This window comes from Aquarana catesbeiana, linkage group LG03 (assembly GCF_042186555.1).
Source record: "Aquarana catesbeiana isolate 2022-GZ linkage group LG03, ASM4218655v1, whole genome shotgun sequence".
NCBI lineage: Eukaryota > Metazoa > Chordata > Amphibia > Anura > Ranidae > Aquarana > Aquarana catesbeiana.
The window spans coordinates 545,764,719-545,836,807 of record NC_133326.1 but is presented as its reverse complement, the minus strand read 5'-3'; the positions used below and the strand labels follow the sequence as shown (position 1 = coordinate 545,836,807).

The 72,089-nt window shown below is 44.0% G+C and overlaps 2 protein-coding genes across 2 annotated transcripts; both read right to left on the bottom strand.

Moving 5' to 3' along the window:
* Window positions 1-36,148: 36,148 nt before the first annotated feature.
* LOC141132738 (uncharacterized) lies at window positions 36,149-54,235 on the bottom strand. The gene is made up of 3 exons (XM_073621509.1): window positions 53,185-54,235; window positions 37,644-37,734; window positions 36,149-37,392 (listed from the first exon to the last, which is right to left on the bottom strand). The coding sequence occupies exons 1-3, from the start codon at window positions 54,193-54,195 to the stop codon at window positions 36,494-36,496; spliced, it is 2,001 nt and encodes a 666-aa protein (XP_073477610.1). The 5' UTR covers window positions 54,196-54,235; the 3' UTR covers window positions 36,149-36,493.
* A 2,570-nt stretch (window positions 54,236-56,805) lies between these two features.
* On the bottom strand, window positions 56,806-68,182 carry LOC141132737 (E3 ubiquitin-protein ligase TRIM62-like). Its single transcript, XM_073621507.1, has one exon. The coding sequence runs from the start codon at window positions 68,134-68,136 to the stop codon at window positions 66,709-66,711; it is 1,428 nt and encodes a 475-aa protein (XP_073477608.1). The 5' UTR covers window positions 68,137-68,182; the 3' UTR covers window positions 56,806-66,708.
* Window positions 68,183-72,089: the final 3,907 nt, after the last annotated feature.

Sequence of the window (72,089 nt, the reverse complement as noted above, 5' to 3'; positions counted from 1 at the left end):
TTCAGAGACATACTATGTATCAAAATCTAGGTCTGGGTCTTGTGATTCTCACAATATAAAGATCTTCGCTGTAGGATGTATAGTTTTTAAAATACGGCCATTTGTTTAGAGGTCATTTCAGGAAATTTTAGCCATTAATCAGCGTGTACTGTGTTTGTTTTGTTGCCATGGTTACCAAAGCTTCTGTTATACACAGGGGGGAGGTGGCTGGAGCATCTCAGCTCTGATTACAGAGCCCGGGGGAGGGGACAGACACACCATGTACTGATTTATAATAGAGGAATATGATGGGGCAGTTTTGATGGGGTAATTCTGATGGGGCAGTTTTGATGAAGTAGTATTTGGGAAGCATAAACAGGGCATGAGCGTTGCTAGGAAACAGTGGTTGTAAACACAAGATGCTGAGACACCCCAAATGCATGTGACTTCATCTGCTAGACTTGATAATGCTTGTAGACTCCTCCCACAGTTTTTACACTACAGAGACAAGTAATATACCGAAACGAGCGGATTGTTCCCGATTGGTGTGTTATTACTTTGTGGAATGTTTCGCCGAATGGTCCACGAAATGACGTTTTTGCCGCGAAATTGGTCCCATAGGAATGAATGGTGAAATGTTCAAAACTAGAGTGGGAGGTGACAAAAGCTGACAACCCCATGATCAGCCAAAACATTATGACCACCCCATGATCAGCCAAAACATTATGACCGCCCCATGAAAAAAAAAATTATTTTGTGGAACGTTTCACAGAATGGTTCACAGAATATCGTCGTTTTTGCGGCGAAATTGGTCCCATAGGAATGAATGGTGAAATGTTAAAAACTAGAGTGACAAAAGCTGACAACCCCATGATCAGCCAAAACATTATGACCGCCCCATGAAAAAAAAAATATTTGTGAAAAAAAATAATAATTTTTGAAAAAAAAAATCATTTTTGAAAAAAAATTCATTTTTGAAAAAAAAAAACTTTTGAAAAAAATTTTCAGCTCTTTCAGCTAATGATGGGACTTCAACTTTTTTACTACTATTTATACTTTTTAAAATATTAAGCTTTTTAACACTTTTCACAGTTACTCAAGCCACTCCATCCAGTTACTCCGCCCACTCCAGTTGTAGAGGCAAGAACACTTTTCACAATTTCCCCAGAAATTGTAGCTTTTCTAGTTCTTCTTCTTCTTCTTATTATTATAGCCAAATTTACCACCCTAACTCCTCCCACAGTTTTTACACTACATAGACAAGTAATATACCGAAACGTGCGGATTGTTCCCGAATGGTGTGCTATTATTTTGTGGAACGTTTCGCCGAATGGTTCACGAAATATCGTCGTTTTTGCGGCGAAATTGGTCCCATAGGAATGAATGGGGAAACTAGAGTGGGAGGTGACAAAAACTGAAAAATCAGAACATGATTTCTAAACTGCCGCCACTCCCTCATTTTCAAGCCCACCTACACAAATCTTATATCAAAACGTTCAGCTATCCCTGCTGCCACTAAACATGTCCACGGATAAGCCATAGTCCTGATAGTTTTCACAATATGACCATTTGTTTGCAACTCACGCCGTCCATTGACATTCATTGAAACTACACTCTAGCCCCCTCCAAATTTGAAGGGCAATTTCTAAACTGCGACTGTGCCTTCATTTTTAATATTTCAGAGACATACTATACATCAAAATCTAGGTCTGGGTCTTGTGATTCTCACAATATAAAGATCTTCACTGTAGGATTTATAGTTTTTGAGAAAAAGCTTTTTGTTTAGAGGTCATTTCAGGAAATTTTAGCCATTAATCAGAGTGTACTGTTTGTTTTGTTGCCATGGTTACCAAAGCTTCTGTTATACACAGGGGGGGAGGTGGCTGGAGCATCTCAGCTCTGATTACAGAGCCCGGGGGAGGGGACAGACACACCATGTACTGATTTATAATAGAGGAATATGATGGGGCAGTTTTAATGGGGCAATTATGATGGGGCAGTTTTGATGGTGGCAATATGATGGGGCAGTTTTGGTGGGGCAATTATGATGGGGCAGTTTTGATGGTGGCAATATGATGGGGCAATTCTGATGGGGCAGTTTTGATGGTGGCAATATGATGGGGCAATTCTGATGGGGCAGTTTTGATGGTGGCAATATGATGGGGCTGTTTTGATAGGGCAATTCTGATGGGGCAGTTTTGATGGTGGCAATATGATGGGGCAGTTTTGATGGTGGCAATATGATGGGGCAGTTTTGATGGGGTAATTCTGATGGGGCAGTTTTGATGGGGCAACTCTGATGGGGCAGTTTTGATGGTGGCAATATGATGGGGCAGTTTTTATGGGACAATTCTGATGGGGCAGTTTTGATGGCAGTTTTTGAAAAAAAAATTATTTTTGAAAAAAAAAATTTCGTTTAAAAAAAAAAAAAAATCATTTTTGAAAAAAAATAATTAATTTTTGAAAAAAAAACTTTTGAAAAAAATGTTCAGCTCTTTCAGCTAATGATGGGACTTCAACTTTTTTACTACTATTTATACTTTTTAAAATATTAAGCTTTTTAACACTTTTCACAGTTACTCAAGCCACTCCACCCAGTTACTCCGCCCACTCCAGTTGTAGAGGCAAGAACACTTTTCACAATTTCCCCAGAAATTGTACCTTTTCTAGTTAGTGGGAATGCTTTAGCAGTCCCACTATTGTTATTCGTTTTTTTATTTATTTTTCTTCTTATTCCGTACGTTTTTTGGTTCTGCGTAACTTCTGCATACTTTCAGCTATTAAAACCATTCAACTATTAAAATGTTCGTCTCTTTTAGCTGATGTGTGCTCTTTTTCAACTTTTTTTCTACCATTTATACTTTTTAAAATATTAAGCTTTTTAACACTTTTTTTTAACATTGAAGTCAATGGGAGCATGCTTGAAATCCTAAAATTCTTCTTCCGCTCCCAAAAGTTTCAGCTCCTTCATACTTTCACCTAGAGACACCAAACAAACTTTAAAATGTTCACAAAATATTCAGCTATATCTTTTCAGCTTGATATCTTTTACAGTTTTTGAGAAAAAGCTTTTTGTTTAGAGGTCATTTCAGGAAATTTTAGCCATTAATCAGAGTGTACTGTGTTTGTTTTGTTGCCATGGTTACCAAAGCTTCTGTTATACACAGGGGGGGAGGTGGCTGGAGCATCTCAGCTTTGATTACAGAGCCCGGGGGAGGGGACAGACACACCATGTACTGATTTATAATAGAGGAATATGATAGGGCAGTTTTGATAGGGCAATTATGATGGGGCAGTTTTGATGGTGGCAATATGATGGGGTAGTTTTGATAGGGCAATTCTGATGGGGCAGTTTTGATGGTGGCAATATGATGGGGCAGTTTTGATGGGGCGATTCTGATGGGGCAGTTTTGATGGGGCAGTTTTGATGGGGCAATTCTGATGGGGCAGTTTTGATGGTGGCAATATGATGGGGCAGTTTTGATGGCAATATGATGGGGGCAGTTTTGCTGGGGGCCATTTTAGCAATTCAGCATTCCCACGCATTTTCCCCAGGAAATGCATTTTCTAGTTATTTTTCTTCTTATTCCGTACTTTTTTGGTTCTGCGTAACTTCTGCATACTTTCAGCTATTAAAACCATTCAACTATTAAAATGTTCGTCTCTTTTAGCTGATGTGTGCTCTTTTTCAACTTTTTTTCTACAATTTATACTTTTTAAAATATTAAGGTTTTTAACACTTTTTTTTAACATTGAAGTCAATGGGAGCATGCTTGAAATCCTTAAATTCTTCTTCCGCTCCCAAAAGTTTCAGCTCCTTCATACTTTCACCTAGAGACATCAAACAAACTTTAAAATGTTCACAAAATATTCAGCTATCTGGCTATATCTTTTCAGTTTGATATCTTTTACAGTTTTTGAGAAAAAGCTTTTTGTTTAGAGGTCATTTCAGGAAATTTTAGCCATTAATCAGAGTGTACTGTGTTTGTTTTGTTGCCATGGTTACCAAAGCTTCTGTTATACACGGGGGGAGGTGGCTGGAGCATCTCAGCTCTGATTACAGAGCCCGGGGGAGGGGACAGACACACCATGTACTGATTTATAATAGAGGAATATGATGGGGCAGTTTTGATGGTGGCAATATGATGGGGCAGTTTTGATGGGATAATTCTGATGGGGCAGTTTTGATGGTGTAATTCTGATGGGGCAGTTTTGATGGTGGCAATATGATGGGGCAGTTTTGATGGGGCAATTCTGATGGGGCAGTTTTGATGGTGGCAATATGATGGGGCAGTTTTTATGGGGACAATTTTTATGGAGCAGTTTTAGAGGTGGCAATATGATGGGGCAGTTTTGATGGGGGCAATATGATGGGGCAGTTTTGATGGTGGCAATATGACGGGGCAGTTTTGATGGTGGCAATATGACGGGGCAGCTTTGATGGGGCAATTCTGATGGGGCAGTTTTGATGGGGCAATTCTGATGGGGCAGTTTTGATGGTGGCAATATGATGGGGCAGTTTTGATGGGGCAATTCTGATGGGGCAGTTTTGATGGGGGCAGTTTTGATGGTGGCAATATGATGGGGCAGTTTTGATGGGGCAGTTTTGATGGGGCAATTCTGATGGGGCAGTTTTGATGGTGGCAATATGATGGGGCAGTTTTGATGGTGGTAATATGATGGGGCAATTCTGATGGGGCAGTTTTGATGGTGGCAATATGATGGGGGGGCAGTTTTGATGGGGCAATTCTGATGGTGGCAATATGATGGGACAATTTTGATGGAGCAATTCTGATGGGGCAGTTTTGATGGTGGCAATATGATGGGGCAGTTTTAATGGGGACAATTTTGATGGGGCAATTCTGATGGGGCAGTTTTGATGGCAGTATGATGGGGCAGTTTTAATGGCGGCCGTTTTAGCAATTTAGCTATTCAGCATTCCCACGCATTTTCCCCAGGAAATGCATTTTCTAGTTCTTATTAGTGGGACTGCTTTAGCAGTCCCACTATTGTTATTCGTTTTTTTATTTATTTTTCTTCTTATTCCGTACGTTTTTTGGTTCTGCGTAACTTCTGCATACTTTCAGCTATTAAAACCATTCAACTATTAAAATGTTCGTCTCTTTTAGCTGAGGTGTTCTCTTTTTCAACTTTTTTTCTACCATTTATACTTTTTAAAATATTAAGCTTTTTAACACTTTTTTTTAACATTGAAGTCAATGGGAGCATGCTTGAAATCCTAAAATTCTTCTTCCGCTCCCAAAAGTTTCAGCTCCTTCATACTTTCACCTAGAGATACCAAACAAACTTTAAAATGTTCACAAAATATTCAGCTATCTGGCTATATCTTTTCAGTTTGATATCTTTTACAGTTTTTGAGAAAAAGCTTTTTGTTTAGAGGTCATTTCAGGAAATTTTAGCCATTAATCAGAGTGTACTGTGTTTGTTTTGTTGCCATGGTTACCAAAGCTTCTGTTATACACAGGGGGGGAGGTGGCTGGAGCATCTCAGCTCTGATTACAGAGCTCGGGGGAGGGGACAGACACACCATGTACTGATTTATAATAGAGGAATATGATGGGGCAGTTTTGATAGGGCAATTCTGATGGGGCAGTTTTAATGGGGCAATTATGATGGGGCAGTTTTGATGGTGGCAATATGATGGGGCAGTTTTGGTGGGGCAATTATGATGAGGCAGTTTTGATGGTGGCAATATGATGGGGCAATTCTGATGGGGCAGTTTTGATGGTGGCAATATGATGGGGCAATTCTGATGGGGCAGTTTTGATGGTGGCAATATGATGGGGCTGTTTTGATAGGGCAATTCTGATGGGGCAGTTTTGATGGTGGCAATATGATGGGGCAGTTTTGATGGTGGCAATATGATGGGGCAGTTTTGATGGGGCAATTCTGATGGGGCAGTTTTGATGGGGCAATTCTGATGCGGCAGTTTTGATGGTGGCAATATGATGGGGCAGTTTTGATGGGACAATTCTGATGGGGCAGTTTTGATGGCAGTTTTTGAAAAAAAAATTATTTTTGAAAAAAAAAATTTCGTTTAAAAAAAAAAAAAAAAATTCATTTTTGAAAAAAAAACTTTTGAAAAAAATGTTCAGCTCTTTCAGCTAATGATGGGACTTCAACTTTTTTACTACTATTTATACTTTCTAAAATATTAAGCTTTTTAACACTTTTCACAGTTACTCAAGCCACTCCACCCAGTTACTCCGCCCACTCCAGTTGTAGAGGCAAGAACACTTTTCACAATTTCCCCAGAAATTGTACCTTTTCTAGTTAGTGGGAATGCTTTAGCAGTCCCACTATTGTTATTCGTTTTTTTATTTAGTGGGAATGCTTTAGCAGTCCCACTATTGTTATTCGTTTTTTTATTTATTTTTCTTCTTATTCCGTACGTTTTTTGGTTCTGCGTAACTTCTGCATACTTTCAGCTATTAAAACCATTCAACTATTAAAATGTTCGTCTCTTTTAGCTGATGTGTGCTCTTTTTCAACTTTTTTTCTACCATTTATACTTTTTAAAATATTAAGCTTTTTAACACTTTTTTTTAACATTGAAGTCAATGGGAGCATGCTTGAAATCCTTAAATTCTTCTTCCGCTCCCAAAAGTTTCAGCTCCTTCATACTTTCGGAGCATGCTTGAAATCCTTAAATTCTTCTTCCGCTCCCAAAAGTTTCAGCTCCTTCATACTTTCACCTAGAGACACCAAACAAACTTTAAAATGTTCACAAAATATTCAGCTATCTGGCTATATCGTTTCAGTTTGATATCTTTTACAGTTTTTGAGAAAAAGCTTTTTGTTTAGAGGTCATTTCAGGAAATTTTAGCCATTAATCAGAGTGTACTGTGTTTGTTTTGTTGCCATGGTTACCAAAGCTTCTGTTATACACAGGGGGGGAGGTGGCTGGAGCATCTCAGCTTTGATTACAGAGCCCGGGGGAGGGGACAGACACACCATGTACTGATTTATAATAGAGGAATATGATGGGGCAGTTTTGATAGGGCAATTCTGATGGGGCAGTTTTGATGGGGCAATTATGATGGGGCAGTTTTGATGGTGGCAATATGATGGGGCAGTTTTGATGGTGGCAATATGATGGGGTAGTTTTGATAGGGCAATTCTGATGGGGCAGTTTCATGGTGGCAATATGTTGGGGCAGTTTTGATGGGGCAATTCTGATGGGGCAGTTTTGATGGTGGCAATATGATGGGGCAGTTTTGATGGGGCAATTCTGATGGGGCAGTTTTGATGGGGCAATTCTGATGGGGCAGTTTTGATGGTGGCAATATGATGGGGCAGTTTTGATGGTGGCAATATGATGGGGCAGTTTTGATGGGACAATTCTGATGGGGCAGTTTTGATGGTGGCAATATGATGGGGCAGTTTTGATAGGGCAATTCTGATGGGGCAGTTTTCATGGTGGCAATATGATGGGGCAGTTTTCATGGGGCAATTCTGATGGGGCAGTTTTGATGGTGGCAATATGATGGGGCAGTTTTGATGGGGCAATTCTGATGGGGCAGTTTTGATGGGGCAATTCTGATGGGGCAGTTTTGATGGTGGCAATATGATGGGGCAGTTTTGATGGCAATATGATGGGGGCAGTTTTGCTGGGGGCCATTTTAGCAATTCAGCATTCCCACGCATTTTCCCCAGGAAATGCATTTTCTAGTTATTTTTCTTCTTATTCCGTACGTTTTTTGGTTCTGCGTAACTTCTGCATACTTTCAGCTGTTAAAACCATTCAACTATTAAAATGTTCGTCTCTTTTAGCTGAGGTGTGCTCTTTTTCAACTTTTTTTCTACCATTTATACTTTTTAAAATATTAAGGTTTTTAACACTTTTTTTTAACATTGAAGTCAATGGGAGCATGCTTGAAATCCTTAAATTCTTCTTCCGCTCCCAAAAGTTTCAGCTCCTTCATACTTTCACCTAGAGACATCAAACAAACTTTAAAATGTTCACAAAATATTCAGCTATCTGGCTATATCTTTTCAGTTTGATATCTTTTACAGTTTTTGAGAAAAAGCTTTTTGTTTAGAGGTCATTTCAGGAAATTTTAGCCATTAATCAGAGTGTACTGTGTTTGTTTTGTTGCCATGGTTACCAAAGCTTCTGTTATACAGGGGGGGGTGGCTGGAGCATCTCAGCTCTGATTACAGAGCCCGGGGGAGGGGACAGACACACCATGTACTGATTTTTAATAGAGGAATATGATGGGGCAGTTTTGATGGTGGCAATATGATGGGGCAGTTTTGATGGGATAATTCTGATGGGGCAGTTTTGATGGTGTAATTCTGATGGGGCAGTTTTGATGGTGGCAATATGATGGGGCAGTTTTGATGGGGCAATTCTGATGGGGCAGTTTTGATGGTGGCAATATGATGGGGCAGTTTTGATGGGGACAATTTTTATGGAGCGGTTTTAAAGGTGGCAATATGATGGGGCAGTTTTGATGGGGGCAGTTTTGATGGGGGCAATATGATGGGGCAGTTTTGATGGTGGCAATATGACGGGGCAGTTTTGATGGTGGCAATATGACGGGGCAGCTTTGATGGGGCAATTCTGATGGGGCAGTTTTGATGGGGCAATTCTGATGGGGCAGTTTTGATGGTGGCAATATGATGGGGCAGTTTTGATAGGGCAATTCTGATGGGGCAGTTTTGATGGGGGCAGTTTTGATGGTGGCAATATGATGGGGCAGTTTTGATGGGGCAGTTTTGATGGGGCAATTCTGATGGGGCAGTTTTGATGGTGGCAATATGATGGGGCAGTTTTGATGGTGGTAATATGATGGGGCAATTCTGATGGGGCAGTTTTGATGGTGGCAATATGATGGGGGGGCAGTTTTGATGGGGCAATTCTGATGGTGGCAATATGATGGGACAATTTTGATGGAGCAATTCTGATGGGGCAGTTTTGATGGTGGCAATATGATGGGGCAGTTTTAATGGGGACAATTTTGATGGGGCAATTCTGATGGGGCAGTTTTGATGGCAGTATGATGAGGCAGTTTTAATGGCGGCCGTTTTAGCAATTTAGCTATTCAGCATTCCCACGCATTTTCCCCAGGAAATGCATTTTCTAGTTTTTATTAGTGGGAATGCTTTAGCAGTCCCACTATTGTTATTCGTTTTTTTATTTAATTTTCTTCTTATTCCGTACGTTTTTTGGTTCTGCGTAACTTCTGCATACTTTCAGCTATTAAAACCATTAAACTATTAAAATGTTCGTCTCTTTTAGCTGAGGTGTGCTCTTTTTCAACTTTTTTTCTACCATTTATACTTTTTAAAATATTAAGCTTTTTAACACTTTTTTTTAACATTGAAGTCAATGGGAGCATGCTTGAAATCCTTAAATTCTTCTTCCGCTCCCAAAAGTTTCAGCTCCTTCATACTTTCACCTAGAGACACCAAACAAACTTTAAAATGTTCACAAAATATTCAGCTATCTGGCTATATCTTTTCAGTTTGATATCTTTTACAGTTTTTGAGAAAAAGCTTTTTGTTTAGAGGTCATTTCAGGAAATTTTAGCCATTAATCAGAGTGTACTGTGTTTGTTTTGTTGCCATGGTTACCAAAGCTTCTGTTATACACAGTGGGGGAGGTGGCTGGAGCATCTCAGCTTTGATTACAGAGCCCGGGGGAGGGAACAGACACACCATGAACTGATTTATAATAGAGGAATATGATGGGGCAGTTTTGATAGGGCAATTCTGATGGGGCAGTTTTGATGGGGCAATTATGATGGGGCAGTTTTGATGGTGGCAATATGATGGGGCAGTTTTGATGGGACAATTCTGATGGGGCAGTTTTGATGGTGGCAATATGATGGGGTAGTTTTGATAGGGCAATTCTGATGGGGCAGTTTCATGGTGGCAATATGATGGGGCAGTTTTGATGGGGCAATTCTGATGGGGCAGTTTTGATGGTGGCAATATGATGGGGCAGTTTTGATGGGGCAATTCTGATGGGGCAGTTTTGATGGGGCAATTCTGATGGGGCAGTTTTGATGGTGGCAATATGATGGGGCAGTTTTGATGGTGGCAATATGATGGGGCAGTTTTGATGGGACAATTCTGATGGGGCAGTTTTGATGGTGTCAATATGATGGGGCAGTTTTGATAGGGCAATTCTGATGGGGCAGTTTTCATGGTGGCAATATGATGGGGCAGTTTTCATGGGGCAATTCTGATGGGGCAGTTTTGATGGTGGCAATTCTGATGGGGCAGTTTTGATGGGGCAATTCTGATGGGGCAGTTTTGATGGGGCAATTCTGATGGGGCAGTTTTGATGGTGGCAATATGATGGGGCAGTTTTGATGGGGCAATTCTGATGGGGCAGTTTTGATGGGGCAATTCTGATGGGGCAGTTTTGATGGTGGCAATATGATGGGGCAGTTTTGATGGCAATATGATGGGGGCAGTTTTGCTGGGGGCCATTTTAGCAATTCAGCATTCCCACGCATTTTCCCCAGGAAATGCATTTTCTAGTTATTATTATAGCCAAATTTACCACCCTAACTCCTCCCACAGTTTTTACACTACATAGACAAGTAATATACAGAAACGTGCGGATTGTTCCCGAATGGTGTGCTATTATTTTGTGGAACGTTTCGCCGAATGGTTCACGAAATATCGTCGTTTTTGCGGCGAAATTGGTCCCATAGGAATGAATGGGGAAACTAGAGTGGGAGGTGACAAAAGCTGAAAAATCATAACATGATTTTTAAACTGCCGCCACTCCCTCATTTTCAAGCCCACCTACACAAATCTTATATCAAAACGTTCAGCTATCCCTGCTGCCACTAAACATGTCCACGGCTAAGCCATAGTCCTGACAGTTTTCACAATATGATCATTTGTTTGCAACTCACGCCGTCCATTGACATTCATTGAAATTACACTCTAGCCCCTTCAAATTTGAAGGGCAATTTCTAAACTGCGAGTGTGCCTCCATTTTTAATATTTCAGAGACATACTATACATCAAAATCTAGGTCTGGGTCTTGTGATTCTCACAATATAAAGATCTTCGCTGTAGGATTTATAGTTTTTGGGAAAAAGCTTTTTGTTTAGAGGTCATTTCAGGAAATTTTAGCCATTAATCAGAGTGTACTGTGTTTGTTTTGTTGCCATGGTCACCAAAGCTTCTGTTATACACAGGGGGGGAGGTGGCTGGAGCATCTCAGCTCTGATTACAGAGCCCGGGGGAGGGGACAGACACACCATGTACTGATTTATAATAGAGGAATATGATGGGGCAGTTTTGATAGGGCAATTCTGATGGGGCAGTTTTGATAGGGCAATTCTGATGGGGCAGTTTTAATGGGGCAATTATGATGGGGCAGTTTTGATGGTGGCAATATGATGGGGCAGTTTTGGTGGGGCAATTATGATGGGGCAGTTTTGATGGTGGCAATATGATGGGGCAGTTTTGATAGGGCAATTCTGATGGGGCAGTTTTGATGGTGGCAATATGATGGGGCAATTCTGATGGGGCGGTTTTGATGGTGGCAATATGATGGGGCTATTTTGATAGGGCAATTCTGATGGGGCAGTTTTGATGGTGGCAATATGATTGGGCAGTTTTGATGGGGCAATTCTGATGGGGCAGTTTTGATGGGGCAATTCTGATGGGGCAGTTTTGATGGTGGCAATATGATGGGGCAGTTTTGATGGGACAATTCTGATGGGGCAGTTTTGATGGCAGTTTTTGAAAAAAAAATTATTTTTGAAAAAAAAAATTCGTTTAAAAAAAAAAAAAATCATTTTTGAAAAAAAATAATTCATTTTTGAAAAAAAAAACTTTTGAAAAAAATGTTCAGCTCTTTCAGCTAATGATGGGACTTCAACTTTTTTACTACTATTTATACTTTTTAAAATATTAAGCTTTTTAACACTTTTCACAGTTACTCAAGTCACTCCATCCAGTTACTCCACCCACTCCAGTTGTAGAGGCAAGAACACTTTTCACAATTTCCCCAGAAATTGTAGCTTTTCTAGTTTCACATATTCCCATGGCATGTTTGAGCAATATATCATTTAGTGACCTTTCTGACACTCATTGTTTACATGAAAAAGTTATTTTTTTTTGCAAAATAATTACTTTGAACCCCAAAACATTATATATTTTTTTAAAGCAAATGCCCTACAGATTAAAATGGTGGGTGTTTCATTTTTTTTTTCACACAGTATTTGCGCAGCGATTTTTCAAACGCATTTTTTGGGGAAAAAACACACTTTTTTAAATTTTAATGCACTAAAACACACTATATTGTCCAAATGTTTGATGAAATAAAAAAGATGATCTTAGGCCGAGTACATGGATACCAAACATGACATGCTTTAAAATTGCGCACAAACGTGCAGTGGCAACAAAATAAATACATTTTTAAAAGCCTTTAAAAGCCTTTACAGGTTACCACTTTAGATTTACAGAGGAGGTCTACTGCAAAAATTACTGCCCTCGATCTGACCTTCGCAGCGATACCTCACATGCATGGTGCAATTGCTGTTTACATTTGACGACAGACCGCCGCTTGCGTTCGCCTTAGCACGAGAGCAGGGGGCGACAGGGGTGCTTTTTTTTTTTTTTTTTATTATTTTTTTGCTTTTTTATCTTATTTTTAAACTGTTCCTTTCATTTTTTTTTTTTTTATCATTTTTATTGTTATCTCGGGGAATGTAAATATCCCCTATGATAGCAATAGGTAGTGACAGGTACTCTTTTTTGAAAAAATTGGGCTCTATTAGACCCTAGATCTCTCCTCTGTCCTCAAAGCATCTGACGACACCAAGATCGGTGTGATAAAATGCTTCCCCAATTTCCCAATGGCACTATTTACATCCGGCGAAATCTAAGTCATAAAATGCTCGTAGCTTCCGTTTTCTTAGGCCATAGAGATGTTTGGAGCCACTCTGGTCTCTGATCAGCTCTATGGTCAGCTGGCTGAATCACCGGCTGCATTCTCAGGTTCCCTGTTGAGACAGGAGAGCCAAAGAAAAACACGGAAGACGGTGGGGGGGGGCATTCCCTCCCACGGCTTGTAAAAGCAGTCTAGAGGCTAATTAGCCACTAGGATTGCTTTTACATGAAAGCCGACCGCTGGCTGAAAAGAATGATACCAAGATGATACCTAAACCTGCAGGCATCATTCTGTTATAACCATTCAAAGTCGTGAATGGCGTACCTGAAGACAAAAAAATGGTTAACAATAAAGCACAGTAAACGGTAAAGTATAAAAAATTGCATACCTGAAAAGCAAACATGATAAAACATAATAACAATAAAACATTGCAGAATAGAATACAGTAAAAAAGAGCAGTACTAGCTGAACAACAATCAAGTGTGAACGGGGTCTAAAAGTGTACCTTCACCCAGTGGCGGCTGGTGAAGTTTTAGGATGGGGGGCACCAGACCACGCCCTTCCTTTTTGACCCCTCCCACTGCTCAAAAGCCCCACCCCTTATATAATTCACCCACTCCATCCCCTGTATTCCACTTGCTTCCACCAATAGTGTCAGGAGTATACAGCTCAGCATCACAGGACAGGACTATACAGCCCCAGAATAACAGGACAGAGTATATAGCTCAGCCTCACAGATCAGGGTATATAGATCAGCATTACAGCTACGGTATATAGATCAGCATTACAGATACGGTATATAGATCAGCATTACAGATAGTATATAGATCAGCATTACAGGTACGTTATATACAGTATCTCACAAAAGTGAGTACACCACTCACATTTTTGTAAATATTTTATTATATCTTTTTATGTGACAACACTGAAGAAATGACACTTTGCTACAATATAAAGTAGTGAGTGTACAGCTTGTATAACAGTGTAAATTTGCTGTCCTCTCAAAATAACTCAACACACAGCCATTAATGTCTAAACCGCTGGCAACCAAAATGAGTACACCTCTAAGTGAAATGTCCAAATTGGGCCCAATTAGCCATTTTCCCTCCCCGGTGTTTATTTATTTATTAAAATGCTTAACCTATGCAGTCTAGTCTTACTAGTCTTACCCGAATGCCTCGATGCGCAAAACAAAAGACATTGACATTAACAGACCTTAAGAGAGCCAGCATACCAGCATGACAACATACAAAATCAAAACCTGGGGGTCTGCCCAACACACCCCAATAAAATTAGTTGACTCCAAAAGCTTGTACAAAAAGTTTGGTTTTCAATTTCTTTTGAAATTTCAGAAAATCATTCTCAAGTCTCAGTTTCAGAGGCAAGGAATTCCAAAATTCAGCTCCCTGTACTCCACACGTTCTCCCTCCGCATGTTTTCTTTTTAAATTTTGGAATCTATAATATGGCCAAGTTCGCCGATCTCAAGGATCGGGGAGGCACATACTTGATAAATTTTTCCTTCAGGTACTCTGGGCCACGTCCATGCAATGCCTTATGGACAAGACATTCAGTTTTGAACAGAACACATTCTTTCACGGGCAGCCAATGCAGGGATCTAAGAGATGGAGTGATGTGGTCACGACGACCAGCACCCGTCAATAACCTAGCTGCGGCATTCTGAATCAACTGGAGCTTGTAGATGGTACAAGCAGGCAAACCCAGGTACAGAGCATTGCAGTAGTCCAGTCGACTGCTGATAATGGCATTGACCATGGCGATCTTATCAGAGTCTGCGATATAGCGAAAAGTCGGCCCCAGGAGTCACAGGTAAAAATGGCATGAACTTACCACCTGATTTACCTGAGAGCGCAAGTTCAACCTAGAGTCAAAGATGACACCCAGGTCCCTGACCTGAGTGGCCGGAATCGGAAAAGGTTTAAAAGATTCCGTCTAGGATGGAAACAAGTTGGAATACACCTGGTTACTGAAGATGATACATTCAGTTTTGGTGCCATTTAGTTTTAAATAATTGGCACCCATCCAGGATTGGATTTCCTCCAAGCAGGAGGCCAGCATGACCCGATCCTCCCCTTTCTCTGGGTGTCGTCAGCATAGGCATGGAACGAGAGGTTGTGACGGCGAATGATGTACAGCAGCGGCCTCATATACAGTAGATGTTAAAAAGGATCGGAGATAAAGCCAATCCTTGTGGGACCCCGCAAAACAAGGAGCTATCAGAGGAATAAAATGGTCCCAGCTTTACCCTCTGAACCCTGTCCGCAGGAACGAGGCAAATCATGCCAGAGCTATGCCACCATCTTCAGCCTATCCACAAGTATAGAATGGTCAATGGTGTCAAAAGCTGCAGACAGATCCAGAAGTACCAAGGCCCCAAGCTTCATTCTCATCCAAGGCCCAGAGTAGATCGTCCTGCTCTTTTACCAGGGCTGTTTCCAAACCTCTCCCAGGTCGGAATCCTGACTGGAAGTCATCAAAAATTTTATTAGACTCCAGGTGAGGTTGAAGTTGCCATACTGCAGCTCGCTCCATGATTTTAGCCAAAAATGGCAGGGTGGAAATAGGATGATTATTGCTCAACACGGTACGCTTCCCATTAGCTTTCTTTAGCAGGGGTATAACCACTGCCTACTTCAGAATACATGGAACGAACCCGGTAGCAAATGACATACTAGCAATGTCTGCAATAAAAGGCGCCAGAGCATCTGAGGAGTCCTTCACCAACTGCGCAATGCAGGGATCAAGTGATGAGGATGAGGCTCTGAGAGACCTGAGGATGACTTTAATATCTTCTGGAGTCACCGGATAAAATACCGAAAAATTAGTCCCTGCATATGGTGGGCATAATTCTTCCACCTCCACTGATAAAATGTTTTTCCTGATAGTTTCTATTTTCTCTTCAAAATAACGAGATACAATTTTGCACAATTCAACAGAGTTTTTCTCTTCAGGTTGACCACACGTAGGATTAGCCAATCGCCTGGCCACCCTGAAGAGCTCTGCCGATGCGTTAGCCGCGTTTTTTATTTTGTTTGTAAAACAATTTTCTTGGCATTTCTGACACCTTCCTTGTAATTTTTTAATGTAATCATGTCATGTGACTCGTTAGTGTTACAAGGTCTCAGGTGTGAATGAGGAGCATGTGTGTTAAATTTGGTGTTATCTCTCTCACTCTCTCATACTGGTCACTTGAAGTTCAACTTGGCACCTCATGGCAAAGAACTCTCTGAGCATCTGAAAAAAAGAATTGTTGCTCTACATAAAGATGGCCTAGGCTATAAGAAGATTGCCAAGACCCTGAAACTATACTGCAGCATGGTGGCCAAGACCATACAGCGGTTTAACAGGACAGGTTCCACTCAGAACAGGCCTCGCCATGGTCGACCAAAGAAGTTGAGTGCACGTGTTCAGCGTCATATCCAGAGGTTGTCTGGGAAATAGACGTATGAGTGCTGCCAGCATTTCTGCAGAGGTTGAAGGGGTGGGGGTTAGCCTGTCAGTGCTCAGACCATACGCCGCACACTTCATCAAATTGGTCTGCATGGCTGTCGTCCCAGAATGAAGCTTCTTCTAAAAATGATGCACAAAAAAGCCCGGAAACTGTTTGCTGAAGACAAGCAGACTAATGCCCTGTACACACGATCGGACATTGATCGGACATTCCGACAACAAAATCCATGCATTTTTTCCGACGGATGTTGGCTCAAACTTTTCTTGCATACACACGGTCGCACAAAGTTGTCGGAAAATCCGATCATTCTGAACGCGCTGACGTAAAACACGTAAGTCGGGACTATAAAACAGGGCAGTAATCAATAGCTTTCGTTTCTTAATTTATTCTGAGCATGCGTGGCACTTTGTGCGTCGCATTTATGTACAAACGATCAGAATTTAACCGATTGGATTTTGTTGTCAGAAAATTTTATAGCCTGCTCTCAAACTTTGTGTGTCGGAAATTCCGACGGAAAAAGTCCGATGGAGCCCACACATGATCAGGAATTTCCGACAGCATAATCCGATCGCACTTTTTCCATCGGAAAATCAGACCGTGTGTACAGGGCATAAGGAAATGGATTACTGGAACCATGTCCTGTGGTCTGATGAGACCAAGATAAAATTGTTTGGTTCAGATGGTGTCAATCGTGTGTGGCGGCACCAGGAGAGGAGTACAAAGACAAGTGTGTCTTGCCTACAGTCAAGCATGGTGGTGGGAGTGTCATGGCCTGGGGCTGCATGAGTGCTGCTGGCACTGGGGAGCTACAGTTCATTGAGGAAACCATGAATGCCAACATGTACTGTGAAATACTGAAGCACAGTATAATCCCCTCCCTTCAGAGACGGGGCTGCAAGGCAGTATTCCAACATGATAACGATCCAAACACACCTCCAAGACGACCACCGCCTTACTAAAGAAGCTGAGGGTCAAGGTGATGGACTGGCCAAGCATGTCTCCAGACTCATTAGTCTGCTTGTCTTCAGCAAACAGTTTGCGGGCTTCTTTGTGCATCATTTTTAGAAGAGGCTTCCTTCTGGGATGACAGCCATGCAGACCAATTTGATCTTCAATTTGCTCTTAAGTATTCCAACATGATAACGACCCAAAACACACCTCCAAGACGACCACTGCCTTACTAAAGAAGCTGAGGGTAAAGGTAATGGACTGGCCAAGCATGTCTCCAGACTCAAACCCTATTGAACATCTGTGGGGCATCCTCGAACAGAAGGTGGAGGAGCGCAAGGTCTCTAACATCCACCAGCTTGGTGATGTCATCATGGATGAGTGGAAGAGGACTCCAGTGGCAACCTGTGAAGCTCTGGTGAACTCCATGTCCAAGAGAGTTAAGGCAGTGCTGGAATCTGATGGTGGCCACACAAAATATTGACACTTTGGGCCCAATTAAAGGAAAAAGTCTACAAACTGCTCCCTAACATAGAACACCTCCATCCCTATACTATATATAGAAACAAACATTCGCCCGTGGGACTTTGAGTGAGGTGACCATGATGATCACAAGGTCAACAATATGTATAAAGAGATAACAAATTTTATTTGTATAAACATCATCCAATATGAAACATGATTATAAATAACAGTTACATAAGAGCAGCAACATAGCATAAGGTCCCTTTCATGCTGGGGCGGGGGCGGCGTCGGCGGTAAAGCGCCGCTATTGTAAGCGGCGCTTTACCGTCAGTTTTCAGCCACTAGCGGGCGGTTTTACCCCCGCTAGCGGCCGAGAAAGGGTTAAAGACCACCGCAAAGCGCCTCTGCAGAGTCGCTTTGCCGACGGTATAGCCGCGCTGTCCCATTGATTTCAATGGGCAGGAGCAGTGAAGGAGCGGAGTGTATACCAAAGATGCTGCTAGCAGGACTTTTTTTCCCGTCCTGCTAGCGCACCGCTCCAGTGTGAAAGCCCTCGGGGCTTTCACACTGGAATCAAAGCAGCTGCACTTTCGGGTCGGTTTGCAGGCGCTATTATTAGCGCAATAGAGCCTGCAAACCGCCCCAGTGTGAAAGGGCCCTAAAAGTCCTCTAACCATAGCCATATTGATAAAATATCACAAAGTATTGATAGTACAGATGTACATATTACATCTCTAACTCGACGCGTTTCAGCCAGCTCTACTCGCATCATCAGGGTCTGATGTGTACATCTGGTGTCTGAAAAGGACAAGCAAAATATATTGAAGTATAAGTTATGATAGGGACAAAAGCATGAGGCCAAAACTGGTGGTTCCATACTTACTGGTTTAGATGGCTGGCTTCAGAGTCTGATCCCAAGCAAGGGTCAGCGAGGAACATCTCCCCCGGGAGCTGAAGGGACGGAGACCACAGCAAAGAGAACCCAGGCCAGACGCAGGGCAGGCACGGCATAAAGATAAGGGAAAGATGTGAACCAAAGTGTCACCCATGAGTCTTGCAAGGCATACTCACTGTAATAAAATATATAAAATGAAATATGAGAGTGTGTGTGTGTAAATATGAATATATTGTATATAGTGTTTCTCTGTGTGCAAATGGATAACTTTGTGACACGAAGCAAAACACAGTGGCGCTAGTGCTAATGAACCTATAAAATATCCAAAATTAAACCAAATAATATACACAGCAAATATATATATCACATAAAAGAATGCCCACCCAGTGACAAGTGATAAACATATGTAAACATCAATAATCCGGACGACTGCTAGAAAACCAACAATAGTCCTTTCAATGTGAACTTTCTTTTCTTTTCTTTTCTTCTACTTCCACCACACCCAAGTGTTTGGTGATCCCACTCCCTATGGTAATCCACTCACCGACTCCTAATGCCCACACTCTCATGTTAGGGCTTAAAAGCTTGTTGACCACATCACACGGGCCACATCGGCAGATCACAATATCAGAATCGTGTGCAGGGATCGTTCCATATGTGAAAAATAAAAATACTCCAATAGTGCAAAAACGTTTATAAATTTATTTAAAAGCACTTCAAATCTTTAGTATAAAACTGACATGTAACAAATATCAAATACGCAGATAAACACTTCCACAGCAAACCGATCTTCAAAGCACAGCAAAAAACATATACAGATCAGCCACTAAATGAGTTGTGGTCACGGCGGACCCGAGTTGTGCAGGCGTCAGGCTGTCTCTCTCACCTACTCCCCGGCGCCTCCCCGCTCTATCGATGTGTCACTTCCTCATGCGATGCGGCAGCGTCACTCGTCATTGGTGGGGTACGTCACACAGCCACGCCCCGACATGTTTCGTCATACACCGACTTAATCATGGGATACCCATACAATAGCATACAAGTCCTCTAACCATAGTCATATTGATAAAATATCACAAAGTATTGATAGTACAGATGTTCTAACTATTTTTTTTTATTTTATATATTTTTTTTTTTTTTTTACACTTTTTTTGTAACTAACTTTTATAACGGTAACCGGTTCCAGGTTCGGGTCTCTCAAAATGCGATGGCATCTTGGGAGACCCTGTGAAAGTGTGCCTAGTCTGTGCAATGCTGTACCCTACGCTAATACTCAACTAATGAATGGTAGCGTTCAAAACATTCACCAATGCAAAGACCAGGATTGTCAGGACAGGAGGGACAATAATAGCAGGTGTCACGCCTATATCCGCGCTTGCTGCAGACACGACATCTTTTTTGGGGGTTCGTTGGGTAGGGGTACTCGGGAGGACATAAAGAAAATGCCTCTAATGCAGCAGACTGCATTTGGTTGGGGATGTGAATGGGGGAAGTACGGGCGCTGCAGAAGTGGTGGGTCCCCAATCAGGATTGGCGAATGCAGCAGGAAGGGCACTATGGGCACGACGGGCCTGTGTTTGTCTTTTTGGTGGCAGCGGGACACTACTTGTGCTTGCCACCTCACCAGCTTGAACTGCACTTATGGGACTCGCCACGTCACCAAGTGTTACTGCAGTGCTGGTTTGACTTCGACCAGGGTGTACTAGGCCGCTGGCGCTTGCCAGTTCAATAAAAAGCTACCAAAAAAACTGTTAGCGATCGCAGGGATCAGGCCTGACTCTGCGAACACTGCAGTTATGCGTTTAGTGTTTTGTAAGTGACAGTGATCGATCGATACTGCACTTGGGTGGGCTGGGCCGGGCGGAGGGGCAAAATGCAGGTGCTAGCAGGTATCTGGGCTGATCCCGCTAACACTGTGTTTTTGGGAACCCTAAACTGCTGGGGACGCTAGTATAGATCTGATCGGATCAGATATTGATCCGTTCAGATACTATACCACTAAGGGAGGTGTACGGTGCGTGCGTGGGTGTTAGCGGTACTGGCGCTAATCTGACGCTGCTTGGGGCTGGTGCTTGCCAGTTCACCAAAATACTACCAAAAAAACTGTTAGCGATCGCAGGGATCAGGCCTGACTCTGCGAACGCTGCAGTTATGCATTTAGTGTTTTGTAAGTGTCAGTGATCGATCGATACTGCACTTGGGTGGGCTGGGCTGGGCCGGGCGGAGGGGCAAAACGCAGGTGCTAGCAGGTATCTGGGCTGATCCCGCTAACACTGCATTTTTGGGAACCCTAAACTGCTGGGGACGCTAGTATAGATCTGATCGGATCAGATATTGATCCGATCAGATACTATACCACTAAGAGAGGCGTATGCTGCGTGCGTGGGTGTTAGCGGTACTGGCGCTAATCTGACGCTGCCTGGGGCGACGCATATCACCGCCGGGCGATCAGGGGGCTAAACCTTTATTCGGTAATAAACGGCGGGTGCCCTGACACTAAAAAAAATAAACAAACTAACCAGCGTCACCCGTAACACTTATACGGTGATCAGTGGTGAAAGGGTTAACTAGGGGGCCATCAAGGGGTTAAAACATTTATTAGGTAGTATATGGGGGTCCCTGACGCTATAAAACGCTGACGGCGAACCTAAATATTTAGGTCCCTAACTAGCGTCACCAGCGACACTAATACAGCGATCAGAAAAATGATCGCTTAGCGACACTGGTGATGGGGGGTGATCAAGGGGTTAAAACTTTATTAGAGGGGGTTAGGGGGGTATCCTAGACCTACAGGGGGCTAATATTCACTGTCCCAACACTGTAACTGTCACAAACTGACACCAATGCAGTAATCAGAAAAAAAAAAAAAAAACTGCTGGTGTCAGTTTGTGACAGGGAGGGGGGGGGGATCGGGGGGCGATCGGGGGGGGGATCGGGGTGTTTTGTGTGCCTGGCATGTTCTACTGTGTTGTGTAGTGTTGGTGCACTCACAGTGAAGTCTTCTCTCCTCGGCGCTGCAACGGAATACCGAGCCGAGGAGAGATGACATCATTTCCTTTGCTGCTGTTTAGCATACAGCAGCAAAGGAAGTGATCTGATTGGCCGGCGGCGATCGCGAGGGGGGGGCCACGAACGGATGGCCTCCCCCTCACCTCTGATCGCCGCTGGACAAAAGACGACCGCCTCGGGCACCGGGGGGGGTCCGATCGGACCCCCCACCCGCGGAAGGCAAATCACGTATATGTACGTGATTTTGCCTGTCCGTGCCACCTTGCCGACGTAAATCGGCGTGAGGCGGTCGTCAAGTGGTTAAAGAATTTCTTGGGATTTTTTTTGCTCACCTCCGCTATGTGTCTTTCACGTTCTATCTTAGCCGTCCTAATTGCACCCTTACATTTCTTGTTGCATTCTTTATAAAGTCTGAATGCTGATGATGATCCCTCAACCTTGTATTTTTTGAAGGCCTTCTCCTTTGCTTTTTTATGCATTTTTACATTGGAGTTAAGACATCCAGGATTTTTGTTCGCTCTTTTAAATTTATTACCCAATGGGATACATTGGCTAATGCCCTTATTTAATATGCTCTTAAAGCAAACCCATCTCTCCTCTGTATTCTTTGTTCCTAATATTTTATCCCAATTTATGCCTTTTAGCAAGGTGTGTAGTTTAGGGAAGTTGGCTCTTTTGAAATTCAGTGTCTTTGTGTTCCCTTTATGTTTCCTATTTGTGTGATTTATACTGAAACTAATTGACCTGTGATCGCTGTTACCTAAATTGCCCCGTATTTCCACATCCGTGATCAGGTCTGTATTGTTGGTAATCAGTAGATCCAGTAATGTTTTATTTCTAGTTGGTGCGTCTACCATCTGACCCATAAAATTGTCCTGCAAAACATTAAGGAACTGGCGAGCCTTAAATGAATGCGCGGTTCCCTCCGCCCAGTCTATGTCTGGATAATTAAAATCCCCCATTATGATAACACTTCCCACCCTTGCTGCTAATCCAATTTGTGATAGGAGATCCGTCTCCACTTCCTCCCTCAGGTTAGGGGGCCTATAGCATACTCCCAGTATTATTTTCCCCTTAGCTTCATCCCTTTGGAGCTCTACCCATAAGGATTCCACCTCCTCTTTAGCTCTCTCAGTGATGTCATCTCTCACATTCGCTTGTACATTATTCTTGATATATAGGCATACCCCCCCCCCTTTTTTACCCTCACTATCCTTGCGGTATAGGGTATACCCTTGAATGTTTGCCAGCCAATCATGAGAGCTGTTGAACCAGGTCTCTGAAATTCCCACAAAATCCAAATCCTCCTTGTACAACAGTATCTCTAGTTCACCCATCTTGTCCGCCATGCTCCTGGCATTGGTAAACATGCCACATAGTTTAGACCGGTCGCATATTGTCCTCGTATTGGGTGTTTCGAGATTGCAACTAGGACTTGCTACTATACTCACCTTGTGTTTTTGTGCTTTGGTTAACCTACCACTAATGCCCCCAATACTACCCTCTGGAATATCTTCCGCGCTGGCTATCTCTGATTCTGGACCCCCCCACCCATCGCCTAGTTTAAAAACCCCTCTAACTTTTTGGCCATCTTCATTCCCAGCAGATCTGCACCCTCCTCATTTAGATGCAGTCCGTCCCTTCTATAGTACCGATTACCGACTGAGAAGTCGGCCCAGTCCTCCAGGAACCCAAACCCCTCCTTGCTACACCAGCTCTTCAGCCACTTGTTTACTTCCCTAATCTCCCTCTGCCTTTCTGGTGTGGCTCGATGTACTGGTGGTATTCCTGAGAATACTACCTTGGAGGCCCTTTTCCTCAATTTAGCTCCTAAGTCCCTAAAATCGTTCTTTAGGACACTCCATCTGCCTCTGACTTTGTCATTGGTGCCAACATGCACCATGACAGCCGGGTCTTCCCCAGCCCCTCCCAGTAATCTGTCCACAAGATCCGTGATGTGCCGAACCCGAGCGCCCAGTAGACAACATACTGTTCGGTGCTTCAGGTCTTGGTTACAGATTGCCCTCTCTGTCCTTCTAAGAATTGAGTCCCCTACCACCAGAATCTGTCTTTCCTTTCCCTTTGCTGCCCCCCCCACTCTCACTGGAGGAGTTGTTCCCCTGGCAGCTAGGAGAGTCCCTCAGCTCCAGCAGTGCTGGTCCCTGACTGGTTTCACCAATGTCACTCAATGGAGCGTACTTATTGGGATGCTCCAGTCCTGGATCGGCCTCCCTGGCACTTCCCCCTCTACCCCTCCTGACTGTCACCCATCTACTCTTTGCTAGTGCCTGCACCTCTTTGTCTCCACCCGCCTCTGTGCTGGCCCCTGCCGGCCCCTGCCGGCCCCTGCCGGCCCCAGCCGTGTATGTTAACCAGAGACTAACTAGTATCCGACATATATATTTACTCCAATACAATGAGCATGTTTTTTGAGGATTTGCCGATCTTCAGCATGCTCTTATTTGTGTTCTTTGTACCCAAGTACACAATTTCATGCTTTAAGGACTTTTTATATGTTATCGTCTCTGACATATATTCATATTTACACACACACACTCTCATATTTCATTTTATATATTTTATTACAGTGAGTATGCCTTGCAAGACTCATGGGTGACACTTTGGTTCAAATCTTTCCCTTATCTTTATGCCGTGCCTGCCCCGCGTCTGGCCTGGGTTCTCTTTGCCATGGTCTCTGTCCCTTCAGCTCCCGGGGGAGATGTTCCTCCCTGACCCTTGCTTGGGATCAGACTCTGAAGCCAGCCATCTAAACCAGTAAGTATGGAACCACCAGTTTTGGCCTCATGCTTTTGTCCCTATCATAACCTATACTTCAATATATTTTGCTTGTCCTTTTCAGACACCAGATGTACACATCAGCCCCTGATGATGCGAGTAGAGCTCGCGAAACGCGTCGGTTTAGAGATGTAATATGTACATCTGTACTATCAATACTTTGTGATATTTTATCAATATGGCTATGGTTAGAGGACTTTTATGCTATGTTGCTGCTCTTATGTAACTGTTATTTATAATCATGTTTCATATTGGATGATGTTTATACAAATAAAATTTGTTATCTCTTTATACATATTGTTGACCTTGTGATCATCATGGAGACTTCACTCAAAGTCCAACGGGCGAATGTTTGTTTCTTTGGGTCCAATTTAGACAATTTCACTTAGGGGTGTACTCACTTTTGTTGCCAGCGGTTTAGACATTAATGGCTGTGTGTTGAGTTATTTAGAGGGGACAGGAAATTTACACTGTTATACAAGCTGTACACTCACTACTTTACATTGTAGCAAAGTGTAATTTCTTCAGTATTGTCACATGAAAAGATAGAATAAAATATTTACAAAAATATGAGAAGTGTACTTACTTTTGTGAGATACCGTAGAACAGCATCACAGATCAGGGTATACAGATCAGCATCACAGGACAGAGTATATAGCTCAGCCTCACATATCAGGGTATATAGGTCAGCATCACAGAAAGGGTATATAAATAAGCATCACAGATCAGTGTATATAAATCATTATCACAGATCAGGGTATATAGAGCAGTATCACAGATCAGCATCACACATCACGGTATATAGAGCAGCATCACACATCAGGGTATATAGATCGTCATCACAGCTTGGGGTATATAGATCAGCATCACAGATCAGGGTATATAAATCAGCATCACACATCAGGGTATATAGAGCAGCATCACTCATAAGGGTATGTAGATCATCATCACAGATCAGGCTATATAGATCATCATCACAGATCAGGGTATATAGATCATCATCATAGATAGGACTAACAGCACTGCGCATACCACCCCCCCGCACGCATGCGCGGGTCTCGCTGACACGCTAACAGTACCCCAACGCCACCCCCCCACCCACGGCGCGGGGCTCGCACACAGACAGTAACCCCCCACCTGCGGAAGGTCCGGCACTTCCTGGGCTGTTGGGTCCTCTCCCCGTGTCTCAGTGTGGGCAGCAGCGGCGGCGGAGGAGTCCGATCCTCCAGCTTCCTCCCGTGTGTCTCCTCTTCCTCCAAAGCTCTGGGCATCCAATAGGATCGCCTGGTGCTTTGGCCAATCGGGAAACAGGTCTCACTGACCTGGCTCCTGATTGGCGCGGAAGCACTGTGGTGTGAAAATAGCGAAAATTCCTTCGCTATGGTCAGACAACAGGGTGGGATCAGGACGCACTCCCTGCGCCCCAAGCACACCCTTTTTTGAAGCCTATTAGAGCCTCTGACTCTAATCATGTGCTTAAAAAAAAGCAACCCCACTATAGGAGTCCATGCGTCCGGCATCCTAAGAGGGGCCGGGCGCATGGATAGGGAGGTGGCTGCACTCCCACAATGCCACTGCCTTGACCTATTTTTAGTTTCGTATCATCTCCCTTGACTGGGGATATTTTATGCAAATTCTATTTCAGTGTCACAAAGATTAAATATTTTGTTTTTCAGTTTAACTCATGGATGGCATTGTGTCTCAGGGCTCTTTTGATCACTGAAAACAATCTCGGACACCTGTGATAATTAGATTGCCAGGTGAGCCCAATTAAAGGAAAAACTACTAACAGAGGGTGTTCCACATTATTAAGCAGAGCACCATTTTCAAGCAATATGGGGAAGAAAAAGAATCTCTCTGCTGCCGAAAAGAGTGAAATAGTTCAATGCCTTGGATGAGGTATGAAAACATTAGATATTTCACGAAAACTTAAGCGTGATCATCGCACTATTAAGAGATTTGTGGCTGATTCAGAGCACAAACGGGTTTCGTGCTGATTAAGGCACATTGAGGAAGATTTCTGCCAGATCCATGCATCGGATCAAGAGAGCAGCTGCTAAAACACCATTACATAGCATCAAACAGATATTTGAAGCTGCTGGTGCCTCTGGAGACCCACGGACATCAAGGTGTAGGGTCTTGCAACTGTGCATAAACCTTCTATTTGGCCACCACTAACCAATGCTCACAAGCAGAAACGGCTGCATTGGGCAGAAAAATACATGAAGACTAATTTTCAAACAGTCCTGTTCACTGATGAGTGCCGTGCAACCCTGGATGGTCCAGATGGATGGAGTAGTGGATGGTTGGTGGACGGCAACCCTGTTCCAACAAGGCTGTGATGTCAGCAAGGCGGTGGTAGAGTCATGTTTTGGGCCGGAATCATGGGAAGAGAGCTGGTCGGCCCCTTTAGGGTCTCCGAAGGTGTAAAGATGACCTCTGCAAAGTATGTGGAGTTCCTGACTGACCACTTCCTTCCCTGGTACAGAAGGACAGAAGGAAGAACTATGCTTTCCTTAATAAAATCATCTTCATGCATGACAATGCACCATCTCATGCTGCAAAGAATACCTATGCATCAATGTCTGCTATGGGGATAAAAGGAGAGAAAGTCATGGTGTGGCCTCCATCCTCCCCTGATCTCAATCCTATTGAGAACCTTTGGAGCATCCTCAAGCAAAAGATCTATGAGGGTGGGAAGCAGTTTACATCCAAACAGCAGCTCTGGGAGGCTATTCTGACATCTTGCAAACAAATTCAAGCAGAAACTGTCCAAAAACTCACAAGTTCAATGGATGCAAGACTTGTGAAGCTGCTATCAAATAAGGGGTCCTATGTTAAAATGTAATGCGACCCATTAAAATGTTTAAAAAGTTAAAATTTTGTTCAAAGTTTGATTGAAATACCTTGAGATTTCAGTAAATATGCTGCAAACACAACAAATGACAATTTTAAGTTCTTTACAACCTATAAAGTGTTTTGAAACTTACTGTGCGTAATAATTTGGAACAGTGCATTGTAAGTTTTTTATTTTGAAAAAAAAAAACTGTTATCATTAGGAGGTTTGTTCAATAAAATTTGAATTGTACTCTTAATAGTTGATAACATGAGAATTATGCAGACTATTGTTTACATCAATTATTTAGGTAAATGAGAAAAATATCATTGGCATAATAATTTAGAACAGGGTGTAGTTATCATATAGTTCCTGCGGGAGAACTTCACATTGGATCAACTGTCCCAGAGGGCCTTCTACCACGATAGTTCTGTTTTAGCCACTTGCTTACTCAGCGCTCTCACATATTGAATGACAATTGCTCGGTCATGCAACACTGTACCCAAATGACAATTTTATACATTTTTTTCACACAAGATTTCATTTGGTGGTATTTAATCACTACTGCAGTTTTTATTTTTTTGCTAAACAAACAGAAAAAGACCGAAAAAAACAAAACATTTGACATATTTTTTTATAAAATTTTGCAAACAGGTAATTTTTCTCCTTCACTGACAAGCACTGATAAGGCTGCACTGATGGGCACTGAAGATGCGGCACTGATGGGCACTGATGAGGTGGCACTGGTGGGCACTGATGAGGCATCACTGATGGGTGGCACGGAGAGGTGGCACTGACCAGGTGGCACTGATTGGCAGCACTGATGGGCACTGATAGGTGGCACCGATTAGCAGTACTGATGAGCACTGATAGATGGCACTGGTGGGCAAGGATTTGCAGCACTGGAGGGCACTGATTAGCAGCACTTAAGGGGACTGATGCCCCTCTAACAGAAGCCGCTAACCAGCTTTATTCTTTTCTTCACGCTGACAGCGTGAAGGACAAAAAAAGACGGTAACCGGCTTCTGTTTACTTTCCATAATCAGCTGTCATTGGCTGACAGCTGATCATGTGGTAAAAGGCCCGCTGTGATTGGCCCTTTACCCTGCTCTGTGTTCAGCCGAGTCCTCGCGCACGCCTCCTGGGGTGCGCAGGTGGCACGAAAACGGGAGGATGTACATGGATGCCCTCCCGGCATTTGAGGTCCGCGCTGTAGCAGTCTTTCGGTTATAGCGCGGACGTCAAGTGGTTAATCTATTCAGCCAGATACGACTGCAAAGTGCCAGAAAGAAAGGACCAACACGCCTTGTTATGAAAGTGGGGCTGAGGTTCTTAGAGTCGAAGGAAGAACAGAGAACCCAGTCCTGCGGGTTTAGCACATGGCCATATTTAGACACTGATGTCACCACTATCCCTGCTCCTTCCTTAATATAGCCGATAACAGCTCTGGAAACTGTCATGTGGCTTGTGTCACCATTGAAGATCAGTCGTGTGCAGCAAACTGTCAGGGTTTTTTTTTTTATTTCTTTTTATTAATTTTAAAGACAAACAAACAAAACTTACATACTTCGACAGGCAACATACCAAATCGAAGTCGGCCTCGCAGGGCCTACAATAACTAGTCTAACCATCCTTAAATCCCCCCTCCCCCCCCCCTCCCCCCAACCCCTCAACCCGATCAGCAGTCATATTATAACAGATATGGACCTGTGCATCAAAAATTTCAATTATTTATAAAAACAACCTCTTGTTACCCCTACAATATCTTACATACAAAACATGTATATCAGGGAACAATATATAATCATTGATTTACCAGTAACAGAAAATCGGCAGAATGTTAGTTAGACCACTCCATTTACTACCTAGTCAATGGATATTTCTCCTAACTCACTGTAGCTGTAGAGTCCAGCCAAGCCTGCCATACCTTTGTGAATTTCTTGGCACAACCTCTAGAACGGTACGTTGCCTTGTATAAGTAAATAACCGAATTAACCAATTTTTTCCAAAATGATAGAGTGGGAGCAGTAGTTTTTTTTCCAGTTTAATAAGATAGCTTTCCTGCCATAGAATAACCCAATATTTAATAATGTGCGATGCGCACAGGAAGGAACAACCTCCTCCACTAGTCCTATTAAACAAACTCTAGGCGTCAATGGAACAGGAGTGCTAAGTACCTCCGCCAGACATTCTGTTATATCCGACCAGAACCTTTGAATGTGTGTACAGCTCCAGAATATATGCTCTGCGTCAGCTGGAGTGTGAGAGCATCGCCAACACTGGCTACTCACTGTTGGGTAAATGCGAGACAATCTGGCGGGAGTGAGATATACCCTGTGCAGAAATTTAAAATGAATTAAGCGGTCCCTTGCCGAGACTAGATATTTAAACGGATGATCCCACATATCGTCCCAATCCTCGCCCTGGATATCTGCAATCTCTCTCTCCCATCTTTCCCTACATTTGGTGATCCCCAAAGGTGTTTTCTTAAAAAGAGATTTGTACACTGAAGATAAAGGCTTGACTAAGTCCTCCTCCAATAGTATGTTCTCCAATAGTGATGGCAGATATTCTATCCTTTGACCTGTAAATTGCTCCTTAAAGGCATGGCGCAGCTGTAAGTAGCGAAAGAAAAAGGAGTTGGGAAGGTCATGTCTGGCTTTCAGCTGGTCAAATGTACAAAGCTCCCCCTCACTAGTAATGTCCTTCAAAACCTTAATACCTTTGCATGCCCATATCATAGAATCAGGAAGGGAGAAGAGATGTGAGGAAGGGAGAAGAGATGTGGGAGCTTCGGGTTCATCCATAAGGGAGCAGAGGGCGTAATTCCCGTATAGCTGGGAGACATTAAGGTAGTAGCTATTTCCCAAGCCTTAATCATAGCTTTCATTGATTCTGTCAGAGGTAGACAAGATTTCGGGCCCCTATACAATGCCAGCTTTAAACTTTCGTAAGACCCCAGGTGTGCAGCCTCAACTACTGTGGCAGAATAACCAGAATCCGCTGTCAACCATCTCCTGGCAAAGACCATCTGTCCAGCAAGATAATATTTCTGCCAGTCAGGTAGAGCCAACCCCCCCTGACCCTATGGTTCCTGTAATACATTAATACTTATACGTGGAGAATGTGGGGACCATATGAAAGATCCTATGATACTGTTTAACGTTTTAAAATACCCTTTGGGAATCCACACCGGGGAGTGATGTAAGAAATATAAGATTACCGAGAGAAATTTCATTTTTATGAGGCTGACCCGCCCCATCAAAGAGAGGGGTAGGTTCTTCCATGCCAACGTTTTTTGCTTAAGTCTATTTACCAAAGGTAGGAGATTTAGGGACATGTAATCCTGAATGTTGGCTGTGACTTTAACCCCTAAATAAGTTATTGATGAGACCCATTGTAGCGGCAAAGTGTCATCTGCTAGTTTTTTAGCTTCAGTTCGCAACGGTAATATGGATGACTTACCCCAGTTTACTCGCAGACCCGAAAAAGTGGCGAATCTATCCAAAATCAACAAAGCTGCCCTAAGAGACAGGCCTGGATCTTTGAGAAACAGAAGCAAGTCATCAGCATATAATGCAATACATTCATTTATGGACCCTACCCGAATTGCCTGCACCTCCTCTGAATGCCGAAGGGCCCTAGCCAAGGGCTCCATCATCAAGGCGAAAAGAAAAGGGGAAAGCGGACACCCCTGTCTGGTGCCTCTACCTATTTGAAAGAAGTCAGAAACCATGGTGCCAAGCCTCACCGCCATCCTTGGTGCACTGTAAAGTAGATTGACCCAGCAACGGAAGCCAGGACCAAACCCCATGTTCTCCAAAACCTTGTGCATGTATTGCCAATCCACAGAATCGAAAGCTTTCTCGATGTCTATGGAGACAGCCACTTTAGCCGGGAACTCTGTATTATCCATTTGTAAATGTGTAAACAGTCTCCTCAAGTTTGTATCCGTAGACATACCTGGAATAAATCCTGTCTGGTCAATGTCAACCAAGGTCGAAATGACCTTGGCCAGTCTTGTAGCCAACACTTTAGCAAGAATCTTTAAATCCGAATTAAGCAATGCTATTGGGTGATACGAAGAGCACAGCTGTGGGTCCTTGCCTGGCTTCAGGAGAAGCACCATATAAGCCTCCATCATTGAAGCCGGCAAGGAACCATGTTCCCAACAGTGCTTGAACAATAAGTTTAGTCTAGGGGCCAGTTGTGACATGTAGACCTTATAGAAGTCGGCAGGAAAGCCATCCAGGCCCGGGGCTTTTTTGTGGGGAAATGCAAGTATGGCCGCCTCAATTTCCAGAACAGAGATATCTGCATCTAACTGGGTAACGTCTGTATCTGTTAATTTAGGCATGGAAAGGCTCTGGAGAAGATCTTCCAGCCCTGCCACGTCATATGACGGAATAGGGGAGTATAGAGCTTTGTAAAAACTCACAAATTCGTCCATAATTCCCGCTGGGTCTGATATTAGTGTCCCTACACTATTTTTTATTACCGGGATGCTAACAGGAATCCTTAGGTCAGCCACCAGGTTGGCCAACAGCTTACCATTTTCATCCCCCTCAGCAAAAATATTTTCTGCCCTCCTCTTTGCCTCAGTATGAGCCAATTCTGTGAAATGTAGTTCTACTGACCTCCTACTATGCAGCAAGGAGGCGTAGTTAGCCTCCGAAGGGGAATCAGCCTGAAGCTGTGCGCATTCCCTCTCTTTGGTCACAAGGGTTTCATATTCTTGATTATGATCTTTCCTGGCCGCTTTAATTGCCGATATAAATTCACCTCTTGATACCGCTTTCAAAGTATCCCAAACAATAGGCGGGTCAGCCGTATCCACATTTGTCGCCCAAAAAGTTTCTAACGCAGCTTGTAGCTGTGTAGTTACTTGTTCTTCTTGCAACCAACCCCTTGCCAATTTCCAACCCCCTTTTTGGCCTCTGGTGGGAGAAGTCAGGGTAACCAGCAGAGGATTATGGTCTGAGGTCCCCCCAGCTAAATATTCAGACTCATATAGACTATTTAATAGTAAAGCATTCCCAAATGCTAAGTCTATTCTAGCTGAGGATTTATGAGTGGTAGACAAATGTGAATAAGACACGACTTCCGGGTTTTTCCACCTCCAAATTTCATGCCCATGCGCAGAGATCCACCGAGGCTGTCCTATTTGCATTAGATGAATCTAATGTAGAATACATGATATTATTAAAGTCACCCATGAATAACATAGGTAAATGCATGTACGGTGCTAGTGTAACTAACAAATCATATAACAATTGCACTTTAAAAGGCGGTGGTAAGTAAACATTCACTAGTAATATTTTTTTGATATGCCAGATCTAACACTAGTGCCACATATCGTCCTCCTGGGTCAGTGAACACCCGGTGAATGGTACATGCAATCGCTTTACTTATCAATACAGACGCTCCTCTAGCATACGATGAATAAGAGGAGTGAAAGAACCTCTGTATCCAGGGTTTGCGTAAAGAAAGAAACTTACTTCCCTCCAGATGTGTCTCCTGGAGGAGAACGACATGTGGCTTCACTTGCTTGAGGTATTGGAACACAGCTGCCCTCTTGAATTTATTATTCAGACCTCTAACATTCCACAATATGATTTTTATCCTGCTATCCATCATCTCTAGGTAACATATCTAATGTACGAATCTTCCCTGATGACAACACAAATATCTTCAAGCAAAATAATTCTGAGAAGGTGAGCAGGAAAGAAACATCAGATGCAGCATATGTACAATATATATGACTGTGGTCAATCCCTCCCCCCTGCTGTTATACCAGAAACTGGGAACCTTACAAAAAAACAACACCAACTAAAAAAACTAAAAAAAGTCCAGTATGCAGCTTTGACCCTGTAACAAAAAACTCCAAAGGAGTTCAACCAAAAGTGTCGATAGTTCGGCATAAAGAAAAAACAAAGAAAAAAATAGTTGACAGTGTCTGCTTCCTGAGACTCCTTGTTTACTCCATATAAAAGAGCAGCCGATTGAACATGACAATGCTAGAAGTAATACAGTAACAGTGGGAAATAGTTGTGGCATTATGCATACATCTTCATGTAGGCCCCTCAGTTTCCAGTTGCTGTCGGGTTTAGCGTAGAGAATAGTACCTCACATGCTGGAAATACCCCAACAGGGAGTGGACCATCAAGGCACAAGCATCAGCAGATTTGTACTAACATTTTTTCCCCTTCTCCTTCCTGGAGCTTCCTCCCCCAAATAACACGTGTAAAAAGAAGGAGAAAAGTCCTGCATTGTAACAGGGGGGCAAAAAAGAAAAAAAAAGAGAATGCCGGAGTATAGATCCAGAAACTGTGCGTCAAAGAAAACAGGAAAAACAAAAAGAACTGTGTTGTATTCACACCAGCGAGGAACAGTGCCATCACAAATTATAATCCAGCCAGTCGCTAGCATCTTGTGGGGTTTCAAAGAATTTCACAGTACCTTTATGTTGTACTCGTAGACGACTGGGGTAAAGCATGCTGTATTTTAGTTCTCTCTCCCTGAGCCTCCTCTTCACATCAGTAAATGAACAACGTCTTTTCTGGGTTTCTGCCGAGAAATCTGGAAACAGCATGATACGGGCGTTTTCGAATTTTAGTTCTTTATGTTTCCTGGCCTCTGCTAGCCACATATTGCGGTCCCTATAATTAAGGAACCGAACCAGGAATGGTCTCGGTGGGGCACCTGAAGGTCTGGCTCCCGTGGGGACCCTGTGTGCCCTTTTGGCCACATACGTGGGAGGGAGCTCACCAAGAGAGACCAGCGACTTAAAAAACTGTTCTGCAAATGCGGTTGCATCGGTGCCCTCCGCTCCTTCCGGAAGCCCCACCACCCTCACATTATTCCGTCGCTGGTGGTCTTCAGAATCGTCCGCTCTGCATTGCAAAGTGCCCACCATCTCCTTCAATTCCATTAATTGCGACCCTTGGCTGTGTGAGGTGTCTTCCATTTCTGAAATGCGATCCTCCGCAGTGGTTAATCTACCCCTAATCTTATCCAAATCATGGCGAATGAGATTGCACTCGGAAGCCAGGAGGTCAATGCGCCCCATAAGCTCCGATTTGGATGCCGCTATGGCCTCTATGATTGGATTGGTTATAGCTTCAGTGTCCAAATCAATCTCTGCTGGTGAGAGGGAAATGTCCTCAGATTGCTGTGCAGAAGCTGAGCCTCGCTGCGCCATCTTTACCTTCGTCGTCTTGGCGCGCAGTGTTGTACTCACAGGAGCTGGAGCGGAGGAGGAGTGGGCGGGGCTAGTCGCCATGCTGCCCTGGAAGCCTGGAAGCGGAGATTCCTCTGTTCCTTCGGCGGCTGAGAACGGGAGTTGTTGTTGTTGCTGTTTTGATACCAGACTCAAAGGGTCTGGTATGCATTTTGGGGGGGGGGGACTCTATGCATTTTTTTTCATTCTTGCTGTGGCATGTGCTACAGCAAAAATTACAGCTGTCAAAGTCTTTTACTTGCAATTTCAAAACGTTTCCCATTGTAAATGTCAGTTCAGTGCTAAAAAAAAAATCACCGCTCATCGGCTGCATAGAATTTTAAAAATGTTTTACTTTGTGCAATGGCACATATTCCCCCCCCAGGACAGTGCCCACCCCGCATGCTATTTTTTGGACCACCCCTTGCATATTACCCCAGAAAATTGCCATTTTTAATTTGACAGATTCGGCTACAGTTGATTTAATTGGAGTTCGGGTTTGGCATCCAAACCTCTTTGTAGCTCAGTGAACCCCTGCTGAACCAAACCCAGGGCAGTTCAGCTCATCACTAGTCTTCAGTGTACTTTGAGGAATAAAGTATGGTGCAATTGTTATGACCACTTATTGCAAAGAACCATCTACAGGCAGTCCCCGGGTTACAAACAAGATAGGGACTGTAGGTTTGTTCTTAAGTTGAATCTGTTTGCAAGTCGGAACAGTTACATTTTTTAACTGTAGCTCCAGCCAAAAAATCTATTTTTATGCTTTTTGGATAGCATAGGGAAGGGTTAACACCCCTGTAACATTTGTTTTGCTGTCTATGCCCCGTTCAGAAGATTTCACCTCACTTTCTGTCCCAATGACAATTGGATTTTGAAAATGTTGGGTTGTTGTGGAAACATGGACTCGTGATAAAGCTTTAGTGGAGACACCTTTTTCCCATAATAACTCTTACAGGAGAGAATTTCCCTCCCTAGGGGTAGATTTCCTCTCACTTCCTGATGTCTCTCTCCATTTGTAAGTAGGATTTGTTTTTAAGTCGGATGTTTGTAACTAGGGGACCGCCTGTATATGCAGAGTCCAGTGGATTTTGGATAAAGTTAAAAAAGCATAAAAGCAAAAAAAACAAGTCCATCCAGAAATGGAGTTACAGGAGCACAGGAATGTCAGCAGAACAAGGCAGGCCTCTTGTGGGGAGCAGAAGCTGTCTCCAGAAAGCATGTAAAAGAGAAAAAGAATACAGAGGCGCCTCTGAGTGCAGACTGTTGTACATTTATTCAAAACAAAGGGTGTAAGATCAACTCACATTAGGTAAGATAAAATAGGCACATGATTAGTCCATCTCCAGTGGGATGAAGATCAGCACTCGCACTGTAGATGTTGGACCTGCCGCTCAGCAGGATCCCGAAGCCGGCTGGGTGACACCATCGTGCTCGGGCTGCGCTCCACAAGCTTTCCAGCTTTCTCCCCTGGCTCCTATCCTCATACAGCTTCTGGATCCAGCCGAGAAGCGGTTCTAACATCTACAGTGCGAATCCTGTAGATGGACTAATGATGCGATGGACAAATTAGGTGCCTATTTTATCTTACTAAATGTGAGTTGATCTTACACCCTTTGTTTTGAATAAATGTACAACAGTCTGCACTTAAAGGTGCCTCTGTATTCTTTTTCTCTTTTTCAGTGTACTTTGAGGAGAACTATTTAGTATCATACTGTAAGGAGCAGAGCTTATCAAAGTTAGCCTTTCTGAAATTTAGTGTTTATGTCATATCAGATTCTGATAAGCCCTCCTGTAATTTTCAGCAAACGTAAATGTATGAGCACTGTTTCTTAATTTCTGATATCAACTTATCTGAAATACGTGGATCCAACAGAGCATTTTTTTTCTAGCTGGCTATTATACCTTTACTCCTTTTATTTCCTTCAGTGATTTTTTTTTTTGGAGATTGCCTGCTCCTCCAGACTCTTTTCCTGTCATTTCTTCCTAAGAATCCTCGGAAGAAGAGTCCTCCTCTGTACCCTCTTCCTCAGACTCCTCCTCCTCTGCATCTTCAGATCCCTCTTCCTCAGCATCCTCTTCCTCAGACTCCTCCTCTGTATCATCAGACTCCTCCTCCTCCTCAGCATTGTCTTCTCCTGACTTCTTCCCCTTTGCATCCTCCTCCTCAGACTCCTCCTCCTCAGCATCCTTTTCCTCCGATTCATCCTCCATAGCAACCTTTTCCTCAAACTCCTCCTCAGCATCCTCTTCTTCAGACTCGTCCTCCTCAGCATCCTCTTCCTCAAACCTGTTCTCCTCAGCATTCTGTTCCTCAAACTCGTCCTCCTCAGCATCTTCTTCCTCAAACTCCTCCTCCTCAGCATCTTCTTCAGACTCCTCTGTCTCAGCATCCTCTTCTTCAGACTCATCCTCCTCAGCATCCTCTTCCTCAAACGCCTCCACCTCAGCATACTCTTTTTCAGACTCATCCTCCTCAGCATTGTCTTCCTCAAACTCCTCCTCCTCAGCATCCTCTTCTTCAGACTCATCCTCCTCAGCATCCTCTTCCTCAAACGCCTCCACCTCAGCATCCTCTTTTTCAGACTCGTCCTCCTCAGCATCCTGTTCCTCATATTCGTCCTCCTCAGCATCCTCTCCCTCAAACTTCTCCTTAGCATCCTCTTCTTCAGACTTGTCCTCCTCCGCATCCTCCTCATTAACCTCCCTTCGGAGTCTCGCTTTTCTAAATATCTTTCCTCCCTGGGACTCCTCAGAAGAAGATTCATTCTCTTCTACCTCTTGCATAGGCTGCTCAGAGCAGATTGTCTCCTCCATTATGCTGTGAGAGTGGAGCTGATGTTGAGACTGGACTGGCAGTTCCCTTGAGAGTGCACCTGCTAATTCTGGGCAGAAATGAATACAAAGAAATAATATTAAATATAAATAATACAAATAACAAGTAATTAGGCCTCATTTAGTGTTGTATTTTATTATTTTGTTGTGCAAAAATTTGTTGGGGGAGAACAGAAAGCTTTCAGCCCTAAACAGATAAAATAGTGAAGGCCTGGGTCAATAAATAGATAAATCAATAAAAAAGCTAAAGAAGAGAAGTAAAATGAGGTTGCAATGTGTGATTTGCCCTCAATAATGTTACCTGTGTGGTCATCCCAAGTTTCTATCACCTTCTCCCATGGCAAGGCTGAAGACATGGCAAGTGGAGTGAAGACTGGCATCATTTTTGCTACCTACAGTACATACAAAATATAGATATATATATATACACAGTAGATAATGAGATATATATAGAAGTAGATAGATAGATAGATAGATAGATAGATAGATAGATAGATAGATAGATAGATAGATAGATAGATAGATAGATAGATTCCCCTTCCTCAATATGTTAGCAGTCTGGGTTAATTTTTTATCACATATCATTGAATGCTAATTATTCTGCATACCCCAGGATGAACTTATTACTATATAGGGTTACTGACTGCTGTTCTCCCTTGTCTATATTGCAATGGCATATCACAGCTCTCCAGTTATGTGGTCTCCAACATCCACATGCCTGTAATATCACCCTCAGGAGCAGAACTCAGTACACTGAAATCTCACTGTAGTTTCTGTTCTGAAAGTTATTATGAGTCGCATTCACATCCAGTTATATAACTTCAAGCTATTGTATATGAAAGCATACAGTTTCCACTGATACAAGCACTTCCAAAGATAATTTACATATTTGGTAAGGTTGAATAAAAACACCAGTCCATCCAGTGCAACCTGTGTGTGTTCAAGTCAAAAATAATTTTCCATACCCCTGTATACTGTGCTCGCTAAGATAACCTTCTAAGAGTTTGTAGAAGCTGCCAATACTTCCCGCTGACACCACCAATTGTGGATATGAGTTCCACATGTTTACGGCCCTGACAGTGAAAAACCCCCTATGCAGTCTAAGGTTAGACCGTTTCTCCATTGTCATTGAGTGGCCCCGTGTTTTCTTATTCTCCCTGTGAATAGCTTATTCCCTATGCTAGAATCATCATTGAGGTATTTGTATATCACAATTAGGGGTGTCCCGATACCAATTTTTTAAGACAGAGTACAAGTGCCGATACTTTTTTTCAAGTATTCGCCGATACCGATTACCAATACTTTTTTAAATGTCATGTGACCGTTGCACTAATATGCAGCACTGATGATGTGTGGACTGTGTCAGTAGTTTTTTTTTTTGGGGGGGGGGGGGGGATGGACGGTGTCTGTGTGTTTTTAATTTTTTTAATTATTTTTACAATTTACAATTTAGGACACAGATTCCCCAGTCCTTTTCTCTGTAGCCTCAGCTGCACTGAAACTGAATGAAGAAGCAACAGAGGCTCCTCTCCATTCATAAACTTAAGCATCGTAAACACAATTTACGATGCTTAGTTATGAATGGACAGAGTCAGTGATCACTGACTCTGTTCATTCGGAAAAGGAAGGAGCTGGTAAATGATACTAGTATTGGTATCGGGTCAACCCTAATCACAATCATATCTCCACTCAAGTGTCTCTTCTCCAGGGAGAATAAGTTTAATGTTTGTAGTCGTTCCTCATTATTGAGGACCTCCAGTCCCCTTATTAACTTTGTTGCCCTTCTCTGGACCCCCTCCAGTTCTAGCACATCCTTCCTGAAGATTGGTGAGCAGAACTGGACAGCATACTTCAGATATGGCTGCACCAGAGTTTTATAAATTGTCAGGAATATAGTTTTATCTCTGGAGTATATTCCCTTTTTTATGCATGCTAATATTCTGCTTGCCTTGCTTGCTGCAGCTTAATTTTGCATGCCGTTGTTGTAGTCTGTCATCTACTAGGACCCCCAGATCTTTTCCATCCTGGATTCCCCCAGAGGTTCTCGCCCTAGTGAGTAACTTGTGTTCCAATTTTTAACCCCTAGATGCATTACTTTACATTTTTTAACATTAACCCTCATTTGCCATGTAGTTGCCCACCCGTTAATTTAATTGAAGTTTTCTTAAAGTGTCTAGATCAGGGGTGCCCAACCGTTTGAGGAGCAAGGGCCACTTTATTGGCTTGGGCCACAATGAGCATAAAGGGGGGATGGCAGTGTCCACTCTGCATGTGTAGAGCAGACACACAAGCAACCCGCTCTACCTTAAGAGCCCTCCGATCCGCCCAGACAGAAGGGGACAGATCCCCTTCTGTTTTTTTTTAAGGAGATCGGATTGCAGATAGGCGAGTGTAAACGGACACGAGTCCGTTTACATCTGCCGCTCTATAGAGGTGAATGGAGAGTCCGTTTGAGTCCACCTGAAAAACAGACAGGTGGACCCGATCGGACCAATCATGTGAAAGGAGCCTAAGGCTGCTTTCACACTGATGCACAGCAGTTTACCTGCTTCTCAACTGACCTCAATCTTCACTTCTTCCTCAGGACTCCTGCAGCTAGCTAGTACTGCTGGCTGGTACTGCCGGTGGGTACTGCTGACAGGTGCTGGTACTGCTGGAGGGTACTGGTAATGCTGGCTGGTACTGTTACTACTGACTGATACTGCTGGCTAGTATTGCTGGCGGGTACTGGTACTGCTGGCTGGTACTGGTACTGCTGGTGGGTACTGTTGACTGGTACTGCTGGCTAGTACTGCTGGTGGGTACTGGTACTGCTGGCTGGTACTGATGACTGGTATTGCTGGCGGGCATTGGTACTGCTGGCTGGTATTGGTACTGCTGGCTGATACTGGCACTGCTAGCGGGTACTGCTGGCTGGTACTGGTACTGCTGGTTTATACTGCTGGCTGGTACTGATGACTGGTACGGATGGTGGGTACTGCTACTGCTGGCGGGTACTTCTGGCGGGTACTGGTACTACTGGCTGGTACTGGTACTGTTGGTACTGCTGTCTGGTACTGGTAATGCTGGTTGGAACTGGTACTTCTGGCTGGAACTGGTACTGCTGGTTGGTACTGGTACTGCTGGCTGGTACTGGTACTACTGGTTGGTACTGGTGGTTGGTACTGGTACTGTTGGTTGGTACTGCTGGCTGGTACTGGTACTGCTGGTTGGTACTGTTGGTTGGTACTGGTACTGCTGGCTGGTACTGGTACTGATACTGGTGGCTGGTACTGATACTGGTGGCTGCTGTCCCAGATCGCGGGTTCCTGTGTCCCGACCCACCATCCCCGAGTATAATTGTGACAGAAGCATGCAGCTGCAGTAGAGAGCAGAGCCGATGCTTCCTGTCACAGGCGGAGTACATTTGGTATCACTCCGCCTGTGAAGGAGCCGGCGCTATACAGGAAGCATCGGCTCTGCTTCCTCTAGCGGCGGCTCCGTTCTTCGCACTAATGCTCGGAGATGGCGGGTCAGGAACCAGCGATCTGGGCTTGCCGACCCGCCATCTCAAAGCAAGGCATGGCGGGCCACATCAGAGGGCGCCGCGGGCCAGTGGTTGGGCACCCTGGTCTAGATCCTGCTGTGAATATATTGCCCTACTTAGCTTTGTATCGTCAGCAAACACTGGAATTGAGCTCTTTAATTAATTTATAGATGATATAGGGATTGATATAAACAGAATTGGTCCCAGGACAGAGCCCCAGGGTACCCCACTTACCACTCCAGACCAGTGTGAGTATACGCTATTTATCACCATCCTTTGGGCACACTCCTGTAACCAGTTTTCTATCCATGTACAAACCCTATGGTCTATGCCTACAGACCCCAGTTTGTAAATTAAGCATTTATAGGGAGATTGTATCGAATGCCTTTGCAAAATCCAGATACACCACATCCACAGGCCTTGCTTTATTTAGATGGCAGCTCACTTCTTTTTCCTCAAAGAATAGGTGCAGGAACTCACCCCCCCCATGCCCTCTCCCCCCGATGTGGTGCACTGTGTGCGCAGCGTTATAGGTATGGCCAAATTGCACAGTGGGCGGGTCTTAAAGGGGCAGTATAAACCTCTGCCCCCTTCCTAAGCTCACTTCTGTACCTCACCATCTACAACTCACCTCTGCATCCCCGTCTACAACTCATTGTCTGCACCCTGGTTCACAGCTCACTTCTGTACCCCCCACCACAACTAATCTGTGCACCCATCATCCACAACTCACTGCTGCACCCCCAACCACAACTTGCTTCAGTGCCCCCGTCCAAAGCTGTTTGCAGCTCACTTCTGCACCCCATCCAAATTTCATCTGTGCACCTTGGTCCACAACTCACTTCTGCACCCGTATCCGCAAATGATCTCTGCACCCCCTGCCACAAATCATCTTTGCAACCACCATCCACAACTTACTATACATCCCCATCCTCAACTCACCTCTGCACTCCCGCACCCTTCGGCAACTCACATCTGCACCCCCTTGTCCGCAACTCACATCTGCAACCCACCTCTGCACCCCCTGTCTCCAACCCACCTCTGCACCCCCTGTCCGCAACTCACATCTGCACGCCCCGTCTACAATTCTTCTCTGCACCCCCACACTCTTACGCAACTCGCATCTGTACACCCTGTCTGCAATTCACCTCTGCGCCCCCTGTCTGCTACTCATCTCTGCACCCCTTGTCCGCAACTCACTTCTGCACCCTCGCCCATTCACAAACCACCTCTGCACATCCTGTCCGCAATTCACATATGCACCCCCTGTCTGCAAAACACCTCTACACCTCCTGTCCGCAACTTACATCTGCACCCCCTGTCCGCAACTCACCTCTGCACCCCCACCCATCCACAACCCACATCTGCACCCCCTTTTTGCAACTCACCTCTGCTTCCCCACCCATCCACAACCCACCTTTGCACCCCCTGTTAGTAATTCACCTCTGCACCCCCCACTCTTCCGCAACTCACATCTGCACCTCCTGCTTGCAATTCACCTCTGCACTCCCACCCATCCACAACTCCCCTCTGCACTTCCCCACTCTTTCATGACTGCAACTTATCTCATCATACTCCCCCCTTTAACAGCTCACCTCTGCACCCCTGGCCATAGCTAACACCTGTCCACAACTCACCTCTGCAGCTTTTTCTATAGTGTATCCTTGCAACCCCCCCCCCCCCCCCAACAGCTATGCTTTGCAGGCCCCTTATATAGCTCCTTAATTCTGCACCTTATTTCTCACCTCTGTTTCTCCTCAGTTTTGCACAAGCCCACCTATAACCCCCTAATGCCTTGCTTACCTCTTTACAAAAAAATCTCTCTGGCTTTACCAACACAGTGCACTGTCACATGTGGCTGCACCTCTTCCCACTTGCCAGCGGCAGCCACAGGATCATCAGGCACAGGGGTCTCCATCCGGACACCGGCAGCACAGCATGTAATGCCCCACCTCCTGTCCATGAACACAGCGCCAGGCACCTGTCCCTCCCTTGTTCCGGCTCTGAGTGCAGCGCCTGGGAGGTTCAGTGGGAGAGATGCGCATTGCACTGTCACTTGTAAATACAGAACTTAGGCTTCTGTGTTTACAAGTAACAGTAGACATCAGTGAGCACATGGCCAGTGTCGGAGGTGACAGAACAGAATTTTGCCATGTTCCAGCAGAAAAAAAGCCATGGGCTATGGGCATTTAAATAATTAAATAATGACCTCTATACCTGCAGGTACTTTGGAGCATCTCATCCTCAGGGTTAGCAGAGAGAGTAAAGTCCTCCAAGTTACATAGTTGTTAAGATGGAATAAAGACACAGAACCATCCAGTTCAAAGTTTTGTGTGAGTGCTGCAAGTTTCCATATCCCTGTATATTGTGTTTGCCAAGAAACTAATTTTTTAGTTTTTTTTTCAGTTATCTACAGTATACTCTTAGCTGTTAACTGTGGAAGGGAGGTCTACATCTTTGCTGCTGTACATAACCCTTTAAGCAGTTTAAGATTGAACCGAATCTTGTACAACTTCATTGTGTGGCCACATGTCTTCTTCAGAGACTTTAGATTAAACAGTTTTACCAATATTGCAGTCACCATTGATGGATTTGTAAATTGCACTCAAATCCCCTCTTAAGCACCTCTTTTCCAGGGGGAACCAGTGACCAGCTGGCCGCATCATTGGATCTTTTCTTGGGTGCTCCGGTTAAAATGTCAAGCCTGAGAAGCATAGACCAGCAGCGGAATGGTGGAGACATCACCTCCTGCCGCTGCAGAAAGTGTTTCAGTGGCTAATGAGTCGCTCTGACAGCTTTCATGAGAAAGCCAGCTGCCGGCTGAAAAAAAAAAAATACGGGGGTTATGGCTGACAGCTTCTGCCATAACCCCAGTAAACCACTTGCAAACCGCAACGTGTATATATATGTATTGCGGTCGTCAAGTGGTTAAAATGAAAAAGGCTTGTTATTGAACTCGGTTTAGAAGTTCTTAAACTGTGCTCTTAGTCAGAAGGACATTAATAATCACAAAGGACGCCTGCAGTAGCTGTTGGAACAGTTATATGGTAAGTTTAAATTGTTTTCCACCCCTCAGCATCATCCTAGTTATTTTCCTCCTTCTCCCCTAATTCAGTCTCTATTTATCCCATTTCAGGATACAACAACTCCCTGCTACTGACTAATCCCAACTTGTATTTCCCATATGTGTGAAGAGCATCTGTCTCTGACACTCACATCTACCTCAATAGTCCTCTAGGTAAGCCCTCCTTTTAATTATCACCCCTACCCCATATATTAGTTATGGTATTACCTTTTCCCAATGGTCAAACAGCACCTGTCCTTAATCTTTTATTATTATACATTTTCTAGACAAACATCTACAACTTCCATTCCCACTCTGAGTATTTCCTTCCAACGTTTTCCAGGCGTTTCCCTTTACAACAACTTGTTTTTAAATTGTATGTTTCTGCGGCTTTGATGCCCTATCTATTTGATGTGCTGTACATTATTCCACCCATTTGTAAAATGTGTGCGTTATATATTTTTTAGCTCTTTCCCTTTCCTACATACAATCTTTAACCAGCATTATATTTGATTGCCAGGTCATTTGTATGCCCCCTGCAGTCATTGAAACGGTGCAGCCTGATCTGCCTCCAGCTGGGATGTCGGGTGTCTGGTTTTCAGGTACGTTCTTGAGTGCGTGGGGGTTTTATATGGCTACCCTCCTCTGGGACATAGTCCAGCCACGTATCCCAATCTCTATTACATGTTCTCCCACAATTGTCTTCTCTTTTGTTCAGCTTTTTATTTGTTTTTTTGTATTTCTGTGCATAGATCCTCATTGTTGCAACAGGCTCACATCATTCCCTGAAGAAGCCAATGTCTTGGCGAAACATGTAGGAACTGAGCTTCTGTTTTGAAGGCTGTCTCCACCAGGCCTACTCCACTGCATTTGATTTTGTACAATTTATGTGTGAACTGCATCCATGATTTTATCTACCTATGTCTTTTTTGTATGCGCTGAAATTTGTTAAATAAAGTATTTTTGCAATTTTACCCTAAATATCCTACTTCTATATTTTCCTATGGCACCGCTATAATCCCCCTTTCATTCCCCTAATGATTCATTAATATTTTGGGATGAGGTGCTGTATCTAATGGAACCCTTCTAGCCATACCTCCATTTCTCTAGTCTATACTATAGTTTCTCTGCTATCTGAGCCCCCCTTGCCCCCAGTTTTGCCCACCTCCCCATTCAGTAACCATTTTGACCCTTGTTCACTGCATGCTATGTCTACCAACTATACTGTTCAGCAATCATGATCTTTGTGACAGATTACCCTATCTGCCCTTCTAATTATGGAGTCATCTACAACCAGTATCTTTGTATCCTTGTTTATATGGTCTCAGCACTCTGCTCTCCCTTCTTGCTGTGCACAAACTGTGGGTTTACATTAGTGATTAGAGGACTGCCAGATTTCTATTTTATTGTTGGAACAGAGGAATAAGATGATCTATTAAGAAACAATTTCAAGAGGTTGTAAAACATTTCCCCTGTTAGACAATTGCATAATGTGCGAGTATGCATCAAAATACTTACCTTAGAACAAAGCCCTCCAGTGGCCTGCTGTCACTGCTGACAGGACTTCTATCTTCCTTCCGGGTTCGTGGACTCCGGCTGTGTAAGTGGCTGGAGCCACGATGATGTCACTCCCGTGAATGCGTGTGGGAGCCCTTGGTTCTGGAACAGTGCTCTGAAGATCCTGCACGGTATGCCAGACCTTCAGAGCTCATGCGGTGGTGGTGTTGCATCAAGTGTGAATATCTCCTAAATGGTGCCTTATTATACTGTAGGCTTACCCAGGGCCAAAACTAGGGGGGGCGCCCGCCCCGGGTGATGCATCTATGGGGGGCGCCACCAGGGGTTCTGCCCCCACCTGCACTGGGAACCGCTGCTCTCAGGGTGTCACTGCTGCTCGATCAAGTGTAATGGACATGCAGGTCTCCCTCCTAGGGACAACCTATGTCTTTTCTGCATGAGACATCCCAGAGAAGGGGAGGCTTCAAAGAAGGCCCTGGACTGGATGGGGGGTGCAGAAGAGGCCCTGACCTGGGGGGGTGGGTGGAGGAGGCCCTGGACTGGGGGATGTAGTGTCTTCATTTGGATCTGTGCACCCACTTCTTTAGGTGAAGCTCTCTGGTGGATGCAGATGCAGCAAAAAGTGGCACAGCATGCAGGACCTGTCTCAGAGCCTGCCTAGGGGATTTATCAAAACTAGAGCAGACAGAATTTGGAACAGCTGTGCGTAGTAACCAATCAGCTCATAGCTTTCATTTTTAAAGCCGAATATGCTGAAGATAGAAGCTGATGGGTTGCCATGAACAGCTGTTTCAGATTCTGACTACAGCAGCTTTGATAAATTCCCCTCACTGTGTTTTACATTTCTTACTCTTGACCAAGGCTTTTTTCTGGTGGAACACACCGAAACGCCATTCCACCACCTTTGCCAGAGCATTCATTTCCCTCCTCTCCTCCTAATTGTATAGCCTGCCCCCAGCCCTGCTGCCCACGGAGGGATCAAACACAGGGAAACCTCCACCAGAGAACTCCCCCTGTATTCTGCGTAGCCTCGGCTCCTCCTCCTTCTATGTATCCTGCTGCGCGCTGCCACTGCCCTGAGGGATCGAATGGCTACAGTATGTGAGAGCGAGAGGTGGAGTGATCTGTATTCCGCAGCTCTGCTCCGCCTCTCAGTGCTGTCTGGGAGATCGGTTTGGCGCCGCGTGTCACACTATCTGATTGTGGATAGGTAGGTAGCCAGGTGGTCCTCCACCTCACTAGCCTCCCTCATGTCATGTAAATTGGACCGGTATGTTACTATTGTGACTGTGAGCAAAATGCTGCTAACAGGGTTGTGCTGTGTGGGCTGGGTGGTCTGTTGACTGGGTTGGGCGGTCTGTGAACTGGGCTGTGTGGTCTGTGGCCTGGGCTGAGTTGTACTGTGGACTCGACTGGGTGGTGCTGTGGACTGGGCTGGGTGGTCTGCGGACTGGGCTGGGTGATCTGTGGACTGGGCTGGGTTGTGCTGTGGACTGGACTAGGTGGTCTCCTGACTGGGCTGTGCTGTGGACTGGGCTGGGTTGTGCTGTGGACTGGGTTGGGTGGTCTGCAGACTGGGCTGGGTGGTCTGCGGACTGGGCTGGGTAGTCTGCAGGCTGGGTGGTCTGCAGGATGAGCTGGGTGGTCTGTGGACTGGGCTGGGTTGTGCTGTGTGGTCTCCTGACTGGGCTGGGTAGTCTATGGACTGAGCTGGGTGGACTGAGTTGGGTGGTCTCCTGACTGGGCTGGGTGGTCTGTGAACTGGGCTGGGTGGTCTGTGTGGTCCGTGAACTGGGCTGGGTGGTCTGTGAACTGGGCTGGATGGTCTTCTGACTGGGCTGTGTGGTCTGTGAACTGGGCTGGGTGGTCTGCGGACTGGGCTGGGTGGTCTGCTGACTGGGCTGGGTTGTGCTGTGGACTGGGCTGGGTGGTCTCTTGACTGGGCTGGGTTGTGCTGTGGAGTGGGCTGGGTGATCTGCGGACTGGGCTGGGTGGTCTGTGGACTGGGCTGGGTGGTCTGTAGACAGGGCTGGGTGGTTTTCGGACTGGGATGGGTGGACTGGGTGGTCTCCTGAAAGGCTGGGCGGTCTCTGAACTGGGCTGGGATGTCTGTGTGGTCTCTGAACTGGGCTGGGTGGTCTGTGGACTGGGCTGAGTGGTCTGCAGGCTGGGCTGGGTGGTCTACGGGCTGGGCTGGGTGGTCTTTGGACTGGGCTGGGTGGTCTGCGGACTGGGCTGGGTTGTGCTGTGGACTGGGCTGGGTAGTCTATGGACTAAGTTGGGTGGACTGGGTTGGGTGGTCTCTTGATTGGGCTGGGTGGTCCGTGAACTGGGCTGGGTGGTCTGTGAACTGGGCTGGATGGTCTCCTGACTGGGCTGCGTGGTCTGTGAACTGGGCTGGGTGGTCTGCGGGCTGGGCTGGGTGGTCTGCGGACTGGGCTGTCTGCGGACTGGGCTGGGTTGTGCTGTGGACTGGGCTGGGTGGTCTCCTGACTGGGCTGGGCTGGGTTGTGCTGTGGACTGGGCTGGGTGGTCTGCGGACTAGGAGGGGTGGACTGGGTTGGGTGGTCTCCTGACTGGGCTGAGTGGTCTGTGAACTGGGCTGGGTGGTCTGTGAACTGGGCTGTGTGGTCTGTGAACTGGGCCAGGTGGTCTGTGAACTGGGCAGGGTGGTCTCCTGACTGGGCCGTGTGGTCTGTGAACTGGGCTGTGTGGTCTGTTAACTAGGCTGTGTGGTCTTCTGACTGGGCTGGGAGGTCTGTGAACTGGGCTGGGTGGTCTGTGAACTGGGCTGGGTGGTCTGTGAACTGGGCTGGGTGGTCTGTGGACTGGGCTGGGCGGTCTGTGGACTGGGCTGGGCAGTCTCTTTGCTGGACTAAGCTGGGCGGTTTCTTTGCTGGGCTGGGCGGTCTCTTTGCTGGACTAAGCAGGGCGGTCTCTTTGCTGGACTGGACTGGGCTGTCTCTTTGCTGGACTGGGCTGGGCTGTCTCTTTGCTGGAAGGGGCTGCGGCTGTCTCTTTGATGTACTGGACTAGTCTGTCTCTTTGATGTACTGGGCTGTGGCGGTCTCTTTGCTGGACTAGACTAGGCTGTCTCTTTGATGTACTGGGCAGCAGGGCTGTCTTAATAGCACCATGGGCCCCTGAGCAAAGTAATGCTCTGGGGCCCCTACAATGGAGACAGCGCAGCTAAACAGACATCAAGTAGGTAGGAGGCAGACTAGCGGAGCTTCCCCTTTCGGGTGGAGCTCCGCTTTAACTACATGAACAATCATTCTGTACAGCAAAGAAACAGTGGGAAAATACTACATACATAAAGTAACAAAGCTGTCCTGTGCATATAATATATCTGCTAGAATGATGCTCAGGACAGTTGTAACAAGTATAGACATGGCTACCCAAATAAAAATCATGATGCACCATCCAGCCTGACAGGGCCTCAGATACCCCCAACATTGTAACCCCTCTACATCTTATCCAGCACTCCTAACTCTGCCCAATCAACCACACACACACACACACACACACACACACACACACACACACCAGGTTTCTCCATGCCATTGTTATCCTGTTACCACCTCCACATCCCCTGTATTCTCAACCTCAAATACCTCCCCAGCACTATGGCCCCTCTACACCCTAGATATTCCCCCAGCAGTCTGACCCATCTACACGCTATATTGCCACATACCATTTTTCTTGGGGGTGTGCAAAACAATGTCCAGCCCTGGGTGCCAGATGTGCTAGCCTACCACTGGGCTTACCTGTAGGTAAAAACCACAAAGTGGACTTTACTACCGCTTTAAAGTGAAAGAAAATGTTGTGAAAGTTGCAGATGAATTACTCCTTGATGCCTTAAGCTACAGAAATTAGTGAGGGCTTGTTTTTAGCATTGTTACTGCATGTTAAGAATATGCAAAGAGTTTAATGTCCAAAGCCTGACCACAGTTCTAATTTAAATTATTTAAAGTGACATTAAACCCTGGTTTAAAAAATATTCTATTCGCTTTGGAGCCCTGAGTAGTTTCAAGGTAAATGTTTCGAAATCAGAAATTCTCAATGTGTCACTTCTACCACATCAAGTGATGATGATGAAAAATAACTTTTCATTCAGATTTTGCTCTTCTGCATTAAAGTACTTAGGAATTAATATTCCATCAGATTTGACCCAGCTATACTTCACAAATTATATTCCCCTAATGCAACATACTCTACAAGATCTAAAAAAATATGATTCAAACCAATACTCATGGTTTGGGAGGATCAACATATTGAAAATGGACATAATACCGCACTTTTTGTATCTCTTTCAAAATATCCCTGTTATGCCCTGTACACACGGTCGGACATTGATCGGACATTCCGACAACAAAATCCATGGATTTTTTCCGACGGATGTTGGCTCAAACTTGTCTTGCATACACACGGTCACACAAAGTTGTTGGTAAATCCGATCGTTCTGAACGTGGTGACGTAAAATACGTACGTCGGGACTATAAACGGGGCAGTAGCCAATAGCTTTCGTCTCTTAAATTATTCTGAGCATGCGTGGCACTTTGTGCATCGGATTTGTGTACACACGATCGGAATTTCTGACAACGGATTTTGTTGTCGGAAAATTTTATAGCAAGCTCTCAAACTTTGTGTGTTGGAAATTCCTATGGAAAATGTGTGATGGAGCCTATACACGGTCGGAATTTCCGACAACAAGGTCCTATCACACATTTTCCATCGGGAAACCCTATCTTGTGTACAAGGCATTACTATTCCTAGATCCTTTTTTTCTACTTTACAATCCGCTTTTGTTAAGTTTATCAGGGGCAATAAGAGATCTAGATTAAATTGGAAAACGCTAACATTACCTAAAACGAAAGGAGGAGCGGGCGCACCGAATCTCTATTTTTATTATGTGGCGGCAGTCCTGACCAGATTAGTGAGCTGGTTCCATCACTCAGATACCAAACAATGGGTATCAATAGAACAGGGGCTGAATCGGTTCGACCTCCAGGCTCTTCCTTGGTTAGATTTACCGTTTCAGGGTACTCACGAGACACGTCCTTTTCTCCACCCTTTCTTACATCTCAACTATTGAGCTTGTGGTCCAAAATGATCTTGAGGCTAGGGCTTTCTTCACAGATAGGACCAATGACACCTTTATTTGGCATTCCACAATTCCCACCTGCAGTAGACTGGACTCATTTCCTCATATGGAATAAGGAATCTCACCGAAGAGTGAGCCAGATTCTTTGTCAGGGTAAATTACCACCTATATTGAACCTAATATCAACGCACCAGCCTTCACTTATGCAATGGATGGAATATCAAAAATTATTGTCCTTCCTATTTTCTATTTCTCCAAACCAATCCTTCAATAGAGACTTAAATTTGTTTGAGTCCATCCTATTGCAAAGTAATAGACCAAAACATGTTCTATCAGCAATATACAAGATTCTAATCTTAAAAAATCACCCTGAGCCCCCAGAATTCACAAATAAATGGGCACGTGATCTTAATATTCAATTTGGAACCGAAGAGTGGGAGAAGTCATTTACTTGCACACATTGTCATTGACAATTAAAGCCCCAGAGACAAGCTATAAGCTTGTCACTCGTTGGTATCGATGCCCAACAACCATGCAACGAATAAACCTAGATACATCGGATAAATGTTGGAGATGTCACTCTGCCAAGGGCTCGCTCTTACACATATGGTGGGAATGTCCTCAAATTCGCCAATTCTGGGATATGATCATGCAGCTGTATACTACAGTTACAGGGGAGTTAATCCCCAACACACCGCAAATTACTCTGCTATCCATTTTACCAGATTCATATAAAAATATCAAACAAGGTTTGCTAAGACATTGGTTAATAGCAGCCAGACTGGTTATTCCGTGATATTGGCGAACTACACAAGCCCCTTCGGTTAACGAATGGATAGTAGAAATGGACCTAATTGAGAGATGGAGAAGATGGAGGCCCTCCTGTCACATGAATTGGACACATATGAAAAATGTTGTCAGATATGGACCCCCTGGAGGACATTTAGGGAATCATCTGGAAATTAGGGGGAAAATGGAACTTTAATCTAAAAGAAGGTCTATTGGGGTATTGGTAAGAGATGTCTTTACGTTGTACGCCCTAGCCATCCTTTTTTTTTTCCCCCCCATTTCTTTTTTTTTTGTTTGTTTGTTTGATGTTTTTGTTATGATAGTTTGTATAAAGTAATATGATGTTTTTTTGCTGGTGTGGCTATACCATCAATGTATGTTTGAATTGTTTATTTGTAAAAATTTTATAAAATTGAGATATAAAAAAAAATATTTTATTTAAGTATGCTCTCAGCCTCCTCCGCATATCACAATTCCTTTTTTTTCTACTATGATCCAACTTCCAGTTAGAGGGTGACTAAGTTTGTTCTCCATAGTTCCACTGTATGGAGAAAAGCAGCCACCCTCTCTTTCTAAGGCTTGAAATGGACTATGGACTATGGACTATGTAGTGTGCGAAGAGCAATGAGCATGCACTATTTGTTTCATACAGAAGTGAGGGGATAAAGAAGAAGTTCAGGAGCACATGAAGAATGTTATAAGGAGGCAGAAAAACATAGCAAGAAACAATTTCATGACAAATAGAATACAGGTTCATTAGGTAGTGGATGTGTATGAATAGTTTTTAGGGAATAAGCATATTGTTTAGTCACTTTAGGTTTGTCATTATAATATTCTAGTACAGGGCTCAAAATTTCAAGTCCTGAGCTACTAGCCAGGCCTCAAGGGTTACTCGCCACCAGTTGCCCTGCCCAACCCCTACCCTGCCCCGCCCCTAATCACGCCCTCATAAATTATCTCATGAAATGACACTTAAATGTTTTATGCAGAATTAAGTTATAAAAATAAATATTAACAACAACTTTATCTGTGCCCAAAAATGCAGCCTGCCCGTGTACACCAATGCAGCCTGTGTCACTAATACAGCCTGTGTCACTAATGCAGCCTGTGTCCCCAGTGCAGCCTGTGTCACCAATGCAGCCTGTGCCCCCAGTGCAGCCTGTTTTACTAATGCAGCCTGTGTCACCAATGCAGCCTGCGTCCCCAGTGCAGCCTGTGTCACTAATGCAGCCTGTGTCACTAATGCAGCCTGTGTCCCCAGTGCAGCCTGTGTCACTAATGCAGCCTGTGTCACTAATGCAGCCTGTGTCCAAAGTGCAGCCTGTGTCCCCAATGCAGCCTGTGTCCTCAGTGCAACCTGTGTCCCCAATGTAGCCTACCTGTGCAAGGGAAGAGAGAGAGCCGATGCCTGGTTGATCAGAGCACGGGGAACATAACAGCTTTCATTTCGATAACTGTGTGTGGTCCCCGCCGCGTGCCGCCATATACAGCTCCTCCCCCTTGTCCGGGGAACGTTGATAGACAGATCACCTGTTCCAGGATTGGACGGGTGATCTGTCTATCAAAGTGCCCAGACAAAGAGGAGGGGCTGTATATGACAGCGCACGGCGGGGAACACACAGCTATTGAAATGAAAGCTGCTGTTATGTTCCCCATGCTCTGATCAACTAGGGCTGCGGCTTTCCTCTCTCTTCCCCTACGATCGCTGGGAGAATGGCCCCCATATAACTCAGGCTGCCTGCGTTGCTCGACCCCCCACCCATCCCCCCCGCTCCCAGCCCACAGCAAAATGTGAGTGGAATTTTTGAGGGCTGTTCTAGTATATAAAAGCATGAATTTACCTCTGTCATTATAGTCGTTAAACCTTTGTGTATTGTATGTGAGACCACAGAAAAGTCCAGATCACCTTGAAGCTGTTTATCACATTTCTGCTTATAACTTTCCTCCTGGATCTCACAGAAGTCACCTGTGCATGGTTCCTGTAGGACAGCCAATGGATCTGTCATATTACACAGTTCCTCAATGTGATGCATCTGCCTGGACAGCTTATCCTTCTTTATTTCCAGATCCTGTATCAGATCATTGATTGAAAGCAAGACCCCTTTTGCCTGCCCAGAGATCTGACTCAGTACTTTTTTTTCCAGGTCTTCCAGCTGTCTCCTAAGCTCTCCAAACAGGGCAGTAACTCTCTCGTTTTCACTATATGCTTTTTCTTCTGATTCCTTCAGATGGTCCCGCAGTCTCTGGACTCTCTGCTCTGTCTCCTCTCTTATCATTAACATTTTCTCCAGGACATTTTTCAGTTTTTTCTTCCTTTTTTGAGAGGCCTCATTCAGCATCTCTGCATGGTGTCCCTGGTGTGCTCCATCAATCCTGCACAAAAAACAGATACAGGTAGAATCCTCAGTGCAGTAATAGTCTAGAATCTTCTTATGGACAGAGCATTTCCTGTTGTTCAGGTTGGTGGTGGGGTCACATAAGACATGTTCTGTTGACTTGCTGTGGACTCCCAAGTGTTTATCACAAAGAGAAGCTTCACACAACAGACATGACTTAACAGCAGGTACAGGAGTGTCCACGCAGTAGGTGCAGGGGTATCTGGTCTCCTCCTGATCAGTAGACAGAATATTGTCCAGTATTTTTCGCAGAGCAATGTTCCTGTACAGTACAGGCCGCTTCACAAACTCTTCTCTGCATTCAGGACAGGAATAACGTCTAGGCCCCTGCTGTGTATCCAGCACATGATCTATACAGACCCGGCAAAAGTTGTGTCCACATGTCAGGTTTACAGGATCGGTGAAAGTATTTAGACAGACGGAACATTCCAGCTCTGCTCTCACACTTGCAGCCATTGCAGCCAGCTGGAGAGAGAAATGAAAGTGAAAGTCTCCAACACTCAGAACTCGTAGGGTGTTGGGCAAAGCTGTGACTGCTAAAATATTAAAGGGGTTGTAAACCTACGTGTTTTTTCACCTTAATGCATCCTATGCATTAAAGTGGTTGTAAACTCTTTTAACCACTTGCTGACCGCCGCATGACGATGTACGTCGACAGAATGGCACGGGCAGGCATATGGGCATACCTGTACGTCTCTGCCTCCCAGCGATCTGTGCTGAGGGGGAGGCCACCGATTCATGGCCACCCCCTCGCGATCGCTCTTGACGAATGGGAAGCTTCCTCTCCTTTTGAAAATGTAAACAGAAGCAGAGGAAGTGATGTCATCTCTCCTCGTGTCGGTCTTTTCGTTCCAACGTCCGAGAAGAGAAGACATCCAAGTAAGTGCACCAACAGACCACTGACACCAGCACACGTAGGCACACAAATTACCCCCCGATCACCCCCTGCATCCCCAGTTTCAGTTTCACCGATTGCAGTGTTTATTTTTTTTACTGATCACTGCATTTGGTATCATTTGTGACTGTTATAAGTGGTAGGGCAGTTAGTGGTAGGCCCCTTTAGGTCTAGGGTAACCCCCTAACCCCCCCTTATAAAGGTTTAACCCCTTGATCACCCCCCAGTTAACCCTTTCATCCCCTGTCGTCAGTGTCACTAAGCGATCTTTTTTCTGATCGCCGTATTAGTGTCACAGGTGACACTACTTAGTCAGGTAGGTTTTTAGGTTCACCGTCAGCTTTTTATTGCATCAGGTACCCCTATATACTACCTAATAAAGGTTTTAATCCCCTGATTGCCCCCTAGTTAACCCTTTCACCAGTGATCACCGTATAAGTTTTACGGGTGACGCTGGTTAGATTGTTTTTTATACCCGCCGTTTATTACCTAATAAAGGTTTAACCCCCTGATTGCCCGGCGGGTGATATCAGTTAGGTTTTAGGGTCAGTTAGGGTCTGCATAGCCCCAGGCAGCGTCAGAATAGTGCCAGTAGCGCTACCACCCACGCACGCAGCATACACCTCCCTTAGTGGTATAGTATCTGAACGGATCAATATCTGATCTGATCAGATCTATACTAGCGTCCCCAACAGTTTAGGGTTCCCAAAAATGCAATGTTAGCAGGATCATCCCAGATACCTGCTAGCACCTGCATTTTGCCCCTCTGCCCAGCCCAGCCCACCCAAGTGCAGTATCGATCGATCACTGTCACAAAACACTAAACACACATAACTGCAACGTTCACAGAGTCAGGCCTGATCCCTGCGATCGTTAACAGTATTTTTGGTAGCGTTTGATACAGTTGCTGACAGCCTAGGAGCTTTTTTACCTGTGAGTCTCACTACTGTACCAGAAAATTTACAGCCCAAAATGGCAAATCGAAGGTACAGTAGTGAAAAGGCCTACACGTTTCTGAGCATGACAGATAGTGAAGAGGAAGTCACTCATCTTTTAGATTCAGGCTCAGAATATGATCCTGTAGACGACAGCGGCTCCATGACAGAAAGCTCTGACGACGGAGTTGTTGTCTCTGCCAAGGTCAGGCGTACCAGACCCCGATCTTCTTCTGCTGTTGTTGAGGTGCAAGAACCGCAGGGCTCTCGTATGGAGCAGAGAGCCAGTACTAGTGCCGCTCATCCTTCTGGTGAATTGGCAAGCACCAGCGGCCTAGTACACCCTGGTCGTATATCCAGCACTGCAGTATCACGTGGTGACGTGGTGAGTCCCATAGGTGCAGTTCAAGGTGGCGAGGTAGCAAGCACAAGTAGTGTCCCGCTGCCACCAAGAAGACAAAGACAGGCCCGTCGTGCCCATAGTGTCCTTCCTGCAGAATTCGACAATCCTAATTGGGAACCCACTACTTCTGCAGCACTCGTACTTCCCCCATTTACTGGCCAACCCGGAATTCAGGTGGAAACAGTTGATTTTACATCACTTGATTTTTATTCACTGTTTTTCACCGAAGATCTCTATAGATCTATTGTGAACCAAAGAAATTTGTATGCTGGTCAATACATCGCCGCTAATCCCCAGTCCTCCCTTGCCAGAGATTGGAAACCAATTACGGTTTCCAAATCTAAGACCTTTCTGGACCTATTCCTCGACATGGGTATAACTAAAAAGTGTGAGTTTCTGTCATATTGGTCCACTGACCCAATTCACCATATGCCCGTGTTCTCTGCCTCCATGGCCAGGGCACGATACAAGCAGATCTTGCGTTTCTTCCACTTCAACCAACGTTTTGCAGCCTTGTTTACTCTCCCTCAAGTTGTCTGCGTTGATAAATCCCTGATTAAGTTTTCTGATTAAGTTTTCTGGCCGCCTGTCTGTTAAACAGTATCTTCCCAGCAAGCGTGCCAGATACGAGGTCAAGATGTATAAGCTCTGTGACATGGCCACAGGCTATACATGTAGTTTTAAGGTTTATGAGGGAAGAGATAGTCATGTAGAGCCGGAGAACTGCCCAGACTACATAGGGAGCGCTGGCAAGATTGTGTGGGACTTGGTGTCACCCTTATTCGGAAGGGGGTACCATTTGTATGTGGACAATTATTACACAAGCGTGCCACTTTTTTTTTAACCAGGAAAAACCACGTTTATTGAGAAGCAAACAATTTGTACATACACACATATGAGTGAGTCATATTAAGCAGTACAGACGTCATAGACAGAATAGTGTCAATACAATAAAAAAACAAAAAAAAAGGGGGAAAAACATAAAATTAGAAAAAATAAATTATACGTACAGTATGACACAATATTAGCATATGATATATTCCTAAGTGTTTTATACGCCTAGGTGCCGGGTTATGAAGTGCAAGTCTCTCCATCATCCAGCCACCTATCCCAAACATTAGAGAATTTCTGTGGACAACCTCTGTGGATGTATAACATTTTCCTATAGGGAATAGTATTATTAATTTCTCTTTTCCACATCTGCAGTGTCAGGGGTACTGCGGGCATCCAGACCTTAGCAACAACTTTTCGTGCCAAGAATAAGGTTTCATACACAAATATTGCTTGATACTTGTCTATGTCAATGTCAGGCAATAGGCCCAAAAGGCACAACTTCGGGTCCAGTGCCACAGGAGAGCCCATATTATCATGCAAAAACTAAATTACCTGAAGCCAATAAGTCTGTATGTTCGGGCAACTCCATATCAAGCGATAAAATGTGCCAGGAGTCAGCAAGCACATAGGACATAAGGGGCTTCTTGTAGGTTGAAATTTAGAAAGTTTCAAATGCGTTAAGTAGGCTCGATGCACAATATATAATTGTGTCAGCCTATCCGAGAGTTGGTTCTGCCCCCAGTATAACATTAAGGACTGGCGGGGTGTCAAGAGCAATAGCAATATCAGCAGACTGCGCTCGGACCGCATGCCTGAGCTGTAAGTATTGAAACAGTAGGTGATTTGGAAGTGAAAATTCTTCCTTGAGTGTTTGAAAGTTTTTGGGTCCAGTCTCCATCAAGACTTGGGATAAATAAATAAGTATACCGTAGGCAGCCCAGAGCTTCGGGTCAGGTTTAGTACACAACTCAGGCAGGCGGCTGTTATACCATAGTGATGTGTATGAATGTATGTGTGTCCGGTTCTGTTTCTTTAGTTCTATATCCCATATCTTCTGGTGGTGTGTTAACATCCCTGTGTTATATCGAGGAGATTTGTGTCCACAATGTCCCTTCTGGAGGATGGTCTGAATAGATGTGTGTAAGGGGCTTCCCGGTTTGTCGCATACTAAAGTCCTATATCTCTGGGATGCGGTAGTATGAAAGTAGTACAAGTGTGAAAGTTGTGATGCAACATAGTAATCTTGGATGTCTGGGAGGGAGCACCCGCCTTCCAGAGCGGGGTTTTTAAGTACATGCCAGGCTAATTTATGCCTACCTTTACCCCATACAAATGAATTTAAAATGGCTTCCATCTGTTTGAAGACTTTAAGGGGGATGTACATAGGGGCATGCCAAACCGCATATAACATTTTAGGCAACAAAATCATTTTTATTAAATTGATTCTACCCATTACTCCTAGTCTTGACCAGGTCTGGGTCTTTGATTTAAGAATTGCAAACAGGGGCTCTACATTAAGTGAGACATAGTCCTCAAGGTTTCTAGTGACCTTCACCCCCAAATATTTAATCTCTGCCACTCTCTTTAAGGGAAGTTCCGGAGACATAACATAGTGGAGGAAAATGGTCCAAAGGGAGAATTTGAGACTTGCCCCAATTAATTCTTAGGCCTGAGTATTTACCCATTGTCTCTATTATAGTTAGTGCGGCTTGTAGCGATGGACCCTGGTCAGCTAGATAAAGTACTGTATCATCAGCATAAAGACCTATTTTTTCCCAGGAATCTCCCCATCTGAGACCTATTACATTTGAGCTTGCTCTAATGGCTATAGCCAAGGGTTCTGCTGCAAGGGCATACAGTAATGGTGACAGGGGACAGCCCTGTCTCGTGCCCCTTGCTAGGGAAATTTGGTCTGATAACCACCCATTTACGAACACCCGAGCCTTAGGAGGCTGATAAAGAAGCTGCACCCATTTAATAAAGTTTGGGCCAAACCCATAACTGCTCAAGCACTCCAACAGATATAGCCATTCAAAAGAGTTTAATGCTTTGGCCGTGTCTAGAGCTACCACTACCCTAGTTCCTGCATTATCATGTTGAGCTTGGACATTCATAAACAACCACCTGATATTCATTGCCGTGTTTTTCCCCGGCATAAACCCGGTTTGGGATGTGTGTATCAGTATTACTGTGTTTAACCGAGAGGACAAGATTTTTGCTAGTATCTTAATATCCACTGGCAGCAAAGATATAGGCCGGTACGATTCCGGGTAATGGGGATCTTTGCCCGGTTTAGGGAGAACTATTATCTGTGCTTCCTGCATAGAAGGGGGAAGTATGCTCAGATCAAAGATGGAGTGAAATAAGGTTTTCAACTTAGGGATGAGTGTCTCTGAATATGTAGTGTAGAATTCCAAGGGCAGACCATCCAACCCCGATGCCTTAGATTTAGCTAGTTGGGAGAGTGCCGTAGCTATATCCTGAGTAGTTATAGGGGCGTCTAGCATTTGAACTTGTGCCGAGTTCAGTTGCAGGAACTGTAACGTGTGAGAGCGTGCCACTTTTTAGTCACTTGTTTGATCATCAGATTGGCGCATGTGGCACCTGCATAGAAGGGGGAAGTATGCCCAGATCAAAGATGGAGTGAAATAAGGTTTTCAACTTAGGGATGAGTGTCTCTGAATATGTAATGTAGAATTCCAAGGGCAGACCATCCAACCCCGATGCCTTAGATTTAGCTAGTTGGGAGAGTGCCGTAGCTATATCCTGAGTAGTTATAGGGGCGTCTAGCATCTGAACTTGTGCCGAGTTCAGTTGCGGGAACTGTAACGTGTGAGAGCGTGCCACTTTTTAGTCACTTGTTTGATCATCAGATTGGCACATGTGGCACCGTGCAACCTAATTGCCGGGGCTTACCCCAGAGGCTTGTAGATTGCCGTCTTAGGCTGGGGGAGAGAGCATGCTTCAAGAGTAATAATTTGCTCGCTGTGAAGTGGAGGGATAATAAGAATGTTTTCGTTCTTTCCTCCCTTCATGCAGACACGCCAGTCAAATATCCTACGGCGACTAGTGTTGTGGAGAAACCCCTCTGTGTCCACGAATACAACCTTAACATGGGAGGGGTGGACCTCAACGACCAGTTGTTGGCACCGTACCTAATTGCCCGTAAGGCCAGAAGCTGATACAAGAAAGTGTCTGTATACTTATTTTAATTGGCTTTGCTGAACGCTCATGTGCTATACAGAGCTTTAGGATGGACTGGATCCTTCCTTAAATTCCAGGAAGAGATCGTCAGAGCCCTTCTGTTTCCAGACGGTGCTCCACCTCACTTCCCAATCCAAATGCAGTAAGCCGGCTGCATGAGAGGCATTTTCCATATGTCCTCCTGAGTACCCCTACCCAACGAGCCCCCCAAAGAAAATGTTGTGTCTGTAGAAAGCACGGATATAGGCGTGACATCCGCTATTTTTGTCCCTCCTGTCCTGAAAATCCTGGTTTTTGCATTGGTGAATGTTTTGAACCTTACCATACACTAGTGGAGTATTAGCGTAGGGTACAGCACTGCATAGACTAGGACACTTTCACAGGGTCTCCCAAGATGCCATCGCATTTTGAGAGACCTGAACCTGGAACCAAATCGTTACAGTTACAAATAAAAGTGTAAAAAAAAAGGAAAAAATAAAAAAACACAAAAAAAAATATAAAATAAAAAAAACAAAAATAGTTGTCGTTTTATTGTTCTCTCTCTCTCTATTCTCTCTCTATTGTTCTGCTCTTTTACTGTGTTGTATTTTGCAATGTTTTATTGTGTTTTATTGTTAACCCTTTTTTTTTCAGGTACGCCATTTAGCTGCAGCGCGCATTTATTCATCTTGACAGCAACAGCGTTTGCTCCCACGATACATAAAGCCATGACTCCAGCGCTGTCTGAGGTGATTTCACCACCACAGTTAAAAAAAGAGCATATATGCCGAAGCATGGGGGCAGCAGGGGTGGAGGAGCGATTTGCTCTTAACTTTTGGGGCGGACGCCCCCATGCTTCAGCATATATATATTTTAGGTACAGATTGCGTTAAAAAATGTTTTATTCTTTACTATTTTTTTTGTATTTGCTTTGCAGGTATGGTAAGTCTTACTGTTATACTGTAATGTTACTTTGTTTTATTGTTAACCATCATTTTCTTAGCAGGTACACCATTCAGCTGCAGCGCGGATTTATTTATCTTGACAGCAACAGTGCTTGCTCCCACGATACATAAAGCCGTGACTCCAGTGTTGTCGGAGGTGATTTCACCACCACAGTTAAAAAAAAAGAACATATATGCCGAAGCATGGGGGCAGCAGGGGTGGAGGAGCGATTTGCTCCTAACTTTTAGGGCGGATGCCCCCATGCTTTGGCATATATATTTTAGGCACAGGTTGCGTTAAAAAAATGTTTTATTTTTTACTATTTTTTTTGTATTTGCTTTGCAGGTATGGTAAGTCTTACGGTTATACTGTAATGTTACTTTGTTTTATTGTTAACCATCATTTGCTTAGCAGGTACGCCATTCAGCTGCAGCGTGGATTTTTTTATCTTGACAGCAACAGCGTTTGCCGTGACTCCAGTGCTGTAGGAGGTGATTTCACCACCACAGTTAAAAACAAAATGGTGCATGTATGCCCATCATTAGAAGTGGGTGGATGAAGGGAGGTATTCCAGTGGTGGGCATACCCACCAATCAAACTCTTTTTTTCATGCAGCCGACAGGCTGCATGAAAAAAAAGATTACAATATATGCTCAACAAGGACCAGCAACGTACCGGTATGTTGTTGGATTTGAGTGGTTATACCAGAATGATGGCTGCAGGTTTAGGTATCATCTTGGTATCATTCTTTTCAGCCAGCGGTCGGCTTTCATGTAAAAGCAATCCTAGCGGCTAATTAGCGCGCTGCTGGAAGGCGCAATGCATACTAGCACATTATGCAATTTTTTTCAACCAGCCATGGTTTACTACCTACTACTACCTGCTACATCAGCATTGGACATTTTATTAAATGAGGCTTGTGTTATTTCAAGAGATGTTGATTGTGTGTTTGGTGGTGCTGCTGTTTTCTAACCTGTCTGCTCCAGATTATAAGGTGATAGAAGTTTTATGAGACCCTTGGTGCCACCTGTAGTAGCTGTAATATTCCTTATGGAATAGAAGGATGGGGAGACTCTAAAGCCTGGTACACATGGGCCAGATATCGGTAGACATGTGCATTCATTTTTGTCCGAATTTTGGGTATTTTCGTTATCGTTTTAACAAACGATAACGAACGTGCAGAATCCGAAAACCGATAGAGCCGACATAAACAAATGCTTTATTTTCATTTTCGTTGCGACAACAGTTCGATATAGATAGGAGATTCGACATGACGCTGACAATAGCAATCTGTGTTGAACCTGTGGTCGAATGTGCCTAACCTTAGCTCTATTAGTCCAAGATTATTCTACATAGAGATAAAAGATTCGACATTGAGAGAAAAGATTCGACATTATAGAGACAATAGCAAAAAAGGTTGAATGTGCCTAACCTAACTCTATTAGTCCAAGATTATTCAACATAGAGAGAAAAGATTCGACATGAAGATTTGACGAAGCAGTCGCCGGGAGCTGACATTCATGGTCAAATGCTCCGCCCATAGGCTATAGAAGAATTCTAATGTTGGTTGACTAGTAATAATAATTATTAATAAATATAATTATTACTAGTGTCATACAACATTAGAATTCTACTATAGCTTGTAGCCGGAAAATTCGACCGGAAATGTACGATTGCGGCGTCGTACAGTTTAGTTGCTCCATCGAATCTTCTTAGAACTTTCGACAGACACCATAAGCCTTCAATGACAGATTCGACCTTAATTATTTCGGATTTTCGGAATGTATGCATTTTTTAACGAAATGAAATAGATTAAAACGAATTTCGGGAACAACTAAATAAATGTATTTTTCGGACAAAAACGAAATTCCGAAACAAAATATTTCAGTGTGCACATGTCTAGATATCGGCCAGTATCGGCCGGTTCAACAAAAAGCAGCCTGTACAATGGCTGGCTTCTGTCGAATGGGCACGTTGGAAAACCAGCATCCGATCAGCTCTGGCAGCCAATGGCTGTGAGCGCTGACCGCTGTGTTCTGGTGGGGGGTCAGTCCCCCTGTCAGAACACAATAGCTCAGCGGGGAGATTGCTGTACTAACATCGGATAACAAGGCTTGGTGTAGCTAACCAATCCTTTATACAATGGCTGCATTTGTTTTGATTCCACCTGCTGATCTGGCCAGTAACACACTTCCCCTCTTAGGGTGTTTCCACTCAGGATGGAAGCAAAATGGAGACAGCTCTGGACAGCAGAATTGTTAATCTGGGGAGAAAGTAGTTTTCAGAGGCATAACTAGAACCTTCAGGACCCTGGTGCAAGAAACCATGAAGGGCACCCCGACCTCCAACCTGGGCCCTTCCCTCCGAGCCCAGAGACCTTCCTACTGATCCCAGGACGCTTTACGGTCCCGCAGTGGATCCCTTTAACATATTGTGCAGTGGACCCCCTTCCTGCAGTCTTGGGCCCTGCCATGGTGGCGGAACGCCAGGGTCCAGTTGCAAGTGGGACCTGGTAGTTCCACCAGTGGTGTCAGTGTGGACTGTGAATAGTGTCAGTCCGTAAAGCAGTGAACAGTGTCAGTATGGCAGTGGACGTGGTCAGAGCAGTGGATGTGATTAGTAGGGCAGCAGAGGAGGAGGGCAGTGGAGAGCAGTATGGGAGGGCAGTGTGGCGAGGGGGGGCAGTGGAGGTCAGTATGCGAGGACAGTGTGACGGGAGGGGTGCACTGCCATTGACGTCAGCTGGGCAGGAGAGGAGAGACAGAGCCAAGGAGTCATGTGATCGCAGGGAGCCGATGTGTTATCTGTACAGATAACATAGCTCCCAACTGTCCCTGATTTTGAGGGACTGTCCCTGATTTGGAGCAATGTCCCTCTATTCCCTTTCCTCCTCATTTGTCTCTCTCAATGATCCTCATAGTTGTATAAAAAATTTACTTTTTATCTTTCAAAAAGTGTTTCCCAGTACTAAACTTTTCATCCAATTTCTAAACTGCTGCATTTAAAATTTGTAAGGGGGTGTGGCAGAGGGCGTGTCCTATGCCTACATACGTTTGTTAGTAGGTGTCCCTCCTTTTCATCTCAAAATGTTGGGAGGTATGCAGATAAGCATATTTATGATAAAACACAGACAGCAGGGGAACTTCTTGTCCTAATACAGATGGGATGGGAGCTTTTCAGGTTAAGTATGAGAGCCGAGCAGACAGTCAGAGAGGAGAGAAGCTACATGTTGACAGGAAGAGGTGGGGGGAGCTGAAGACAGGCACAGAGGAGAATAGGAGAGCTGTATGTGATGCAGACACGCACAAACTATGATCTCTCGGCTTAGCAGACATTGTAATCCTGGTCAGCACTCAGGGGGGGGAGTCAGGACATGGCATTATCGGACAGCTATTGTAGGAGACACAGAGGGATAATTTAAAAAGCAAAAGCACCATGCTGCTAATTGCACATTAAAGGGACAGGAGCATTTTTTTTTTTGGGTTAACAAACTGCGGCAGAGAAAAATCAGGTCTCTTGCCCTGCCAGAGAGGGCTGTGCTGTGCTTTGTGACAGATCTGTGTAAATCTCAGGACTGGATAGACAGAAAATGCAAGTCTTTTGGCAGGCAAAAATGCTCCTGCATATGTATATTGTATATTTAATAGGTAAACAAAATATTATCTGAGCAACCAAATTAGTGCTTACAGTAATGAAATCCGTGGTAAGATCCTAGTTACTCAAGTAATTAGTGCTGCTGCTCACACTGTGTTTCCCACATCCACCAATATATAATGTATCAACTAGTGCTGTGCAAAAAAAATACAATGAAGTAAAAATAAAATGATCATAAAACAATAATATGATGCTTCTTCTATCAATGACTCCTCAACGTGATAGATGCAATCTATACTAATGGCTACAGTGATTATATTGAACAAAAAAATCCATAAATAAAAGTCCTTGATATAAACTAAGTTGTTTCTTCTCTTGTTAAATCAATGAGTGAGTTCCATCACCACTAACATACTGCACTTATGTTGTACATAAGAAACAATATACAATTCCTTGGGATCTGCAAAGGCTTTATATAGTGTCTTCTCACACTCCTTATCCGTAACTCCCAGTGAGTACCACCACCATTAAGGCCCCATACACATTATTAAATTTTCTGCAGATTTTTGTCTTCAGATTTACCAAAACCATGTAGCGCAGGTCTGCCTGATTGCATACAAATTAAAACTCTTACTTATATGGTTTTGGAAAATCTGAATACAAAAATCTGCAGAAAATCGAATAGTGTATGGGGTCTTACCTCAATATATTGACCTTTTGTGTATAAATAGGTCATCATGCACTTTCCTCTTAAGGGGTCTCATCCACTTTCTCAGGAAGCCCCTAGGATTGCCACCTGGAAGCCTCCTCCTCTCACACCGATACAGACCATGGCTATCCACTGACTCCTCCACTCAAGGGAATAAGATCTCAACATGGTGTTTTAACATTATAAAACAGATGCCACTTTATTTAAATTTATATGCAATACACTCACATAAGAAGTGCACTAAAACCAGAAATGCACCACCTTAAAAGCACCTGTATCCTGATACATGCCTCCTTTAATATAGAAACCTCAAGGATTTACCCTTTGAAATAGTCACAAGGACGGTGACAAAACATGTCAGGGTGGGGCCTAGTGAGGTCATCACCTTACCCAGAAGTAGCCGCTGGTTTACACCAATTCGTGATGCTGAGTCTTGATCTTAAAGCAGGCATGTATCTGAATGTATACAAATGCTTTTAAGGTGGTGCACTGCTGGTTTTAGTGCACTTAACCAGCAATGTACCACCTCATATCTATCAGCTTTCAAATGTATAATTTTTTGTGAGTCTATGTTAATTGAAGTGTAGGTGGTGGTGGGGGATGATGTGGTCATTTTTAATAGTTCTGGTACAACAATTTTTGACATTACAATGATAAGATACAGACATAAGATATTGAAAATACAATATATTATATAGGAGAAATATCATGATTGTATAATAATAATATAATGTTATATATATATATATATATATATATATATATATATATATATTTTTTTTTTTTTTAAGAAGAATAAATACATTATATTCTTCCTTTCAAGCAAATTTCATAGGTTTTCACACATCTGCTCTGTAATTTTTATGTCCATACTGATACCTATTTTTAAATCAGCTGCTTTGATTTGCTCAAATATAAGGGTAATTATAACATAGTACCTACTGATAATGCAGCTCAGCACTCCCTATATGTAGTGGCTGCATAGGTCTTCTGTTTTCAGGCTCAGTGCAACTGTTGAAAGTTAGCAAACATTCATCTTGTTCCTGACAGAAATTCAGTTGCGTAATTTCCTTTGCACTGAACTTAAACCTCAGCTCTCCACTGTGGACTACAGAACATTTCTCTCCTGGGTTATGGAGCAGAGGAGTGGGGGAGGTGTACGGTAGTCTTGTCCTAGGGTGACAATGCTGCACCTTCATGGATACAGTATATTGAGTGAGCGTTGTCTCCCCAGGAAATGAAGAATTACTGGCAGGATCACCTAGTGAAAATACGGGGAAAAAAAGCCTGAAAAACAAAGAAAACTACTGCAGCCACCTCATCTAATAATTGGTAAGCTGCAATATATTACATTTTTGCTCCTGGGCTTAGATAGCCTTTAAAATGCATTTTTCCTTAATAGTTAATATTGTTTTCATGATAGTCAAGGAAAAAAAAATGCAAAGGTTCATTACAACCTAATGACTTATCACTAACTCCGATTCCCTCCTGATAGCTTGATGCAACCGTTCCAAACACGTAGTGCAGCATTGAGAGGCTCAGTGAAGGTGGCAGTAAAGGTGTAAATGTGTTTAATTTGGTTACAAAACTCATAAAAGGAGATCTGACCAGACTCATAATCCAGATATATCCTCAGTTTATCGCTGGAGATGTTGGCAGGCAGTTCAATCCATTTGCTGTTGTGTATAACTGAATACCAATCGGCACTTCTACGTAAACACCAGGACTTGTTATTACATTCAGTCTGTGCTTGGTATCCTCCTCGGTCTATACTAGGGTAGCACATCCCGATACTCCAATATTCCGACCCTCCAACATTCACTTCCCAGTAATGTCGTCCTGAGGAGAAACTTTGACTGCTTAATACCTGAGTGTAATCCTGAAACCTCTCTGGTTTTTTGGGGCGATTCTGGTTTGGTGAATAGGATGCAGTTTTCATGTCATCTGATATATGTAGATCATTATGAGCCGTGTTTACATCTAGTAATATGTCTGCAGGTTCCTGTAGATGGAAACATACCGTTAATTCTGTTAGATGGGATACGCCCGTATGTATCACGTGTGAGATCCAAGTTGAATCCAGATCCGCTCCATCATTGGAGAGTTCCTCTTGTCTCCCCCTGTCCTCATTATCTCCGTGATTGGTGTCACACAGGTCACCCAAGTTGGATTCCTGTAGGGCAGTCACCAGATCGGTCATGTTACACAGCTCCTGGTTAATATCACGCATCTTCCTGGCGAGCTCCCCCTTTTTTATCATCAGCTGATCAATCATATCCGACACAATGACCAAGACTCGCTCTGCACTTATGGAGATCTCTTTCAGGACCTTCTTTTCCAGGTCTTCCAGTTGTCTTCTGAGGTCTCTGAACAGGGTACTGACTTTTTCTGTTTCACCGGCTGCTTTTTCCTCTACTTTCCTCCTGTGATCCTGCAGACTTTGAATTCTATTTTCCATCTCTTCTCTGTCTGTCATGAGATTCTGATGAGCATTTTTTAGTCTTACCTTCTTCTTTTCGGAGGCTTCATCCAGGGACTCCATTTGGTGCCTCTGATGTTCATCCTCTGAGCACTTTTCACAGATACAGGCAGCGTCCTGAACACAGTAATACTTCAGGTCCAGTTTGTGGACGGAGCATTGTTGGCTCTCTAGGGAGGGTTTAGATAAGAAGTACTCCGATATATTCCGTAGAGCAATGTTCCTGTTTAGTGTAGGCCACTCCTGGGACTCTTCCTTGCATTGAGGACAGGAATAACACCCGGATCCCTTCTGTGTGATCAGCTGACGAATGATACAATCCTGGCAGAAGCTGTGTCCACATTTCAGGCTTACAGGGTCTATATAAATTTCCCAACAAATGGGGCATTTCAGCTCCTCTCTCAGATCAGAAGACGCCATCACTTAGGAAGAAAGGAAGAAGAGAGATAAAGTTCACAATGACGTAGTTTACAGTGATTTAGTTTACAAATTCCTCCTGAGGGAGAGGCTTAGGCTGTGTGACTCATGATATTTGTTACATCGAAACATAGAAACCAGAAGAGTGCTGACAGAAAAAGTCCACATGGTCCATCGAGTATAGATCTATGTTAGCATATTCAACTTAGCATGTTTAACCCTTCCACTGACACCAACAGATAACATAAATGGGCAGCAGCAGAGGTAGCAGCTCGGAGTGTGTGTACACCTGTCAAGCCAACTATTCTGATGAAAGTGATTTGAGCTGTTGTAAAGACAACCAATCACTATACAAAGGTACAAGGTTGCCTTCCCTGCTTGTCTTCCGATGCACATTTTTGTGTGGCCTCTGGCAGGCCCCTGATGGACTACCCTACCTACGTGGTCACGTTGGTCAGGGAACTCCTCTTAATTTTATTTGTACAATTGACATTGTTTATGAACATCAGTAATGCAATATTGGAGTCATATATACCAGAGCTCATATTTTAAGCAAAGTGTGTTTTGATTTTTAAACCCTTTGTATTAATAGAAGCGATACATTTTTCATTATTTTGTGTAATTGTTTGACAATTTCTATAGAATGGGAGTACCTCTAGGGTTTTTTTAGCAGCAAAAAGTAGTACTTGAGTTGTGGTCAATTTTGAGTAAAAAATGATTTTATTATTTTATTAAAAAGTACTTGAAAGTTGTAAAAGCAATTCTGGCTTAGACATAAAAAATGTACAACCCATCAATGGTGAAAAAAACAACACATAATACATGAAACCAATTATGTTAACATGGTATTTCACATGATATCCCTATGCGTTGTTTGACAATTTCTTAGCTGCACAAAAGCTCTTGGGAGAAATTTCAATCCTTGATGTACGTTACTAGGGCAAGCAGCACAATCCCTAATTTTTCATGTGAGTGCTCATTTGGTAGCCAGAGCTGTCATTTCCCGGCTACTGTGGCCAAGGAAGCAGCTAATCAAGCATAATCTGTGCTCCATTTGCAGAAGTGGAAGGCAGGGGAGACATTAGCAGCTAATAGACCCTTAATATTTCATTAAAGAGGACCTGTCACCCACAATCTGTGTCACATATGTTATACCCCCTATGCACACGTACATATGAACATAAACGTGAGCATTGGGTGAGTCTATGTACAAAAATGACAATTGAGTTACATATATTAGGGATCGCAGGTCACACTGGAGTAAGAGCAATAATTATATGGCCATTATTCATTGATTACTCTAAACAAATGACCTTTAAGGCTTTTAAACTGTTTCTATGGTTAATTTTGTCTACCAAAGTTTGTGTCTCTTTCACAAGCGCAGACAGTTTTAAGGCTTGACATGTTTGGTATCTATTTACTCAACATATTGGGTAATATATTGTAAACACTAAAATTAATTAATAGTACATGTTATACTTACCTGCTCTGTGTAATGGTTTTGCACAGAGCAGCCCAGATTCTCCCCGAGTCCCTCGTCGGTGCTCCTGGCCCCTCCCTCCTGTTGAGTGCCCCCACAGCAAGCAGCTTTCTATGGGGGCACCAGAGCTCCCTCTCTCTCCTTATTGGCTGACTGACTTTCATTGACAGCAGTGGGAGACAATGGCTCCACGCTGCTGTCTAAGCCAAGGAGGAAGGGGAGTCCCTGGGCAGCCAAGACACTCCAGCAACATCGCTGGATCTAGATGGGGCTTAGTAAGTATTAGGGGGGCTGCTGCACACAGGTTTTTTTTCTTGATGCATATACAATCACTTTAACCGCTTCATCCCCGGAAGATTTGACCCCCTTCCTGACCAGAGCACTTTTTGCGATTCGGCACTGCGTCGCTTTAACTGACAATTGCGCAGTCATGCGACGTTGCACCCAAACAAAATTGGCATTCTTTTTTCCCCACAAATAGAGCTTTTTTTGGTGGTATTTGATCACCTCTGCGCTTTTTATTTTTTGCGCTATAAACAAAAAAAGAGCGACAATTTTGAAAAAAAGCAATATTTTTGCTATAATAAATATCCCCCAAAAATATATATATAAAAAAATGTTTTCCTCAGTTTAGGCCAATATATATTCTTCTACATATTTTTGGTTAAAAAATAAATAAATTTTTTTTACTAGTAATGGCGGCGATCTGCGATTTTTATCGGGACTACGTCATTATGGCGGACACATCGGACAATTTTGACACATTTTTGGGACCATTGGCATTTATACAAGCGATCAGTGCTATAAAAATGCATTGATTACTGTAAAAATGTCACTGGCAGGGAAGGGGTTAACACTAGGGGGCGATCAAGGGGTTAAGTGTGTTCCCTAGTGTGTGTTCTAACTGAAGCGGGAAGGGGTCTGTGAAGGGGAGATGACAGATCGTTGTTCATACTCTGTATGAACAGATGATCTGTCTTTTCTCCCCTCAGAGAACCGGAAACTGTGTTTACACACACAGATCCCGGTTCTCTGTGTGTCAGCTGCGATCGCAGGAGCCCAGTGGTGATCATGACCGCCGGGCACTCGCATCGGCTCCGGGGGTGAGCAGGGGGTGCGCGTGCGCCCCTAGTGGCTACAGGGCGAAGCGACGTAACATAACATCTCTTCGCCCAGCCGCGCCATTCTGCCGCACAACTGCGACGGCTGGTCGGCAAGTGGTTAATGAATTTTTTTTTTAAATATGATTTAATAAACACTGAGCATGTTGACAGATTTGGGTTGTCCTTGGGGAATGAAGAAGATTATACACGGTCATCTCAGTGCTGTTATTTGTTTTTTCCAAAAAAAGAATGGTCTTTAGTACCAAGAATGCTGATGCAAGGTTAGTATTAGGGTTACAAGGATGGTACGTGTTGGGGTTACAGTGAGGGTTATGGTTAGGATTAGAAGGAAATTTATAAGGAGAGTTACTGTTCGGGTTACAAGGTGGGTTACTGTTAGGATTACATGTAGATGTATAGGGAGGGTTAAGGTTACAGTTACAGGGAGGGCTAATGCGAGGGTTAGTATTACAGGTTACAATAACAGTTAGTATTAGGGTTACATGAAGGGTTGGTGTTAGGGTTACAGGTTACAGGGGGAGTTATATGGAGGATTAGTGTTGGGGTTACAGTGAGGGTTAGTAATAGCTTTACAGGGGTGGTTATTGTTAGTGTTACAAAGATGGTTAATGTTAGGGTTACAGGAGGTAAGGGTTAGGGTTACAGAAAAGGTTAGTATTAGGATTACATAGAAGATTAGTGTTAGGGTTACATGGAGGGTCAGTGTTAGGGTTATAAAGGGTTGGAGTTAGAGAGGGCTAGTATAAGAGTACCAGGAACGATTAGTATTAGGGTTACTGACAGGGTTAGTATTAGAATCATAGTAACCTGCTGAATGACACAGTCATATCCCCCTGCGAGGTCCTCAGAGAGGAAGAGAGATAGGTTGTCAATCCTATGGAGGTACTAGTGAAGCACAGATAAGCTCATAGCCTAGTGAGTTCATATCCATTGACTAAAGAGGTATTTTTAGTGGACTCCAATGAGGGATGATCTTGGCCTTGAAATTTGTGGTACCCATCTGCTGCTTTTGATAGGTGCTAATGAAAAATGAGTGTAGCACCCTCTAGAACAGTGTTTCTCAAACTTTTTTCAGTCAAGACACCCTTTAAAATTATGGACTGTCTCAAGGCACCCCACTCTAAAATGTAAAAAACTGTTCTAATAGTTTTACATAATGCAGCAACATCCACATGTAGGACACCCAACATTAGAGGTGATTTATTCTTCCAAAGCAAATACACTTTTGCACACTGGTACCAACTAGTATTCCAGTGTTTCTCCTCTCCCTCAGTTTCTCTCTGTTACTATCTAATGTGACCCCACTGTTCTTTGACTCAAGTGTGCCTGCGAAGATTTGGTGTGCCTGGCTA

What these genes read in the sequence shown, in the direction of transcription:
- LOC141132737 (XM_073621507.1), bottom strand. Translation starts at nt 68,136, where the DNA reads ATGGCGTCTTCTGATCTGAGAGAGGAGCTGAAATGCCCCATTTGTTGG.
- LOC141132738 (XM_073621509.1), bottom strand. Translation starts at nt 54,195, where the DNA reads ATGGCTGCAAGTGTGAGAGCAGAGCTGGAATGTTCCGTCTGTCTAAAT. An exon ending in TAACGACTATAATGACAGAG is followed by an intron (nt 37,735 to 53,184) that starts GTAAATTCATGC and finishes TATGTACTGTAG; the next exon opens with GTAGCAAAAATGATGCCAGT. An exon ending in AACTTGGGATGACCACACAG is followed by an intron (nt 37,393 to 37,643) that starts GTAACATTATTG and finishes ATTTCTGCCCAG; the next exon opens with AATTAGCAGGTGCACTCTCA.